The sequence below is a fragment of the Lolium perenne genome, chromosome 3, assembly GCF_019359855.2.
Source record: "Lolium perenne isolate Kyuss_39 chromosome 3, Kyuss_2.0, whole genome shotgun sequence".
Lineage (NCBI taxonomy): Eukaryota > Viridiplantae > Streptophyta > Magnoliopsida > Poales > Poaceae > Lolium > Lolium perenne.
Genome location: NC_067246.2, coordinates 287,889,380 through 287,961,468, shown reverse-complemented (window position 1 = coordinate 287,961,468; position 72,089 = coordinate 287,889,380).

Here is a 72,089-nt window from a genome sequence, read left to right as displayed (position 1 = left end):
TAGTGTGACTTAACTAGGAATACGACCATAACATGTATATCATTTATATACACCTGAGCTAGACTTTCTAGTATTTTCTTTTCTTTTTGCCAAAATATCTTTTGCAGTTTCTCTTTTAGCTTTCCTCATTATTCAGAAAAAAACACTTCAACATCATTAACTTCTAGGTTTGTTGGTCAAATACCAATAACCTTGAGGTTCTAAACTTTGAAATTGATCATCATATGACAAGTGTTCCAGATTTCACTTATTAGTAACTTTGTAATATGATGAACAATTTCACTCATAATTTTATCCATCATATCATGACGACTTTCCGAGACCATGTACATGCTAGGCTCGTAAAGTTTTAACCTTGGTATTTGCATGTGCAAATCTAGCTTGCACCCGTTGTATGCACACGTAGAATCTATCACACCCGATCATCACGTGATGCTTCGAAACGACGAGTCTTAGCAACGGTGCATATTAAGGATGGTCACTTTATGGATATGTGAATATCGTTAGTGCCCCAATACTTGGAGGATTGTGACGCCTTGCGTCTTCAACCTTCGTACATTCCCATAAAACTTATGAGTTCATGTAGTCTCACCAAAATATATTCTATCATCTTGCAATAAGGTCTCAGATATCACTTATATCTCATACCTTGATTATTTCTGAAAACTAAATTTTCAGCTCCTTACTTTTTAAACAAATTTGAACTTCAAGTTTCACGGAGACAAGATAACTTTAGGTACTAATTGAAACCATAGCTCTTTGAATCAACAATGTGAGGTTTACTAAAAGTTTGCAATAGGACTTAATCAATTCTTGATTCTTTAACAATACGGTACCAATCCGTAAAGTTTCTTATCAGATTTTAACAGTATTTCTATCTCAATAACAAGACTAGCGCATGGTAGAAAACGGATGCCAATACTACAAAATTAATTCAAAATACTACTCAGACTATGTTTATGATAATTAGTTCATGTTTTAATCTAATTACTAATGAACTCCCACTTAATACAACATCCCTCATAGTTGTTAAGTGGTACACGATCCAAATCCACTACACCAAAACCGATCATCACGTGAGATGATGTAGCTTCAATGGTGAACATCAACATGTTGATCATATCATCCATATGACTCGTGTTCAACCTTTCGGTTTCCGTTGTCCCGAGGCCATGTCTGTACATGTTAGGCTCGTCAAGCAAACCCAAGTATTCTGCGTGTGCAACATGGCTTACACCCGTTGTATGTGAACGTTGAGTCTATCACATCCGATCATCACGAGATGCTTCGAAACGACGAACTGTTACAACGGTGCATACGAGGGGAGAACACTTTATTATCTTGATATTAATGTGAGGGATCATCTTATAATGCTACCGTCGCGATCTAAGCAAAATAAGATGCATAAAGGATTAACATCACATGCAGTTCATATGTGATATGATATGGCCCTTTTGTCTTTGCGCTTTTGATCTTCATCTCCAAAGCACGGACATGATCTCCATCATCTTCGGGCATGATCTCCATCATCGTCGGCGTAGCGTCAAGGTCCATGGCGCCGTCTTCATGGTTGTTCACCTCATGTAGCAACTATTACAACTACTTTGAAATACTACTCAACATGAAATTTAAAGACAACCATAAGGCTCCTGCCGGTTGCCACAATACAATAATGATCATCTCATACATATTCATCATCACATTATGGCCATATCACATCACCAAACCCTGCAAAAACAAGTTAGACGTCTCTAATTTGGTTTGCATATTTTACGTGGTTTAGGGTTTTCGAGAGAGATCTAATCTACCTACGAACATGAACCACAACGGTGATACTAATGTTTTCAATAGAAGAGTAAGTTGAATCTTCACTATAGTAGGAGAGACAGACACCCGCAAAGCCTCTTATGCAATACAAGTTGCATGTCGAACGAGGAACAAGTCTCATGAACGCGGTCATGTAAAGTTAGTCCGGGCCGCTTCATCCCACTATGCCACAAAGATGCAAATTACTCAACCTAAAGATAACAAGAGCATTGATACGTCTCCAACGTATCGATAATTTCTTATGTTCCATGCCACATTATTGATGTTATCTACATGTTTTATGCACACTTTATGTCATATTCGTGCATTTTGTGGAACTAACCTATTAACAAGATGCCGAAGTGCCAGTTCCTGTTTTCTGCTGTTTTTGGTTTCAGAAATCCTAGTAACGAAATATTCTCGGAATCGGACGAAATCAACGCCCAGGTTCCTATTTTCACCGGAAGCATCCAGAACACCCGAGAGCTGCCAGAGGGGGGCCACATGGGCCCCAGATGACAGGCCGGCGTGGCCCAGGCCCTGGCCGCGCCGCCCTATGGTGTCGTCGCCTCGTTGACCTTCTGACGCTGCCCTTCCGCCTATTTAAAGCCTCCGTCGCGAAAACCCTGATACGTTCGACGAAAACCACAGAAACCTTCCAGAGCCGCCGCCATCGCGAGGCCAAGATCTGGGGGACAGGAGTCTCTGTTCCGGCACGCTGCCGGAGCGGGGAAGTGCCCCCGGAAGGCTTCTCCATCGACACCGCTGCCATCTCCATCGCCATCTTCATCACCGCTGCTGCTCCCATGAGGAGGGAGTAGTTCTCCATCGAGGCTCGGGGCTGTACCGGTAGCTATGTGGTTCATCTCTCTCCTATGTACCTCAATACAATGATCTCATGAGCTGCTTTACATGATTGAGATTCATATGAGTTTTGTATCACTACTATCTATGTGCTACTCTAGCAATGTTATTAAAGTAGTTTTATTCCTCCTGCACGTGTGTAAAGGTGACAGTGTGTGCACCGTGTTAGTACTTGGTTTATGCTATGATCATGATCTCTTGTAGATTGCGAAGTTAACTATTGCTATGATAATATTGATGTGATCTATTCCTCCTACATATGCATGAAGGTGACAGTGTGCATGCTATGTTAGTACTTGGTTTAATCTGTTGATCTATCTTACACTACAAGGTTACTAAAATATGAACAGTAATTGTGGAGCTTGTTAACTCCGGCATTGAGGGTTCGTGTAATCCTACGCAATGTGTTCATCATCCAACAAAAGTGTAGAGTATGCATTTATCTGTTCTGTTATGTGATCAATGTTGAGAGTGTCCACTAGTGAAAGTGTAATCCCTAGGCCTTGTTCCTAAATACTCCTGCGTTACTACTGCTTATTTACTGTTTCACTGTGTTACTACTGCTGCAATACTACCACCATCAACTACACGCCAGCAAGCTATTTTCTGGCACCGTTGCTACTGCTCATATATATTCATACCACCTGTATTTCACTATCTCTTCGCCGAACTAGTGCACCTATTAGGTGTGTTGGGGACACAAGAGACTTCTTGCTTTGTGGTTGCAGGGTTGCATGAGAGGGATATCTTTGACCTCTTCCTCCCTGAGTTCGATAAACCTTGGGTGATCCACTTAAGAGAAAACTTGCTGCTGTTCTACAAACCTCTGCTCTTGGAGGCCCAACACTGTCTACAGGAAAGGAGGGGGAACGTAGACATCAAGCTATTTTCTGGCGCCGTTGCCGGGGAGGAAAGGTAAAAGGTACTCACACTCCGGATCTCGGCTACTAAGCTATTTCCCGGCGTTGTAAGTACTCGAAGCTATTTCCTTTAGATCCTGCAATTGCATCTTTTTGTCTCTTGTTTACACTAGTTTGGCATAATGGACAACAATGAGCTTCTTATTCTATTTCTTGATTTAAAACATGGATTGTTTGATGCGAAAATTAAAAAACCTATGGAATCTTATTTGCATGCTAGTAGTAATATTAGTATGAACGCTTTGAACACCATTGTTGATAATAATATAGAAAGTTCTAAGCTTGGGGAAGCTGGTTTTCATGATCTTTTTAGTCCCCCAAGCATTGAGGAGAAAATTTTCTTTGATGATACTTTGCCTCCTATTTATGATGATTATAATGATATTGGTCTTTTAGTGCCGCCTACTATGGAGAGTAATTTTTTGATGATAATACTATGCCTCCTACACTTGATGAGAATAATAATGATAGCTACTTTGTTGAATTTGCTCCTACTACAATTAATAAGAATAACTATGCTTATGTTGGGAGTAGTGATAATTTTATGCATGAGACTCATGATAAGAATGCTTTATGTGATAGTTATATTGTTGAGTTTGCTCATGATGCTACTGAAAGTTATTATGAGAGAGGAAAATATGGTTGTAGAAATTTTCATGTTACTAAAACACTTCTCTATGTGCTGAAATTTTTGAAGCTACACTTGTTTTATCTTCCTATGCTTGTTACTTTGCTCTTCATGAACTTGTTTATTTACAAGATTCCTTTGCATAGGAAGCATGTTAGACTTAAATGTGTTTTGAATTTGCCTCTTGATGCTCTCTTTTGCTTCAAATACTATTTCTTGCGAGTGCATCATTAAAACTGCTGAGCCCATCTTAATGGCTATAAAGAAAGAACTTCTTGGGAGATAACCCATGTGTTATTTTGCTACAGTACTTTGTTTTATATTTGTGTCTTGGAAGTTGTTTACTACTGTAGCAACCTCTCCTTATCTTAGTTTTGTGTTTTGTTGTGCCAAGTAAAGTCTTTGATAGTAAAGTCAATACTAGATTTGGATTACTGCGCAGAAACTGTTTTCTTTGCTGTCACGGATCTGGGCAAAATTCTCTGTAGGTAACTCAGAAAATTATGCCAATTTACGTGAGTGATCCTCAGATATGTACGCAACTTTCATTCAATTTGAGCATTTTCATCTGAGCAAGTCTGTTGCCATTTTAAAATTCATCTTTACGGACTGTTCTGTTTTGACAGATTCTGCCTTTTATTTCGCATTGCTTCTTTCGCTGTGTTGGGTGGATTTGTTTGTTCCATTACCTTCCAGTAGCTTTGGGCAATGTCCAGAAGTGTTAAGAATGATTGTGTCACCTCTGAACATGTGAGTTTTTGATTATGCACTAACCCTCTAATGAGTTTGTTTCGAGTTTGGTGTGAAGGAAGTTTTCAAGGGTCAAGAGAGGAGGATGATATACTATGATCAAGAAGAGTGAAAGCTCTAAGCTTGGGGATGCCCCCGTGGTTCATCCCTGCATATTTCAAGAAGACTCAAGCATCTAAGCTTGGGGATGCCCAAGGCATCCCCTTCTTCATCGACACATTATCAGGTTCCTCCCCTGAAACTATATTTTTATTCCATCACATCTTATGTGCTTTGCTTGGAGCGTCGGTTTGTTTTTGTTTTTGTTTGTGTTTGAATAAATTGGATTACATCATGCTTGTGTGGGAGAGAGACACGCTCCGCTGGTTCGTATGAACACATGTGTTCTTAGCTCATAATATTCATGGCGAAGTTTCTTCTTCGTTAAATTGTTATATGGTTGGAATTGGAAAATGATACATGTAGTAATTGCTATAAATGTCTTGGGTAATGTGATACTTGGCAATTGTTGTGCTCATGTTTAAGCTCTTGCATCATATGCTTTGCACCCATTAATGAAGAAATACATAGAGCATGCTAAAATTTGGTTTGCATATTTGGTTTCTCTAAGGTCTAGATAATTTCTAGTATTGAGTTTGAACAACAAGGAAGACGATGTAGATTCTTATAATGTTTACAATATGTCTTTTATGTGAGTTTTGCTGCACCGGTTCATCCTTGTGTTTGTTTCAAATAACCTTGCTAGCCTAAACCTTGTATCGAGAGGGAATACTTCTCATGCATCCAAAATACTTGAGCCAACCACTATGCCATTTGTGTCCACCATACCTACCTACTACATGGTATTTCTCCGCCATTCCAAAGTAAATTGCTTGAGTGCTACCTTTAAAATTCCATCATTCACCTTACAATATATAGCTCATGGGACAAATAGCTTAAAAACTATTGTGGTATTGAATATGTACTTATGCACTTTATCTCTTATTAAGTTGCTTGTTGTGCGATAACCATGTTTCTGGGGACACCATCAACTATTCTTTGTTGAATATCATGTGAGTTGCTATGCATGTTCGTCTTGTCTGAAGTAAGAGAGATCTACCACCTTATGGTTGGAGCATGCATATTGTTAGAGAAGAACATTGGGCCGCTAACTAAAGCCATGATCCATGGTGGAAGTTTCAGTTTTGGACAATATCCTCAATCTCATATGAGAAAATTATTAATTGTTGTTACATGCTTATGCATAAAAGAGGAGTCCATTATCTGTTGTCCATGTTGTCCCGGTATGGATGTCTAAGTTGAGAATAATCAAAAGCGAGAAATCCAAAATGCGAGCTTTCTCCTTAGACCTTTGTACAGGCGGCATGGAGGTACCCCTTTGTGACACTTGGTCAAAACATGTGCATTGTGATGATCCGGTAGTCCAAGCTAATTAGGACAAGGTGCGGGCACTATTAGTATACTATGCATGAGGCTTGCAACTTGTAAGATATAATTTACATGATACATATGCTTTATTACTACCGTTGACAAAATTGTTTCATGTTTTCAAAACCAAAGCTCTAGCACAAATATAGCAATCGATGCTTTCCTCTTTGAAGGACCATTCTTTTACTTTATGTTGAGTCAGTTCACCTATTTCTCTCCACCTCAAGAAGCAAACACTTGTGTGAACTGTGCATTGATTCCTACATACTTGCATATTGCACTTATTATATTACTCTATGTTGACAATATCCATGAGATATACATGTTACAAGTTGAAAGCAACCGCTGAAACTTAATCTTCCATTATGTTGCTTCAATGTCTCTACTTTGAATTATTGCTTTATGAGTTAACTCTTATGCAAGACTTAATTGATGCTTGTCTTGAAGTGCTATTCATGAAAAGTCTTTGCTTTATGATTCACTTGTTTACTCATGTCATATACATTGTTTTGATTGCTGCATTCACTACATATGCTTTACAAATAGTATGATCAAGGTTATGATGGCATGCCACTCCAGAAATTATCTTTGTTATCGTTTTACCTGCTCGGGACGAGCAGAACTAAGCTTGGGGATGCTGATACGTCTCCAACGTATCGATAATTTCTTATGTTCCATGCCACATTATTGATGTTATCTACATGTTTTATGCACACTTTATGTCATATTCGTGCATTTTGTGGAACTAACCTATTAACAAGATGCCGAAGTGCCAGTTCCTGTTTTCTGCTGTTTTTGGTTTCAGAAATCCTAGTAACGAAATATTCTCGGAATCGGACGAAATCAACGCCCAGGTTCCTATTTTCACCGGAAGCATCCAGAACACCCGAGAGCTGCCAGAGGGGGGCCACATGGGCCCCAGATGACAGGCCGGCGCGGCCCAGGCCCTGGCCGCGCCGCCCTATGGTGTCGTCGCCTCGTTGACCTTCTGACGCTGCCCTTCCGCCTATTTAAAGCCTCCGTCGCGAAAACCCTGATACGTTCGACGAAAACCACAGAAACCTTCCAGAGCCGCCGCCATCGCGAGGCCAAGATCTGGGGGACAGGAGTCTCTGTTCCGGCACGCTGCCGGAGCGGGGAAGTGCCCCCGGAAGGCTTCTCCATCGACACCGCTGCCATCTCCATCGCCATCTTCATCACCGCTGCTGCTCCCATGAGGAGGGAGTAGTTCTCCATCGAGGCTCGGGGCTGTACCGGTAGCTATGTGGTTCATCTCTCTCCTATGTACCTCAATACAATGATCTCATGAGCTGCTTTACATGATTGAGATTCATATGAGTTTTGTATCACTACTATCTATGTGCTACACTAGCAATGTTATTAAAGTAGTTTTATTCCTCCTGCACGTGTGTAAAGGTGACAGTGTGTGCACCGTGTTAGTACTTGGTTTATGCTATGATCATGATCTCTTGTAGATTGCGAAGTTAACTATTGCTATGATAATATTGATGTGATCTATTCCTCCTACATATGCATGAAGGTGACAGTGTGCATGCTATGTTAGTACTTGGTTTAATCTGTTGATCTATCTTACACTACAAGGTTACTAAAATATGAACAGTAATTGTGGAGCTTGTTAACTCCGGCATTGAGGGTTCGTGTAATCCTACGCAATGTGTTCATCATCCAACAAAAGTGTAGAGTATGCATTTATCTGTTCTGTTATGTGATCAATGTTGAGAGTGTCCACTAGTGAAAGTGTAATCCCTAGGCCTTGTTCCTAAATACTGCTGCGTTACTACTGCTTGTTTACTGTTTCACTGTGTTACTACTGCTGCAATACTACCACCATCAACTACACGCCAGCAAGCTATTTTCTGGCACCGTTGCTACTGCTCATATATATTCATACCACCTGTATTTCACTATCTCTTCGCCGAACTAGTGCACCTATTAGGTGTGTTGGGGACACAAGAGACTTCTTGCTTTGTGGTTGCAGGGTTGCATGAGAGGGATATCTTTGACCTCTTCCTCCCTGAGTTCGATAAACCTTGGGTGATCCACTTAAGGGAAAACTTGCTGCTGTTCTACAAACCTCTGCTCTTGGAGGCCCAACACTGTCTACAGGAAAGGAGGGGGAACGTAGACATCAAGCATCAACGCCCACAAAACCATTGTGTTCTACTCGTGCAACCAATCTATGCATAGACACGGCTCTGAAACCAATGTAGGATAACGTTGCATAGAAAACAAAAAATTTCCTACCGCGAACACGCAATCCAAGCCAAGATGCAATCTAGAAGATGGTAGCAACGAGGGGGTATCGAGTCTCACCCTTGAAGAGATTCCAAAGCCTACAAGAGGAGGCTCTTGTTGCTGTGGTAGACGTTCACTTGCCGCTTGCAAAAGCGCGTAGAAGATCTTGATCACGATCGGTTCCGGCGCCACGAACGGGCAGCACCTCCGTACTCGGTCACACGTTCGGTTGTTGATGAAGACGACGTCCACCTCCCCGTTCCAGCGGGCAGCGGAAGTAGTAGCTCCTCTTGAATCCGACAGCACGACGGCATGGTGTCGGTGGTGGTGGATGATACGTCTCCGACGTATCGATAATTTCTTATGTTCCATGCCACATTATTGATGTTATCTACATGTTTTATGCACACTTTATGTCATATTCGTGCATTTTCTGGAACTAACCTATTAACAAGATGCCGAAGTGTCAGTTCCTGTTTTCTGCTGTTTTTGGTTTCAGAAATCCTAGTAACGAAATATTCTCGGAATTGGACGAAATCAACGCCCAGGTTCCTATTTTCACCGGAAGCATCCAGAACACCCGGGAAGGACCAGAGGGGGGGCACTGGGCCCCCAGACCATAGGCCGGCGCGGCCCAGGCCCTGGCCGCGCCGCCCTATGGTGTCGTCGCCCCTTCGACCCTCCTGCGCCGCCTCTTCGCCTATTTAAAGCCCCTGGATCGAAAACCCTGATGCGTTCGACAAAAACCACAGAAACCTTCCAGAGCCGCCGCCATCGCGAGGCCAAGATCTGGGGGACAGGAGTCTCTGTTCCGGCACGCTGCCGGAGCGGGGAAGTGCCCCCGGAAGGCTTCTCCATCGACACCGCTGCCATCTCCACCGCCATCTTCATCACCGCTGCTGCTCCCATGAGGAGGGAGTAGTTCTCCATCGAGGCTCGGGGCTGTACCGGTAGCTATGTGGTTCATCTCTCTTCCATGTACCTCAATACAATAATCTCATGAGCTGCTTTACATGATTGAGATTCATATGAGTTTTGTATCACTACTATCTATGTGCTACTCTAGCAAAGTTATTAAAGTAGTCCTATTCCTCCTGCACGTGTGTAAAGGTGACAGTGTGTGCACCGTGTTAGTACTTGGTTTATGCTATGATCATGATCTCTTGTAGATTGCGAAGTTAACTATTGCTATGATAATATTGATGTGATCTATTCCTCCTACATATGCATGAAGGTGACAGTGTGCATGCTATGCTAGTACTTGGTTTAGTCTTTTGATCTATCTTACACTAAAGGTTACTAAAATATGAGCATTATTGTGGAGCTTGTTAACTCCGGCATTGAGGGTTCGTGTAATCCTACGCAATGTGTTCATCATCCAACAAGAGTGTAGAGTATGCATTTATCTATTCTGTTATGTGATCAATGTTGAGAGTGTCCACTAGTGAAAGTGTAATCCCTAGGCCTTGTTCCTAAATACTGCTATCGCTGCTTGTTTCTTGTTTCTTTAACGTTACTCTTTGCTGCAATACTACCACCATCAACTACACGCCAGCAAGCTATTTTCTGGCACCGTTGCTACTGCTCATACTTATTCATACCACCTGTATTTCACTATCTCTTCGCCGAACTAGTGCACCTATTTGGTGTGTTGGGGACACAAGAGACTTCTTGCTTTGTGGTTGCAGGGTTGCATGAGAGGGATATCTTTGACCTCTTCCTCCCTGAGTTCGATAAACCTTGGGTGATCCACTTAAGGGAAAACTTGCTGTTGTTCTACAAACCTCTGCTCTTGGAGGCCCAACACTGTCTACAGGAAAGGAGGGGGAACGTAGACATCAAGCTATTTTCTGGCGCCGTTGCCGGGGAGGAAAGGTAAAAGGTACTCACACTCCGGATCTCGGCTACTAAGCTATTTTCCGGCGTTGTAAGTACTCGAAGCTATTTCCTTTAGATCCTGCAATTGCAACTTTTTGTTTCTTGTTTACACTAGTAAGGCATAATGGACAACATCTGTGAGCTTTTTATTCTATTTCCTGAGTCAAGACATGAATGGTTTAATGCGAAAATTAAAAAACCTATGGAATCTTATTTGCATGCTGGTAGTAATATTAGTATGAACGCTTTGAACACCATTGTTGATAATGATATAGAAAGTTCTAAGCTTGGGGAAGCTGGTTTTCATGATCTTTTTAGTCCCCCAAGCATTGAGGAGAAAATTTTCTTTGATGATACTTTGCCTCCTATTTATGATGATTATAATGATATTGGTCTTTTAGTGCCGCCTACTATGGAGAGTAATTTTTATGATGATAATACTATGCCTCCTACACTTGATGAGAATAATAATGATAGCTACTTTGTTGAATTTGCTCCTACTACAATTAATAAGAATAACTATGCTTATGTTGGGAGTAGTAATAATTTTATGCATGAGACTCATGATAAGAATGCTTTATGTGATAGTTATATTGTTGAGTTTGCTCATGACACTACTGAAAGTTATTATGAGAGAGGAAAATATGGTTGTAGAAATTTTCATGTTACTAAAACACCTCTCTATGTGCTGAAATTTTTAAGCTACACTTGTTCTATCTTCTTATGCTTGGTACTTTGCTTTTCATGAACTTGTTTATTTACAAGATTCCTATGCATAGGAAGCATGTTAGACTTAAATATGTTTTGAATTTGCCTCTTGATGCTCTCTTTTGCTTCAAATACTATTTCTTGCGAGTGCATCATTAAAACTGCTGAGCCCATCTTAATGGCTATAAAGAAAGAACTTCTTGGGAGATAACCCATGTGTTATTTTGCTACAGTACTTTATTTTATATTTGTGTCTTGGAAGTTGTTTACTACTGTAGCAACCTCTCCTTATCTTAGTTTTGTGTTTTGTTGTGCCAAGTAAAGTCTTTGATAGTAAAGTCAATACTAGATTTGGATTACTGCGCAGAAACTGTTTTCTTGCTGTCACGAATCTGGGCCTAATTCTCTGTAGGTAACTCAGAAAATTATGCCAATTTACGTGAGTGATCCTCAGATATGTACGCAACTTTCATTCAATTTGAGCATTTTCATCTGAGCAAGTCTGGTGCCATTTTAAAATTCGTCTTTACGGACTGTTCTGTTTTGACAGATTCTGCCTTTTATTTCGCATTGCTTCTTTCGCTGTGTTGGGTGGATTTCTTTGTTCCATTACCTTCCAGTAGCTTTGAGCAATGTCCAGAAGTGTTAAGAATGATTGTGTCACCTCTGAACATATGAGTTTTTGATTATGCACTAACCCTCTAATGAGTTTGTTTCGAGTTTGGTGTGAAGGAAGTTTTCAAGGATCAAGAGAGGAGGATGATATACTACGATCAAGAAGAGTGAAAGCTCTAAGCTTGGGGATGCTCCCGTGGTTCACCCCTGCATATATCAAGAAGACTCAAGCGTCTAAGCTTGGGGATGCCCAAGGCATCCCCTTCTTCATCGACAAATTTATCAGGTTCCTCCCTTGAAACTATATTTTTATTCAGTCACATCTTATGTACTTTAGTTGGAGCGTCTGTTTGTTTTTGTTTTTGTTTGTGTTTGAATAAATTGGATTACATCATGTTTGTGTGGGAGAGAGACACGCTCCGCTGTAGCATATGGACAAGTATGTCCTTAGTTTCTACTCATAGTATTCATGGCGAAGTTTCTTCTTCGTTAAATTGTTATATGGTTGGAATTGGAAAATGATACATGTAGTAATTGCTATAATGTCTTGGGTAATGTGATACTTGGCAATTGTTGTGCTCATGTTTAAGCTCTTGCATCATATACTTTGCACCTATTAATGAAGAAATACATAGAGCATGCTAAAATTTGGTTTGCATAATTGGTCTCTCTAAGGTCTAGATAATTTCTAGTATTGAGTTTGAACAACAAGGAAGATGGTGTAGAGTCTTATAATGTTTTCAATATGTCTTTTATGTAAGTTTTGCTGCACCGGTTCATCCTTGTGTTTGTTTCAAATAAGCCTTGCTAGCCTAAACCTTGTATCGAGAGGGAATACTTCTCATGCATCCAAAATCCTTGAGCCAACCACTATGCCATTTGTGTCCACCATACCTACCTACTACATGGTATTTTTTGCCATTCCAAGTAAATACTTCATGTGCTACCTTTAAACCTTCAAAATGCTTCTCAATTTGTGTTAATGTTTTATAGCTCATGAGGAAGTATGTGGTGTTTATCTTTCAACCTTGTCATTTACTTTTGATAGACTTTCATAATGGACTAGTGGCACATCCGCTTATCCAATAATTTTGCAAAAAGAGCTGGCAATGGGGTTCCCAGCCCCAATTAATTACAACTTGCATTAATAATTCTCTTCACATGTTTTGCTCTAATTCATCAGCAAAGCAACTTAATTTTGCAAATAGATACTCCTCCATGGTATGAGATTGATGGTAGGCACCCGAGGATTCGGTTAGCCATGGCTTGTGTAAGCAAAGGTTGGGAGGAGTGTCACCCATAAATAAATAAAAACTAAAGTACATGTGTAAACAAAAGAGAAGAGGGATGATCTACCTTGCTGGTAGAGATAACGTCCTTCATGGGAGCCGCTCTTGAAAGTCTGGTTGGCGAGGTAGTTAGAGTACCCATTACCATTCGTTGACAACAACAAACACCTCTCAAAATTTTACTTTTATGCTCTCTATATGATTTCAAAACTTAAAAAGCTCTAGCACATGATTTAATCCCTGCTTCCCTCTGCGAAGGGCCATTCTTTAACTTTTATGTTGAGTCAGTTCACCTATCTCTCTCCACCTCAAGAAGCAAACACTTGTGTGAACTGTGCATTGACTCCTATATACTTGCATATTGCACTTGTTATATTACTTTGCATTGACAACTATCCATGAGATATACATGTTACAAGTTGAAAGCAACCGCTGAAACTTAATCTTCTTTTGTGTTGCTTCAATGCCTTTACTTTGAATTATTGCTTTATGAGTTAACTCTTATGCAAGACTTATTGATGCTTGTCTTGAAGTGCTATTCATGAAAAGTCTTTGCTATATGATTCACTTGTTTACTCATGTCATATACATTGTTTTGATCGCTGCATTCGCTACATATGCTTTACAAATAGTATGATCAAGGTTATGATGGCATGTCACTCCAGAAATTATCGGTGTTATCGTTTTACCTGCTCGGGACGAGCAGAACTAAGCTTGGGGATGCTGATACGTCTCCGACGTATCGATAATTTCTTATGTTCCATGCCACATTATTGATGTTATCTACATGTTTTATGCACACTTTATGTCATATTCGTGCATTTTCTGGAACTAACCTATTAACAAGATGCCGAAGTGCCGTTCTGTTTTTCTGCTGTTTTTGGTTTCAGAAATCCTAGTAACGAAATATTCTCGTAATTGGACGAAATCAACGCCCAGGTTCCTATTTTCACCGGAAGCATCCGTAACACCCGGGAAGGACCGGAGGGGGCACTTTGGGCCCCCAGACCATAGGCCGGCGCGGCCCAGGCCCTGGCCGCGCCGCCCTATGGTGTCGTTGCCCCTTCGACCCTCCTGCGCCGCCTCTTCGCCTATTTAAAGCCCCTGGATCGAAAACCCTGATGCGTTCGACAAAAACCACAGAAACCTTCCAGAGCCGCCGCCATCGCGAGGCCAAGATCTGGGGGACAGGAGTCTCTGTTCCGGCACGCTGCCGGAGCAGGGAAGTGCCCCCGGAAGGCTTCTCCATCGACACCGCTGCCATCTCCACCGCCATCTTCATCACCGCTGCTGCTCCCATGAGGAGGGAGTAGTTCTCCATCGAGGCTCGGGGCTGTACCGGTAGCTATGTGGTTCATCTCTCTTCCATGTACCTCAATACAATAATCTCATGAGCTGCTTTACATGATTGATATTCATATGAGTTTTGTATCACTACTATCTATGTGCTACTCTAGCAAAGTTATTAAAGTAGTCCTATTCCTCCTGCACGTGTGTAAAGGTGACAGTGTGTGCACCGTGTTAGTACTTGGTTTATGCTATGATCATGATCTCTTGTAGATTGCGAAGTTAACTATTGCTATGATAATATTGATGTGATCTATTCCTCCTACATATGCATGAAGGTGACAGTGTGCATGCTATGCTAGTACTTGGTTTAGTCTTTTGATCTATCTTACACTAAAGGTTACTAAAATATGAGCATTATTGTGGAGCTTGTTAACTCCGGCATTGAGGGTTCGTGTAATCCTACGCAATGTGTTCATCATCCAACAAGAGTGTAGAGTATGCATTTATCTATTCTGTTATGTGATCAATGTTGAGAGTGTCCACTAGTGAAAGTGTAATCCCTAGGCCTTGTTCCTAAATACTGCTATCGCTGCTTGTTTCTTGTTTTCTTGCGTTACTACTGCTGCAATACTACCACCATCAACTACACGCCAGCAAGCTATTTTCTGGCACCGTTGCTACTGCTCATACTTATTCATACCACCTGTATTTCACTATCTCTTCGCCGAACTAGTGCACCTATTTGGTGTGTTGGGGACACAAGAGACTTCTTGCTTTGTGGTTGCAGGGTTGCATGAGAGGGATATCTTTGACCTCTTCCTCCCTGAGTTCGATAAACCTTGGGTGATCCACTTAAGGGAAAACTTGCTGCTGTTCTACAAACCTCTGCTCTTGGAGGCCCAACACTGTCTACAGGAAAGGAGGGGGAACGTAGACATCAGTGGAGAACTCCGGCGGAGCTTCGCTAAAGCTACGCGGGAGATATGGAGGAGAAGGGGGCGGCTAGGGTTTGGGAGGGGGTGGCCGGCCTCAAGGGGGTGCGGCCAACTTGTGGCTTTGTGGTGGCCGGCCCCCTCCCCTATGCCCCTCATTATATAGGTGGATCCCCAAGTGTTGGTGTCCAAGTCTTCGAATAAGACCCGAACCAAAAACCTTCCATATGAGGGGAAACCTAGCCAAGCTAGGACTCCCACTAGAGGTGGGAGTTCCACCTCCCATATGGGGGTGGCCGGCCCCTAAGGGGAGTCCACTTGGGACTCCTCCCCCACTAGGGTTGGCCGGCCATGGAGGTGGAGTCCCATGTGGACTCCACCTTCCTTGGTGGTTTCTTCCGGACTTTTCTAGAACCTTCTAGAACCTTCCATAGAACCTTCCGCGACATTTTAATTCACATAAAATGACATCCTATATATGAATCTTATTCTCCGGACCATTCCGGAACTCCTCGTGATGTTCGGGATCTCATCCGGGACTCCGAACAAATATTCGAACTCCATTCCATATTCAAGTTCTACCATTTCAACATCCAACTTTAAGTGTGTCACCCTACGGTTCGTGAACTATGCGGACATGGTTGAGTACTCACTCCGACCAATAACCAATAGCGGGATCTGGAGATCCATAATGGCTCCCACATATTCAACGATGACTTTAGTGATCGAATGAACCATTCACATACGATACCAATTCCCTTTGTCTCGCGATATTTTACTTGTCCGAGGTTTGATCTTCGGTATCACTCTATACCTTGTTCAACCTCGTCTCCTGACAAGTACTCTTTACTCGTACCGTGGTATGTGGTCTCTTATGAACTCAATCATATGCTTGCAAGACATTAGACGACATTTCACCGAGAGGGCCCAGAGTATATCTATCCGTCATCGGGATGGACAAATCCCACTGTTGATCCATATGCCTCAACTCATACTTTCCGGATACTTAATCCCACCTTTATAGCCACCCATTTACGCAGTGGTGTTTGGTGTAATCAAAGTACCTTTCCGGTATAAGTGATTTACATGATCTCATGGTCATAAGGACTAGGTAACTATGTATCGAAAGCTTATAGCAAATAACTTAATGACGAGATCTTATGCTACGCTTAATTGGGTGTGTCCATTACATCATTCATATAATGATATAACCTTGTTATTAATAACATCCAATGTTCATGATTATGAAACTAATCATCCATTAATCAACAAGCTAGTTTAAGAGGCATACTAGGGACTTCTTGTTGTCTACATATCACACATGTACTAATGTTTCGGTTAATACAATTATAGCATGATATATAAACATTTATCATAAACATAAAGATATAAATAATAACCACTTTATTATTGCCTCTAGGGCATATCTCCTTCAGGAATCCCACCTCTAGTGGGAGTCCTAGCTTGGGTAGGTTTCATGTGATATGGAAGGTTTTGGTTTGGGGTCTTATTCGAAGACTTGTAGACCAACTCTTGGGTGTTCCACCTATATAATGAGGGCCAAGGGGAGGGGGCCGGCCACCAAAAAACCACAAGGTGGCCGCACCCCTTAGTGGCCGGCGCCCCCCTCTCCCAAACCCTAGCGGCCCTCTCTCCTCCACCACATCCCGCACGCTTAGCGAAGCTCCGCCGGATTTCTCCACCACCACCGACACCACGCCGTCGTGCTGTCGGATTCAAGAGGAGCTACTACTTCCGCTGCCCGCTGGAACGGGGAGGTGGACGTCGTCTTCATCAACAACCGAACGTGTGACCGAGTACGGAGGTGCTGCCCGTTCGTGGCACCGTGATCAAGATCTTCTACGCGCTTTTGCAAGCGGCAAGTGATCGTCTACCGCAGCAACAAGAGCCTCATCTTGTAGGCTTTGGAATCTCTTCAAGGGTGAGACTCGATAATCCCCTCGTTGCTACCGTCTTCTAGATTGCATCTTGGCTTGGATTTCGTGTTCGCGGTAGGAATTTTTTTGTTTTCGATGCTACGTTATCCTACAATACTTACCACTATGACCAGCCTTAGAGCATCTCCAGTCGCGTCCCCCAAAGCGTCCCCCAAAGGGATTTGGGGCGCGCCGGACAAAAAAAGCGTTCCAGCCGCGTCCCCCAAAGCCCATTTTTGTCCGGCGCGGCCCGATACGGTGTCCGGCGCCCCGAGCCCGTCCCCGTCCCACAGGGGACGCTCCGGGGACGCCGGACACAACGAAAAGCGAGGCCAACCGACGCGGGCCCGACCCATCAGCGGCACGGAAGGCTAAAACCCCGTCGCCTACCTTTGGTCAAGCGACGTTAATGGCGTCCCTGTTTTCCCAGGCGACGCAGGGACGCGTCTCGTCGTGCATGGCCGCGTGGCCGTCCGCGCCGGAGTTATTGCGTGCAACCACCCGCTGCCGCCGCTGTTTTAAGACGCCCTGCAGTTATCGCCGCTCACCATAATCCTTCTCGTCGCCGCCGCCTCCCCCCTCCCAGATCCTCTCCTCGCCGCTCAAAAAATGTCGAGCTCGTCCTCCCGCAAGATCGCCGCGGCGAACGGCTTCGGACGCGGCAGCCTCACCGTGGCGGAGGCGTGGGCGCTGTACCACGCCCGGTATCCAGTCCCGCCGGACATGCGGCTGCCAAGCAGCGGCGGCTGGAAGATGGCCGTGAACGGCATTGGCGTTCCGCCGCCGCCGAAGCAGCGCACAGACCAATGGTGGGACGCCGTCAAGGCCCGTCGGGCTCAACTCACCGCCGCGGAGCGGGCGGATCCGACATGGGCGGTCAACGACAACGACGCCTGGTGGACGACGTACTTCCAGGCGAAGTACGACATCGAGATGCACAGCACCACCGGCCTCATCGGCGGGCCCAACAGCTGGAACAGGGAAGGCCGCGCCCTGTTCTGGGGCGTTCCGGGGCGCACCCTCGACAACGTCATCCGCGGCCTCCGCAACGGCGCTCCAAGGCTGGAGATGCCGTCGTCGCCGCCGCCGTCTCCTCAATGGCAGCCGAGGAGGACGACGTACTCGTCCTCCTCGCACTCTTCTTCCTCGGGACCGGCACGATCGACGCCGTCCTCGTCGTACCGGTCGGCGCCCTACACCGTCCCCAAATGGGAGGTCAAGGAGGAGCCGGCGACGCCCGTCAACACGAGGCGTGGCGGTAGCGGCAGCGGGCGGCAGCAAGGGAGGCGCGGCGGCGCCCTCCTCATCCCGAAGCCGGAGGTGAAGGAGGAGCCGGAGGAAGCGTCGCAGGCGGCGCTGCTGGCGGAGTACGAGCGGCAGCAGCGGCTCATCGCCAGCAGCGACGACCCCGAGGGATCGCCCCAGCTGCGGGCGGCGTTCTTGGCGTCCATGGACGACAAGGACGCCTGGAGGGGCGACCTGGACGCGGCGATCGCCATGTCCATCCGCGACTCCGGCAAGCCGCTGGTGGACCTCACCGACGACGGCGAGGCAGGACCAAGCGGCTTGGTGAAGGACGAGCCCGTGGACGAGCCCGTCGACGAGCGCGTCAAGCAGGAGGTCGTCACCGACGAGATGTACAACTTCCAGTAGTACTACGACGCCTCCGGCCGCCGCAAGCGGTTCTAGATTAGGTTTAGTTTTAAAGTTAGTCAAATTTCGTTCGAATCTATGTAAGTTTGGACGAATCTAATCGAATCTAGTTAAGTTTAAAATTTGCGAAATTTTGTTTGGGGGACGCGACTGGGGAGCGACGTCCCCCAAACGCGGCACGAACGAAACACGTCCCCCAAACGCTCAATCCGGCGCGGTTTGGGGGACGGTTTGGGGGACGCGACTGGAGATGCTCTTAGATACTAGCATAGAGCTTTAATCATTTTTCAAAGCAGAGGCCGACCCATGACAAAATGCCAGTGGGGCACCATCATGTGGGCCCACAAACACTTGCCAGGGCTATATATATTGTACTCATATAAAGTACTTCAAATCTTAATAAAGGTGCTCCAATGCCTACGTAGAAGTACTAATATAAACTTAAATATAAACTTAAAAAATATAAACTTAAATGAAGTGCTATATATTAACATAGGAATGCAAAAAAACAAAAAAACAAAACACGTGCACATGAACCGATTTCATAAAATAGCCAGTATTGCCATTTTATTAGCAAAGCAGTTTCTGTACAAAGAAACATGATTTTTTTTTGCCAGAATAGACAAACGGATTTGACAGAGGTATTGATTATCAGTGTAACACCTTGAACAAAGTATGTATCACAAGATATACAAAGCAAGTTATCTATAGTACAGTATAGATATGAATATAGATAATCTGAAGACAATTTTATAAGCATACTTGCCTAGAAGGAAAAAATAATTTTTAATAAGGTAACCAGCTTGTCCAGGGAAACCATGTAGTACTAGAAAATCCCCTGGCCGAGAAGTAATTGAGATTCAAAATCACATGTTAAATTATACTCGTTTGGCATGTCTCTGAAACGAAAAATAAAAATAAATTAATGTGTTTTTGGAAAGAAACGAAAGTGAATCCTGTGCTTAGACAACTACAGCTTGGCCACGAGCAGTCTAGAGTAAAATACATCAGGCGTCACCGAACTCAACATCCTTACCCACCTCCATCACCGTACACAGGAATACACATTCTACAGTAACTAAATACGGCATGGAGGCTCATTGACGGTCACTATGAGGCGTAGAGCAGCGTATTCGCTGATGTGGCGAGAAAGCAGCCCCACTGTCAGATAAAGCTAGATTTCAGATATGCTATTTTTTAGCAAAACAAATCCTGATTTTTTTTTGGGAACAACTCCAACCTCTCTAGGTCAAAATGCTACTATCTCTTTTGCAAAACAACCCCTCCATCTTCAGTGGGTCTCGCCACCTGTCTCCTTCCTCCTCACTCTAGTAAGAAAATCCCCACCCACAACTCCACCTCTCCCCGCTGGAGACATCGCGGATGGCAGTGAGAATTCTGGCAATGAGTCTATGTCACCCTGGACGGGAAGAAGCAACGGCTCGCCGGTAAGATATTCTGACCACCGGCGCTCGAGCTACCTGGATGCGGTCATCGGGGATACTGTCTAGGATGCGGCCACCGGGGATCCGACCGGGGATGCAGGCGCCGAGGAAAAAGGGGAGCCCCCATCGCCGAGAGGTGGAGAGGGAAGCGGTGGCGGAGCCCCGCTGATTCCTGCCGTGCCCCCGCCTGGACTCCCCTACACCTGCTGCTCCCTCACCGGCAGTGAGCAACGCCGCGCCGGCCACACTCCTCCACCACCGGCAGTTTTCAGCGTTCGCGGTATGCATATCCCTATGGAGCGGCGTGTCGGGGGAAAGGCCCCGGGTATGGCAAAAAACTGTGAACATTTGGCTCAGGGCCGGCTGGCTCGCAGCCAAGGCCGGCTGAGGAGCAGCCGGCTGGATCCGTGGTCGGCCGCCTTAGGGCCGGCTAGAAGCGTGCCTTAGGGCCGGCTAGAAGCAGGTCTACGCTGGCTTGGCCATGGCCGGTTGAGCCCTGGTCTGGGTCGGCTTCAACATGCTATATTCGGCTTGGTTCATGTTTTCCCTTGCCGGCTCCAGTGTAATAACTCCGATTGATAACATGAATTTTAGAAATAATCGGAAGCAGGGTCACCATTTTTTCTCTTATGGTACATAGATTGGGAAGTCTCGTTTAGACTACAAATATTTTCAAATTCCGAGTTTCGATGGACGGTGTAGATTTCTGTAAATCTAGACCTTTTAGATTTTACATACCGTGTAAACTACACACTTCTCCGGTTGAAAAAAAGTAATAATAAATAGCAGCTCCAATCCAATTGACTTCTCATCCCCCGCACATCCTTGCCCTAGCTTTATGGCCGCCAAGGGTGCCTCCACACCAACCTGCTGCTGCCGCCGGCCGGACACTTGCCGGAGCGACGCCGCTGGCTGGAGCCTCGCCGGAGCGCGACGCTGCGCAAGCCTGACGTCCACCCCGTGCTAGAGGTGCTTCCCCTAAATGGATTAATTTCACTCCGTTTGGCTGGTCCTATTTTTCTTTCCAGCGAGCGATTGACTATGGCTTGCCGTGGTTAGCACCTAGAACCAGTACTTTTTTTGAACAGGCTAGAACCAGTACTTGGTGTTTGGGTTTAATCTTAGCATTCATAGTATGGCTCGATCTGGTCGTGTCAGGGATATCTGCTGCACGTTCGATCAAAGTCAGATGGTCTTTTCTCTACAAATTTGAATACTAAGAGCATCTCCACCAGCGGTTCTGATAGCGGTCCCGATAGCAATTTAGGGCTCGCGAAACCAGCACGCCTCAAATAGCGCCGACCAATTTTCGAGCCTAATAGAATCACCGGCAACCGCGAGCCGGCCTCTTGGCCAAGGGCGCGAATCGGGCGTGCCGGCGCCTCGCGGAACGATGGTTTTCACGGGTGGGGGCGCCTTGTCAGCGAGGGGACGCGGCGGTTCGCATCGAAAACGACGCGGGAAGGTTGGTCATCGGCGTTAATGGCCTCCAGCGCGGAAACCAAAACGGCGAGGGCGGCGACTGGCCACGCGGCGTCCACCTACCTTACACACGCGCCTTCAATGCGCGCATGTCGCCTCCCTTAAAACCCCACCAGCGCGCACTTCTCTCTTTTCCCCGCCGTCCAACCCTAGCCGCGGTCCAACCCTAGCCGCCGCCGTCCTCAACCTCCACGCGAACCACCACCCACGCAGCGACGCGATGGCGCACAACGACCAGGCCAGTGACAGCGATGGCGGCATGCTCCGCTCGACGCAGCTGCCGTTCGACGAGGCCGACGTGCTGTACTGGCACCGCATCCCCGTGCCAATACAGTACAAGTTGCCGCACGGCTGGCACGTCTCCAACGGCGGCTTCATCGTGCCTATGCGAGGACCACAGACGCGGGCCCTCGGCAGGGAACGGCGGGCCGAGATGACGCCGGAGGAGAGGAGCTTGCCGGAGAACGCCGTCGAAAGCCTGTCCTAGACAGGGCGCTTCGAAGACGAGCGCGCCGTCGAGCTTGCGCGGACGGACAACCCCTCGGGCGGCCGCTTCAACAACGTCGGCCGCCGTGCCTGGTGGTACGGCATCGATGACACGCTCCGTCAATACGGCTACCGTCCACGCGTCCGCAGGCAACGGGAGCCGCTATACTTCTCGCAGGCGGCGAATATGGCGCCGCCACCTACCCGGTAGAGGGTGCCGGAACCGGAACGGACCGCGGCGTCTGCCGTCGCGCGCACGCGCTCGGCCGCGCCTCCTTCCGGAGGCGTCGTCATGCGCGACGACGCAAGGCACGCGTCCTCTACTCCGGCTCGTCGGACGACGGGGTCGGGCCGCCGCTCCCGCGTCAAGGAGGAGGACGCCTCGCCACCACTTCCGCTGGCAAAGAAGAAATCGTGGGAGAAGGAGGCTAGCGACAGCGACTAGGCGGAGTTCCCCGCCCTGCAGTACATTGTCGGATGCTCCGTCGACGAAGACTACCGGCATATCGTGATCGACCCGCGGAAGGCGGCGGTGTGGTCTGCCAGGGACCACGGCACCAACTACGTCGACCTCGCCAGACTATCGGATTTTCCGGCGCCAAAGTAGGAGAAGGCCGACGAGGAGGAGGCCGACGACGTCGACAGCTACTCCTTCGGGTCGTCCAACGGCGATGAACTGGACTTCAGCGCCTTCGACTCCCCGCAGCGCTAGGTGTTTTTTTTTTAGTTTTCTAGTTTGAATTCACGTTAAATTTATACAAATTTCGTTCAAACTTCGTATGAATATCGTTTTCAACATTTGAATTTGATTTTCTAAATATATTTGGGCCGCCGGTTTGGGGGCGCTGGTAGGATGTTGTGCCGGCGTCCCAAACTGATGTGCTAGCGCCCCTGCCGGTGCTTATTTGGGGGCTACCAGTGGAGATGCTCGTGCTAGCAAGTTATAGTTATTGATTTTGTCTCTAATTGATCCTAGTGGTTTTGCACGTAATGTCTTTCCATGGTTGTCTCATCTAGTATTTTGATACGTGTATATATAAGCCTTGGAGTAGCATAGCTGCTAATAGTATTGGCTCTTGTTCAGGGAAGAAAGAATAGTACTAGTTCGTTGACGCGCACTGAAACTTGTCGAACTAGTCTGTAGGAATCAGAGTATGCGCCTGCGTTCTGAATCCTGAATCCTGATGTTTAATTTACAATAGAACGGCAAGCGTGTACAGCTTAGCAGTGCATTGTTACCTCAATGCAGTAGTATTATGAGCGTATTTTCATCTGCAGGTCCGAGGTTTTTTTTGGTGTCGATAGTAATTCTACCGCTGAACGCCGTGTTTAAGGCAAATGCATGACGAACCTCGTCTCTTCATGTTTGATTGTGTTGTTGGTTGTTCTTCCAAATTGATTGGTTTTCTTACTTGGTGTTCCTCCGATTCGGTATTTCCTTCTTTAATTCAAGGGTCACATGTTGGTAATTTCAAGCCAACACTGTCGTAGGTTGGTAATTTCGAGCCAACACGTATGGTTATTTCGCGCCAACACTGCCATCGCATGATGATTAATTCCCATCACATGTGCCAAAACCAACAATTCCTTTTCAATCAGATTTCTATTTCTGAGTGAAATTCTAATGTTGTTCATCACTCGTTAATGCTCTGGTGGTTTGTATATTGTACTTGCTGAGTATTTCTGTACTCATCCTTGTGTTTCATTTGGTTTTCAGGTACTAAGCAAAGTGACATACATGGGAGATGGGCTTAGCACAACACATCACTTGAACGCATCAAATTTTCATATAATACTTAGTGAACATTTATACAAAGTAGCTGTAAACCATTAGTTGCATATTTGGTACACCTATTTGAGTCCTTGGAAACTATTTGAGATGTGTCTTTGGTCACGTACACTATTATTTCTTATAGCTTCTAGTTGAGATGTGAACTATATTTATGCTATATGGTAAAACCCTTAAATTGCATGTCGTCATTGTTCTTGTAAATAAAGGAGGTGTTGGCCAAATTTAATTTTTTGTACTTGGTGTAATTTGGAGAGTTTGGTAACATCGCCAGGTGTGGATGAAACATGGGGTGTTACAGTTGGTATCAGAGACTGGGCTTCAGATCTCTGGATGGAATAGACTCACGAGGAGCCGATTCATGCGCCCCGTTCCAGGGCAGGGCCTGATATGCTACAAGAGTGGGCAAAACCGCCGTGCCTCAGAGTGTGAATTTTCTAGTTCTTGTAGCCAGTGTGGCTAGTTTGGTCACATGAGCAATGTTTGCATGGAGAACCCAAATTCTATCATTAAGTGGCAGCTTGCCGTCACTTCTTCTGAAAGTTCAAAAACAAGTGGTTCCTCTCATCCTGCAAATTCGGGAGTTGTCTCTTCTCATGGGTCAGTCAACAAGATGTCAGTTCCGCCTCACATCCCACCTCCGCCAACAGGTTATTATTGGCAGGCAACTCCACTTCCAGCTACATATGCTCCGCTTTCACTACCCGCTCCAACCATCATACCTCCACAACAACATGTTGGAGATTCTTCTACTTTGATAAGGGCAGGGATCCACACCATGCCACCAACTTCTTCTCATGGGATTTCAGATGGGGTCACAGGTACATGCCTTTCCCCAATGTCCTTTTGGTTCTAACACAATCCTTCTTGGTTACTTTCCCATGGTTAGCCAACCTATCCATTTTTTTTCTTTCTTTTCGGAGACCGGTAGGTCTTGTGAGTGTCCTGGACACCTTGCTTACAATACCAGTAAGGATGTCCGGGTGCGAGGTGGCGATGCTTACCTATCCACATACGGTGTTAATAGTCTGAGTGTGGGATGGGCTGGCCCCCATACCAACTACTCTTACTATTGGTACCTGTTATGTTGGAGTGGCAAAGCTCTCATCTGTCTTTACCCTTAGTATTTTTCTATGTTTAGTAATGATACGAATTGCGTAGACCAGACTTTAGATCATAGTAGTTTTATACTAAAATTAAAACATTAAAGGATTTAGAATTCGAGGGCAAATTTTGTTGAAGGCGAGGAGAATGTAATACCCCTGATTTATAACATGAATTTTAGAAATAATCGGAAGCAGGGTCACCATTTTTTCCCTTATGGTACATAGATTGGGAAGTCTCGTTTAGACTGCAAATATTTTTCAAATTCCGAGTTTCGATGGACCGTATAGATTTCTGTAAATCTAGACCTTTTAGATTTTACATACCGTGTAAACTACAGACTTCTCCGATTGAAAAAAAGTAATAATAAATAGCAGCTCCAGTCCAATTGGCTTCTCAATCCCCCACACACCCTTGCCCCAGCTTTACGGCCGCCAAGGGTGCCTCCACACCAACCTGCTGCGGCAGCTGCCTGCCGCCGGCCGGACACTTGCCGGAGCGACGCCGCTGGCTGAGCCTCGCCGGAACGCGACGCTGCGCTAGCCTGACGTCCACCCCGTGCTAGAGGTGCTTCCCCTAAATCGATTGATTTCACTTCCGTTTGGCTGGTCCTATTTTTCTTTCCAGCGAGCAATTGACTATGGCTTGCCGTGGTTAGCACCTAGAACCAGTACTTGGTGTTTGGATTTAATCTTAGCATTACCTAGTATGGCTCGATCTAGTCGAGTCAGGGATATCTGCTGCATGTCAAGGACGTGCAGTTCAATCAAAGTCAGATGGTCTTTTCTCTACAAATTTGAATACTAAGTGCTAGCGAGTTATAGTTATTGTTTTTGTCTCTAATTGATCCTAGTGGTTTTGCACGTAATGTCTTCCGATGATTGTCTCATCTAGTATTTTTATACGTGTATATATAAGCCTTGGAGTTAGCATAGCTGCTAGTACTAGTTCGTTGATGCGCACTGAAACTTGTCGAACTAGTATGTAGGATTCAGAGTATGCGCCTGCATCCTGAATCCTGATGCTTAATTTACAGTAGAACGGCAAGCATGTACAGCTTAGAAGTGCTGTTGTTACCTCAATGCAGTAGTATTATGAGCGCATTTTCATCTGCAGGTCCCAGGTTTTTTTCGGCGCCGCTAGTAATTCTACCGCTGAACGCCGTGTTTAAGGCAAGTGCATGACGAACTCGTCTCTTCAAGTTTGATTGTGTTGTTGGTTGTTCTTCCAAATTGATTGGTTCTTCTTACTTGGTGTTCCTCCGTTCGGTATTTCCTTCTTTAATTCAAGGGTCGCAGGTTGGTAATTTCGAGCCAACACGTGTGGTTATTTCGCGCCAACACTGCCATCGCATGATGATTAATTCCCGTCACATGTGCCAAAACCAATAATTCCTTTTCAATCAGATATCTATTTCGGAGTGAAATTCTAATGTTGTTCATCACTCGTTAATGCTCTGGTGGTTTCATATTATACTTACTGAGTATTTCTGTACTCATCCTTGTGTTTCATTTGGTTTTCAGGTACTAAGCAAAGTGACATACATGGGAGATGGGCTTAGCACAAAACATCACTTGAACGCATCAAATTTACATATAATACGTAGTGAACATTTATACAAAGTAGCTGTAAACCATTAGTTGCGTATTTGGTACACCTATTTGAGTCCCTGGAAACTATTTGAGATGTGTCTTTGGTCACACTATTATTTTTTATAGCTTCTAGTTGAGATGTGAACTATATTTATGCTATATGGTAAAACCCTTAAATTGCATGTCGTCATTGTTCTTGTAAATAAAGGAGGTGCTGGCCAAATTTAGTTTTTTGTACTTGGTGTAATTTGGAGAGTTTGGTAGCATCGCCAGGTGTGGATGAAACTTGGGGTGTTAGCCCATGAGTTGGTGATCATTGCAGGAGAAGGCTCCGGAAAGGTCATCCAGGTGCCAAAGTCCACGAGGACATCCAATCCCGCGGATCCCTGAACACTGCAGAGCAACATGGATCCGCGTGGTGATAGGCCATCATGGCCCGGCTTATCAGGGCGGCGCAGGCTACGGGCAGCGCTACGTAGGGGCCGCAGGCTACGGCTCGAGGCTAGATCCGGCCTATGGCCCGTCGCTTGATCCGTCTTGTCCTTGCCGGCCGTGACAGGAAGGAAAAGACGTGGAAGACAGCCGGGGGGCCTGGGCGCCTCGGGATCATGCGACCAAGCCGGAGCCGGCGGAGCCGGCAGCTCAGTAGCACCCTCCTTTGGGGGGGGGGGGGGGGGACCGATCGACCATTCTACTCTTTCACACTTAGAACCACTCGGGAGAGAGGCTTTCGTCTACCTCGAGCCCTCTCTCAAACCGGCCACAGCTCAAGGAGCACCATTGTCCTGTCTACACATCATATACATCTCTAGAGCAGGAGTAGGGGTGTTACCTCCTTACGAGAGCCCCGAACCTAGGTACGTCGCTGTGTCGCTTGTGCTTATACCCGCATCCGGAGATCGCCGTAGGCCAAGGCCGGAACCACTCTACTTAAGCCACCCCATGGCATATGCCGTGACGATACGACGACACGGCGCGAGGACGGGAGATGGAGGCAACACCCGGTAGCGATATGGGCGCGGGGCATGGCAGCAAAACTCGCCGGAGGAGACGAACATCGCCGGAAGAATCCTGGCATCCTCGCCGATGCATGCACAGGGGAGGAGGCACGCTGGCGACTGACGATCCCCTTTGTTAATTTTGCGGTTTTGCCCTTTTAGTTTTTTATTTTTCAAAAATTCTACCTATGGACGGTAGGTGGCTGGCACGTGGGGTGAACTGTAGGCCACGCCAGCAAATTACGAGGCTCCACCCTCACTAGTGACTGTTACGACCCATGAGCTGTATTTTGGTTACAGTATATTGAGTATTTCTAAGTACGGTGACTAAGGTGAACAAGGGTGCCAAGATTAGGTACCTCTGGTGTATTTTACTCAGCAGTCTATCTATGTGTCGTTGTGAGCTTGGAGGCTTTTAATTTCGAAAAACGCTTTGGCAGGATCCTTCTAATTTTGTAGTGCGTGTGGTTGGATGGTTAGGAAGGCAGTGACACCTTCAGCCCACCCACTAGAGTTCAAATTTCAGATTTAATACATTGATGTCTCATAAAAAAGCGGAATATTCTTCAGTAGGAGGCGACGTTCCCATCGACAGCGAGGTGTCTGTGGTGACTTCGTCAATCTTAAGACCCGCTGGATCAGTTTCTTCGACGCAGTCTCTCGGAGGTGCTCATAGAGGAAGGGTGTACGTGTGTGCATTCGTAGGGGTGAGTGTGTGCGCGTATGTGAGCGTCTTTGATTCACTGGTAGAAAAACAGGCTTCCGGTGAGCCCCATAAGTCGCGAAGCTATAGGAACCGCGACTAATGGGACCTTTAGTCGCGGTTCGGGAGGCGAACCGCGACCAAAGGCCTGGGCCCAGGGCGCTCGGTGGCCAGCCGGTGCACGTGGGGGGCTTTAGTCGCGGTTGGCCAGGCCAACCGCGACTAAAGGTGCCCGAGGGCCTTTAGTCGCGGTTGGCTTGTGCCAACCGGGACTAAAGCCCCTCCCCTATATATACCCATCCAGCAGCCAACACTTAGCCATTTGGAGCCATTCTCTTCACAAACTTCACAAGTGGGTGTTAGGTTTGCTTTTGGTTCCTCTTATGCACATAAGGTGTTTGATGAAATGCCCCAAGAGCATGAAACAAACATGATATGAAGTGTTGGAGCCACACTTGAGCTTTCTCATTTATTTTTTCCTCCTCGATCGCGGTTAGCAACTTGAACCTTTGATGTGTCATTGATAAAATATGCATGTGTGTGTAGTTCATTGTTTAATTTATATTGTTTGTAGCTAGTTAGTTTAACAAATGCATGATGGTTAATTATATATTTTATATTATAATAATGCTGATGAATCGACAATGGATGTACGGTAACCGACTCTCCGGCGAGTTCAGTGCGGGTTTGAAAGATTTCCTCGTAGTGGCTTATGCGAACAAGCAGGAGTGTTTTGTTATCTGTCCTTGTGTTAACTGTAAGAATCAGAAGGGTTACTCTTCCTCAAGAGATGTTCACATGCACCTGCTTCGGCACGGTTTCATGCCAAGCTATAATTGTTGGACCAAGCATGGAGAAAGAGGGGTTATAATGGAAGAAGATGAAGAAGGGGATGATTTCATCGATGAAAGCTATCTTGCTCATTTCGGTGATACTTTCATGGAGGATGCTGAAGGTGAAGGGGAAGGTGAAGGGGAAGGTGAAGAAGAGGCACGTGATGATCCCGTTGATGATCTTGGTCGGACCATTGCTGATGCACGGAGACGCCGCGAAACTGAAAAAGAGAGGGAGAATTTGGATCGCATGTTAGAGGATCACGGAAGGCGCTGTACCCGGATGCGATGATGGTCTGAAAAAGCTGGGCTGCACATGGATTTGCTGAGATGGAAGGCACGGGCAGGTGTAGCTGACTCGGCATTTGAAAACTTGCTGAAAATGTTGAAGAATATGTTTCCAAAGAATAACGAGTTGCCCGCCACTACGTACGAAGCAAAGAAGGTTGTCTGCCCTCTAGGTTTAGAGGTTCGAAGATACATGCATGCATCAACGATCGCATCCTCTACCGCGGTGAATACGAGAATTTGAATGAATGCCCGTATGCACCGCATTGCGTTATAAGATCGAGGCGATGACCCTGGTGACGATGTTGAGGGCCGAGAAACCCAGGAAGAGGGTTCCCGCCAAGGTGATGTGGTATGCTCCTATAATACCACGGTTGAAACGTCCTGTTCAGGAACAAAGAGCATGCCAAGTTGTTGCGATGGCACAAAGAGGACCGTAAGTCGGACGGGGAGTTGAGACACCCCGCGAGATGGAACGCAATGGAGAAAGATCGACGAGAGAGTTCAAAGATTTTGCAGCTGACGCAAGGAACATAAGATTTGGTCTAAGTACGGATGGCATGAATCCTTTTGGCGAGCAGAGCTCCAGCCATAGTACCCGGCCCGTGACTCTATGCATCTACAACCTTCCTCCTTGGTTGTGCATGAAGCGGAAGTTCATTATGATGCCGGTGCTCATCCAAGGTCCGAAGCAACCCGGCAACGACATCGATGTGTACCTAAGGCCATTAGTTGATGAACTTTTACAGTGTGGGGCAGACCTGGTGTCCGTGTGTGGGATGAGCACAAAGAAGAGGAATTTGACCTACGAGCGTTGCTTTTCGTAACCATCAACGATTGGCCTGCTCTTAGTAACCTTTCGGGACTGTCAAATAAGGGATACAATGCATGCACGCACCGCTTACATGAGACCGAAAGTGTACATTTGCCAAATTGTAAGAAGAACGTGTACCTTGGGCATCGTCGATTTCTTCCGAAAGGTCATCCAAAGAAGAAAGAAAGGCAAGCATTACAACGGCAAGGCAGATCACCGGCCGTAGCCTGCGGAACACACTGGGGCTGTGGTATTTGATAGGGTCAAGGATGTGTAAGTCATCTTTGGAAAGGGGCCTGGCGGAGAATCCGTTCCGAAGGGAGCTGTCGGGCCCGCAGCCATGTGGGAGAAGAAATCTATATTCTGGGAGCTAGAATATTGGAAAGTCCTAGAAGTCCGCTCTGCAATCGACGTGATGCACGTTACGAAGAATATTTGCGTGAACATCCTAAGCTTCTTGGGCGTGTATGGGAAGTCAAATGATACAAAGGAAGCACGGCGGGACCAGCAAAGTTTGAAAGACCACGATGACCGGCATCCGGAACGGTTTCAAGGTCGTGCCGGCCTACGCTACGACCAAAGAAGAGAAGGTCATCTTTTTTGAATGCCCGAGCAGTATGAAGGTCCCGTCGGGATTCTCGTCCAATATAAAGGGAATAATAAACATGGCGGAGAAAAAGTTCCAAAACCTGAAGTCTCACGACTGCCACGTGATTATGACGCAATTGCTTCCGATTGCTTTGAGGGGCTCCTGCCGAAAATGTTCGATCGCCCATTGTGAAGCTATGTGCATTCCTCAATGCAATCTCTCGAAGGTAATCAATCCGAAGTTCTACCACGATTCTGAACGATGTGATCCAATGTCTTGTCGGTTTCGAGTTGGTGTTCCCGCCATCCTTCTTCAATATTATGACGCACCTCCTGGTTCTCCTAGTCGATGAGATTTCCATTCTCGGTCCTGTATTTCTACACAATATGTTCCCCTTCGAGATGTTCATGGGAGTATTAAAGAAATATGTTCGTAACCGTGCTAGGCCGAGAAGGAAGCATCGCCAAGGGCTATGGAAATGAGGAGGTAATTGAGTTTTGTGTTGACTTTGTTCCTGACCTTAAGCCGATTGGTCTTCCTCAATCGCGGCACGAGGGAGACTAAGTGGAAAAGGCACGATCGGAAGGAAATCAATGATATGTATGGACGGCCATTCTCTCGATCGAAGCACACCACACAGCTTCGACCAATTCCAGCTTGGTTGCTCCGTACTTTGAGAAACACAAGAATATTTTACGCTCGGACAACCCCAGGAAGCACGAATCCTGGATTAGGAAGGCCCACATGGAGACTTTCGGCAGCTTGGTTGAGAAAACATTTAATGAGTGACAATAAGGTTGTAGATCAGGCTGTACATGTTGGCCAAGACACCATCTTCGACTATAACGACTTTCCAAGGGTACGAGATAAATGGGAATACATTTTACACGATCGCCCAAGATAAAAAGAGCACCAACCAAAACGGTGGTGTCCGCTTTGATGCATGACCCGTGTATGGGCAAAAGGTCACATATTATGGTTACATAGAGGAGATATGGGAACTTGACTATGGACCCTCCTTTAGGGTCCCTTTGTTCCGGTGCAAATGGTTCAAGCTAACAGGAGGTGGGGTAAAGGTGGACCAGCAATACGGAATGACAATGGTGGATTTCAACAATCTTGGTTATCTTGACGAACCATTCGTCCTAGCGAAAGATGTCGCTCAGGTTTTCTATGTGAAGGACATGAGTAGCAAATCGAGGAAACGGAAAGATAAGAAAACGATCGAGACATCATGCGATGATTCAAAGCGCCACATTGTTCTTTCAGGGAAAAGAAACATCGTGGGAGTGGAGGACAAGACAGACATGTCGAAGATTATAATATGTTTGCTGAAATTCCGCCCTTCAAAGTGAACACCGACCCAAGCATTAAGTTAAATGATGAGGATGCTCCATGGATACGGCACAATCGTAAGCAAGCAGGGACACAAGGGAAGAAATGATGTGTAATAATTTATTGTACCAAACTTTGTTGAATGAATCATGTGAATTATATTACCCGTGATGTGTTTGGTGTCCATTTTCGAATGATTCAATTGACTCGAGATAGCACTGATGATACATGAAATTTGGAGTGACTAAGTCATACTCACCGCATGCATACATGAAATTTGGAGTGACTAAGTCATACTCCTTCATACAGAAATTTGGAGTGACTAAGTCATACTCTGCATACATGAAATTTGGAGTGATTTAGTCATACTCCTGCCTAGGCGTATAATATGCATACTCGTAGTCTTCATAGCCGCCGCCGTTGTACTGGTAGTCGTCGCCTTCTAAGTTGCCGGCATCGTCGTCGGCTTGTCGTCGCTGTCGTCGGGCGGCGCTCGTGGCTCGAAGCGAGGGTAGCGCGGGCGGGGGATATCGCCGGCCATGATGTAGTCCATGACGCTCTGCAGAGTCCGGCCGTACCACCATAGCCGACGGCCGGCCTCGTGGAAGTTTCCGGGGAGGCGGGCCGTCCTCCTCATACCCAGCGAGCGCCCTCTCACGCCGAGTGATGAAGAAGGCGTCCCAAGGATGCTGGTTATCGGGATGCCCGCGGGGATTCATCCGCTGCTCCGGCGGGAGGTCGAGGTGGGCGTGGGTCGTGATGGCCGCCCGGCGCGCTGTACCCGGAGGGAGGGGAGGGACCGGCACGCCGCCGGCGCTTAGGCTCCAAATCCGGCGAGGACGCGGTAGCCCTGAGGGCAAGGGTAGTTCGAGGCGCAAAGCTCCTCCACCTGCTGGTAGGTTAGAGTGGGTGCGGTGGAAGCCATGAGAGAGTGATGAGAGATTGTAGAGATGTGATAATGCTGGCCAAGCCGGGCTACCTATATGTAGTGACAAATGGCGGGAAAAATGGGAGCGGGAAGACAGGAGGCGGGAAGAAAGAGGCGGGGAGAAAGTGGCGGGAAGAAATTGGCGGGAAAAAATTGGCGGGAAGAAAGAGGCCGAAAGAAATTGGCGGGAAACAATTGGCGGGGAAGAAAGAGGCGGGAAGACGGGGAAGAAATGGCGGGAAGACGAGGAGGGAAGAGGGGGTCGGCGGAAAGAGGCGGGAAGAGGGGGCCAACGAACTTTTGAATTGAATTAGTTTTATTTTTTATGAATTTTTGATAATTTGTATTTTTAAAATTTTGAATTGAATTAGTTTTCTTTTTATGAATTTTTTGATATATTATATGTATTTTAAACATTTTGAAATGAATTAGTTTTATTTTTCTGATTTTTTTGATACATTATTTGTATTTTTGAGATTTTGAAATGAATTAGTTTTATTTTTCTGAATTTTTTGATATATTATTTGTATTTTTAAGATTTAGAAATGAATTAGTTTTATTTTTCTGAATTTTTTGATATATTATTTGTATTTTTCAGATTTTGAAATGAATTAGTTTTATTTTTCTGAATTTTTTGATATATTATTTGTATTTTTAAGATTTTGAAATGAATTAGTTTTATTTTTCTGAATTTTTTGATATATTATTTGTATTTTTAAGATTTTGAAATGAATTAATTTTATTTTTCTGAATTTTTTGATATATTATTTGTATTTTTAAGATTTTGAAATGAATTAGTTTTATTTTTCTGAATTTTTTATATATTATTTGTATTTTTTAGATTTTGAAATGAATTAGTTTTATTTTTCTGAATTTTTTGATATATTATTTGTATTTTTAAGATTTTGAAATGAAAAGAATTTTGAAAAAGGCCTTTAGTCGCGGTTGGGGTCACCAACCGCGACTAAAGGTCATTTTCCGCGGGAACCACAAAAGGGGCGAAAAAAGGCTTTAGTCGCGGTTGGGGTCACCAACCGCGACTAAAGGCCATTTTTAGTCGCGGTTGGTGACCCCAACCGCGACTAAAGCCCTCTCGCTATAAATATCGCGCGCCCGAACGGCCGCGCCGCTTCTTCTTCCTCCGCCGGTTACGTGACGTCTGCCGCGCCTCGGCAGCCTTGACGCCTCCTCGACGCCCGGACGCCACGCACGCCGCCGCCTCCCGCGAAGACCACGCCGCCCGCCCCGTATGTCGTCGACGTCTCTCCCGCGCCGGCGCGCGCGACCTCCGTCTCCCGCCGCCGCGGCTGCCTAGCTCACTGCGCCGCCGCACACCGTACGCCGCCACACACCACACGCGCGCGCCACCGCACACCTCCGCCGCGCGCCCACACCCTTCCGCCGGCGCCGCCCACGTACCCTAACCGCGCCGCCCACACCCGTACCGCGCGCGCGCCGCGGGAGCGAGAGAGAGCGGGGCGCGCCACAGGCGCCCCTGCCTCTCTTGTTTTTTTTTTGTTTTTTTTGTTTTTGTTAATAAAAATTGTAAACTATAATTGACTTAAAAAGATTGTGTAAAAAAAATTAAAATGTGACTTAAAAAAGATTGTGTAAAAAAACTAAAATGTGACTTAAAAAAGATTGTGTTAAAAAAAATCTAAAATTTGACTTTAAAAAACTAAAATATGACTTAAAAATTATGTCTCCAAAAAAAGTACAACTTGATGTGAGCGAAGCCCACCGCCACCGCCACCGCCCCCCTATCTTGACGGAATCGAAAAAAAATCGGAAACCCCGGAAACGAATATGGAAACGAAAATTTTGACAACACCACCGCCACCGCGCCCCTTTCGCCACCGCCCTTTGGCGACCGACACCGCGGGGATACGGAGGGGGCGGCGAGGCCCTCGTCGCCCCTCCGTATACGCGCGGGGTATTTTTTTGTCACCGCCACCGCCCTTTCGCCACCGCCACCGCCACCGCTAATACGCGTCCCCCCTCTCGCCTCCCTCGTCGCCCTCTCTCTTTATATGTAGAAGAGATGTGATAATGCTGGCATATACACAATTAATTTGTTTTGACTACATGTTTTCAGGACTGACATATGGCGGACGATAGAGCTGACCCGATTCTGGACAACTATGATCCGGACGCTGAAGACCATATGTTCGGCATCATAAAAGGCGATATTCCATTTGTGCCGACCGGAGAAGAAGAAGATGATATCTCTTCTTATCTGAACCTTGAGGGTGAAGATGAAGGGCATGGTCAGCAAGATGGTGCCGAAGGAACGTCGATAAACGACGATCTTCAATTGGAAGTAGCAACCACCTCCGGCGCCGAGGTATATATATATACATATTGAGCGTCTGGTGATACAACTAACTGATTTGAATAAATGTGTGTGTACTAACGCGCGCGACTCTCTTTCTTATTTTAGCCCTCGGCCGGATCGTCGAAAAAATCGAGTACGTCGTCAAAGCGTGGCGCAACCAAGACGATGAAAGCAGGAGAAACATGCACCATCGATGTTGTCGACGAAGAAACCGGCAGGCCGCTGGAGCCCAGCAAGAACGCCACCAAGTTTGTCAGCCAATGCGGAGCCGTTGTTAGAGACAACGTCTCGATCACCCGCCAGGAGTGGAATGAGCCAAAGAAGGCACGTGTTGGTTTCACTTTTGTCGATAAGAGAGAAAAAGATTGCTTCAACAAGCTTATGGAACATTTCGTTCTACCTCCGGAATACCGCAAATACGATGAGGAGGGTAACAAGATTGCGGAAAACAAGGAGAGGCGCAAGCTAGTCAAACAGTTCGCTCTTTCTAGGATGGCCAACGCATTCCGGAAATACAAGCAAAATCTAGCCCATGACTTTGTCAACCAGGGCAAGACTCCGGATTTCATAGGACAATATGAGAAACTGCAACATGATTGGCCAGAATTTGTGAAGCAAAAGAAATCGGAGCAGTTCCTTGAACTATCGAAAAAAATAAGGAAAATGCGGCCAAGAAGGAGTACAATCATAAAATGGGGCCAGGAGGGTATCGCTTTTGGCAGCCTAAGTGGGAGAAGATGGAGAACGAGCTGAGGGCGCGAGGAATCCGTCCAGGTACGGAGGGATGGGACCCAAGGGCCAAAAGCTGGTGGTACGGGCATGGGGGATCGCTGAACCCGGAGACAGGGGAGTGTGTTTATCAGGGCAAAATAATTACACCCACCCAAAAGCTTATTGAGGCAATGAGGGAGGCTCAAGAGGGGAGGATCAGGTTCAACAGAGAACGACGCCCGACAAAAGCCCTCGGGAATCCCGAACACGGAGGACGTATACGAGGCATGGGGCCCATTCCGTGGAAAATAGGGTTCCCGGAACGATGACCCGTACGGTTACGTAAGCCGTAAGAGAAAGATGGATCGGGATGCAGATGTTGTGGCGAAGTTGGTACCGGAAATGGTTGTGGTGAAGAAATCCGTGCGTTTACTAGTCGCGAAAGAGATGCAGCTCGGGCGCAAGATGCTGAAGATCATCCAATGGATCTCGGAAGCCAGCGAGAGAAGAAGCAGCGTGGCTTCCACGGAGGCCTCACCGGCTGGTGCACCGACGATAGAAATTACTGCACCGGAGCCTCACGGTGGTCGAAATTACTGCACCGGAGCCTCCTCGCTACCCCGTGGACGATATAAAGGAGATGAAAGCATGTCATCTGTATTATCCTATCGGGAACATGTCCATGAAGGTAGCCATCGGCAAGTGCTTTACCACTGGAGCACTCCACCACAACAACCCCATTCAAGATGGCTATGCTCGTGTGACGGTGGAGGAGATAGTCCAAGGGTTTGAGAACCTGGACATTGACATTGCTACACCTGAAGGGGTGAAAAGACTTGGAGATGTCAAGCGCCGCTCATTCTATGGCGAGAAGAAATTTATCAAGTTTCCGGGCGGCGCCAACACGTCCACCCCCGTACGGTGGTGGTGGTGGCGGTGGCGGTGACGGTGGCGGTGGCGGTGGCGGTGACGGTGGCGGTGGCGGTGACGGTGGCGGTGGTGCTTCACCTAATACACCTCATTCACGTCAGCCCACGCCGCCGCCCCGGTCCTCGTCCGGCGGGTGATCGACACCGGTACCGCCCCCAATCCACCTCCGGCGAAGAAGCGAAGCAGTCTGGGTTATTAACCCGGACCCTTACGTACCCTAAGAAAACAAAGGTACCGGAGGTATCACTCGAAGCCTCTCCCCACGAGGCCTTGGGAAAGTAGTGCCGAGGAAGTCGAGGCGGGCGCGGCTGCGGATTTAGAGAAATGGAAGGCGAGCGTCAAGAGGAAAATAGAGGGCGAGCCCAAGCCGCATATTCGACAAGGAAAAGCAGTGGGCTAAGTCATTTTTGAACACACCGTCCCAAGCCGCGAAGAATCTGCACGACGACTATTTACGTGAACTTCGTAGGCAAGCACTCGCGTTCAAGAACAGGAAAGAGTTGGCGGAGAAGAAAGCCGTGAAGGACGAGGCCGAGTCAAAATTAGAAAGGGGGAAAGAAGTTGCCCAGCTCGGGGAACAAAGTAAACAATCGATCGCCCCGCTCATAGTGCAAGCCGCCGATCCGGATGCCCCCGATATCATAGCAGCTGCGGCAAAGACATGGATTGACCGTAACGAGTGCCGTAGAACAAGCGGCCGAGTTAGGTATCACTCTTCGTGCAATCGCTAGGCCTTGATGAGGCGCCAATGAAGGACGTAGTATTTACATATGTGAAGAATGGCCCTCTCGTCGAGCCTGCGCAGAAGGGGATCTACCTCGACAAATGCTAGGTCCGCTAAATTGGTACAAGGGTTACATAAAACATAAAAACGCCAAAGACTATATCTATGCGGAAGTTAGATATGAGCATCACTTCAAACATTACTTTGGGTACAAATTCCTCTCGAGTGAATTGTTCCAGCTGTTCAATCTGCGCGACCTCGACAAATCTATCATCGGTTGCTACGTTACGTAAGTGATTTATTAATTTCTACCCCATCTCGTTCATTGCCTCGCACCGTCCTAACTATCTTGTTGTGTACGCTATTATGCGTAATGAAGAAGCGGGAAATGCGAATAAGGAACATCCATGATGTTGGGTTCATTGACCCACACATCGTTAATTCACATGTGTTAGAACACCACCCCGCCGACGTGGAGGATGACCTGTGGCGGTTTATTAGAAAACAGCAGAAAAGTGATATTCTATTTCCTTACCATTTTGGGTGAGTGTTTCTGTCTTGAGCACATTCTCTTTTGTTTACTCCATGCATGGTATGTGGCTAATCGATGAGTTATGCATGATCGTGCATGTATCGTGTCCGCAGGTTCCACTGGATTCTTATGGTAATTAAAGTTCAGACCTCCTCGGTTCTCGTCCACGACTCTCTCGAATATGGATCCGGCGCTTTGGGGCGACATGAGAAAAATGTTGCAAAAGTAATTATTTTCATTCATTTGCGCTCTATATCGATCGGCCTATTTCGTTCATCATTTCCTAATATCAAGTAACTAATTAATAACTCTCTTGCTTATTTAATTTTCTTTGCCTCGTAGGGTTTGGAGACGGTTCGTAGATACCAAGGTCGGTGAATTCAAAAAAGAGCTATCTTTTAAAATGGCAGTGCGGACGATCGGGGATACTCAGCCACCGGGGACCAATCTATGTGGATACTATGTTTGTGAGAGGATCCGGAGATACCGCAATGAGCGGGACCAGACGTGTGAGAACAACATCCCGAGGAATAACCTCCGGAAGACGCTTAGTCCGAGCTCGCTTCCGACCACTTCAAGAGGAACTAGCTGGATGGTTGGCGAGGGAAGTCATCGATCCTAGAGGAGAACACTATTACGATGACGTAGAACTTTATATGCACCAGAATTTGTAACTAACTTGTTCAAAATTGTATATGGTCATCCGATATTGAATATATATTGTATATGGTGATCCGATATTGAATATATATTGTATATTCCTCTTGAATTCTTTTTGGTTCTAATTTCAAATTTGTTTGAAATTGTACATTCATATGCATGTATGTATACAGTACCGTAGAATATGTGAAACTCCTTCAAAATTAAAACCCAAAAGAAATAAAACAATACAAATTAAAAAGAAACCAGATTTAGGGGGAGGGGGGCTAAAACCCTAAACCCTGCGGAGGCCTTTAGTCGCGGTTGGCCGTAAGAACCGCGACTAAAGGTCCCTCCGCCCGGCGCCGCCTGCGGCCCACGTGGACGGGCCTTTAGTCGCGGTTCGTAAGGAACCGCGACTAAAGGGGGGGGCCTTTAGTCGCGCTGCTTTGGTCGCGGTTGGGCCACCGCGACTAATGGCAGTTGCCAACCGCGACCAAAGCCCTTTTTTCCACCAGTGATTGTACTGTGTTTCGCAAAAAAAAGGTTGTCTCAAAAAGAAAAGAAAAATTAGTGCGGGGCCAATGGAATGGATGAAGTGGGGACCGACAGACCCTATTTCCCACCCATTAGCGTGCGCTATTAAGCTTCACTCGTGCCCGTGTTATTCGGACTGGCCCAATATGTAGGATAACGTTGCATAGAAAACAAAAAAATTCCTACCGCGAGAACGCAATCCAAGCCAAGATGCAATCTAGAAGACGGGAGCAACGCGGAGATCATCGAGACTCACCCTTGAAGATTTCCAAAGCCTACAAGATGAGGCTCTTGTTGCTGCGGTAGACGATCACTTGCCGCTTGCAAAAGCGCGTAGAAGATCTTGATCACGGCGCCACGATCGGGCAGCACCTCCGTACTCGGTCACACGTTCGGTGTTGATGAAGACGACGTCCTTCTCCCCGTTCCAGCGGGCAGCGGAAGTAGTAGCTCCTCCTTGAATCCGGCAGCACGACAGCGTGGTGGCGGTGGCGATGGAGAACTCCGGCGGAGCTTCGCTAAGTGTTGCGGGAGAGGTGGAGGAGAGGGGGCGGCTAGGGTTTGAGAGAGGGGGGCGCCGGCCACTATAGGGTGCGGCCACCTTGTGGTGTTGGGGTGGCCGGCCCCCTCCCCTTGTCCCTCATTATATAGGTGGAACACCCAAGAGTTGGTCTACAAGTCTTCGAATAAGACCCCAAACCAAAACCTTCCATATGACATGAAACCTACCCAAGGTGGGATTCCCACTTGAGGTGGGATTCCCACCTTTCCTTGGGAGGGGGTGGCCGGCCACCTTTGGTGGAGTCCACCTGGGACTCCACCCTCTAGGGTTGGCCGGCCATGGTGGTGGAGTCCCTCCGGAACTCCGCCTTCCAAAGTGATTTCTTCCGGACTTTTCTAGAACCTTCTAGAACCTTCCATAAATGCACCGGATCATTTTCAAACTTATAAAATGACTTCCTATATATGAATCTTATTCTCCGGACCATTCCGGAACTCCTCGTGATGTCCGGGATCCCATCCGAGACTTCGAACAATACTTCGAACTCCATTCCATATTCAAGTTCTACTATTACAACATCAAACCTTAAGTGTGTCACCCTACGGTTCGCGAACTATGTAGACATGGTTGAGATCTCTCTCCGACCAATAACCAATAGCGGGATCTGGAGATCCATAATGGCTCCCACATATTCAACGATGACTTAGTGATCGAATGAACCATTCACATACGATACCAATTCCCTTTGTCACGCGATATTTTACTTGTCCGAGATTTGATCATCGGTATCAATCTATACCTTGTTCAACCTCGTCTCCTGACAAGTACTCTTTACTCGTACCGTGGTATGTGGTCTCTTATGAACTTATTCATATGCTTGCAAGACATTTTGACGACATTCCACCGAGAGGGCCCAGAGTATATCTATCCGTCATCGGGATGGACAAATCCCACTGTTGATCTATATGCCTCAACTCATACTTTCCGGATACTTAATCCCACCTTTATAACCACCTATTTACGCAGTGGCGTTTGATGTAATCAAAGTACCTTTCCGGTATAAGTGATTTACATGATCTCATGGTCATAAGGACTAGGTAACTATGTATCGAAAGCTTATAGCAAATAACTTAATGATGTGATCTTATGCTGCGCTTAATTGGGTGTGTCCATGATACGTCTCCGATGTATCGTTAATTTCTTATGTTCCATGCCACATTATTGATGATATCTACATGTTTTATGCATACTTTATGTCATATTTATGCATTTCCGGCACTAACCTATTAACGAGATGCCGAAGAGCTAGTTGCTGTTTTCTGCTGTTTCTGGTTTCAGAAATCCTACAAATGAAATATTCTCGGAATTGGACGAAATCAACGCCCAGGGGTCTATTTTTCCACGAAGCTTCCAGAAGACCGGAGGACTTACGAAGTGGGGCCACGAGGTGGCGCACACTAGGGCAGCGCGGCCCAAGCCTTGGCCGCGCCGGCCTGTTGTGTGGGGCCCTCGTGTGCCCCCTGACCTGCCCTTCCGCCTACATATAGTCTTCGTCGCGAAACCCCCAGTACCGAGAGCCACGATACGGAAAACCTTACTGAGACGCCGCCGCCGCCAATCCCATCTCGGGGGATTCAGGAGATCGCCTCCGGCACCCTGCCGGAGAGGGGAATCATCTCCCGGAGGACTCTTCACCGCCATGATCGCCTCCGGAGTGATGAGTGAGTAGTTCACCCCTGGACTATGGGTCCATAGCAGTAGCTAGATGGTCGTCTTCTCCTTATGTGCTTCATTGTCAGATCTTGTGAGCTGCCTAACATGATCAAGATCATCTATATGTAATGCTATATGTTGTGTTTGTCGGGATCCGATGGATAGAGAATATTATGTTATGTTGATTATCAATCTATTACCTATGTGTTGTTTATGATCTTGCATGCTCTCCGTTATTAGTAGAGGCTCTGGCCAAGTTTTTGCTCTTAACTCCAAGAGGGAGTATTTATGCTCGATAGTGGGTTCATGCCTCCATTAAATCTGGGACAGTGACGGAAAGTTCTAAGGTTGTGGATGTGCTGTTGCCACTAGGGATAAAACACTGATGCTATGTCTGAGGATGTAGTTATTGATTACATTACGCACCATACTTAATGCAATTGTCTGTTGTTTGCAACTTAATACTGGAAGGGGTTCGGATGATAACCTGAAGGTGGACTTTTTAGGCATAGATGCATGCTGGATAGCGGTCTATGTACTTTGTCGTAATGCCCAATTAAATCTCACTATACTCATCATATCATGTATGTGCATGGTCATGCCCTCTCTATTTGTCAATTGCCCTACTGTAATTTGTTCACCCAACATGCTATTTATCTTATGGGAGAGACACCTCTAGTGAACTGTGGACCCCGGTCCTATTCTTTTACATTGAATACAATCTGCTGCAATACTTGTTTTACTGTTCTTCGCAAACAATCATCATCCACACTATACATCTAATCCTTTGTTACAGCAAGCCGGTGAGATTGACAACCTCACTGTTTCGTTGGGGCAAAGTACTTTGGTTGTGTTGTGCAGGTTCCACGTTGGCGCCGGAATCCCTGGTGTTGCGCCGCACTACATCCCGCCGCCATCAACCTTCGACGTGCTTCTTGGCTCCTACTGGTTCGATAAACCTTGGTTTCTTACTGAGGGAAAACTTGCTGCTGTGCGCATCATACCTTCCTCTTGGGGTTCCCAACGAACGTGTGTATTACACGCCATCAAGCATATTTTCGGGCGCCGTTGCCGGGGAGATCAAGACACGCTGCAAGGGGAGTCTCCACAATCCAATCTCTTTACTTTGTTTTTGTCTTGCTTTATTTTATTTACTTTCTTGTTTGCTGCATTATATCAAAACACAAAAAAATTAGTTGCTAGTTTTACTTTATTTACTGTCTTGTTCTCTACATCAAAAACACAAAAAAAATTAGTTACTTGCATTTATTTTTATCTAGTTTGTTTTATTTACTACTGCTAAAAATGAGTAATCCAGAAGTTGAAGTTCGTTCCTTTAAGCAACAAGGGGGAGAAAGTTTTAAAGATGCTTGGTATAGAATTAGCGATGCTCATCATAGGTGCATTAAGAAACACTCCACTATTATACTACTTAGGAACTTTTATGTTGGAATCTCTAGCTGGAATAGGTATGTTCTTGATACGCTTGCGGGAGGAAATTTCCTAGGCACTCCGGCCGTAGAAGCTAGTTGCATTATTGAGAGTCTAGTTGGAATACCACCTGTTAATGAAACTAAAATTGAAATCTCTCTTGAAAATGTCATGAAAAAGTTGGAGGGCATAGAGAAAGATCTTCCAAGTATTGAGAGTAAATTGGGAATATTACTTAATAGCACTGATAAACTTGATAAATCTCTAGGTGGAATTAATGAAAGAATTGCTGTTTTAGAAATTTGTGCTACTCATGATAATCGAACCCATAGGATTAGTGAACTTGAAGAAGCTATGGGAACCTTGGGTTCAACTTTTTCTTCTCTTAAGTTCAAGGAGAAAGTTTATGCGGGTAAGGAGCAAAAGTTTATGTATGTCTCTAAAGTGCCTAAACCAAAAAAATATTATTATTATAGGCCTAAAATTGACAAAGCCCTTAGTACCACTACGGATGGGGGAGCTTATGATGTTGATGCTTCACCTCTTGATAACACTTGATATGCACTTTCTGCGCCTAGCTGAAAGGCGTTAAAGAAAAGCGCTTATGGGAGACAACCCATGTTTTTACTACAATATTTTTATTTTATATTTGAGTCTTGGAAGTTGTTTACTACTGTAGCAACCTCTCCTTATCTTAGTTTTGTGCATTGTTGTGCCAAGTAAAGTCGTTGATAGTAAGGTTCATACTAGATTTGGATTACTGCGCAGAAACAGATTTCTTTGCTGTCACGAATATGGGCCTAATTCTCTGTAGGTAACTCAGAAAATTATGCCAATTTACGTGCCTGATCCTCAGATATGTACGCAACTTTCATTCAATTTGGGCATTTTCATCTGAGCAAGTCTGGTGCCACTTTAAAATTCGTCTTTACGAACTGTTCTGTTTTGACAGATTCTGCCTTTTATTTCGCATTGCCTCTTTTGCTATGTTGGATGAATTTCTTTGTTCCATTAATGTCCAGTAGCTTTGTGCAATGTCTAGAAGTGTTAAGAATGATTATGTCACCTCTGAACATGTAAATTTGTATTGTGCACTAACCCTCTAATGAGTTGTTTCGAGTTTGGTGTGGAGGAAGTTTTCAAGGATCAAGAGAGGGAGATGATACAATATGATCAAGGAGAGTGAAAGCTCTAAGCTTGGGGATGCCCCGGTGGTTCACCCCTGCATATTTTAAGAAGACTCAAGCGTCTAAGCTTGGGGATGCCCAAGGCATCCCCTTCTTCATCGACAACATTATCAGGTTCCTCCCCTGAAACTATATTTTTATTCCATCACATCTTATGTGCTTTGCTTGGAGCGTCGGTTTGTTTTTGTTTTGTTTTTGTTTGAATAAAATGGATCCTAGCATTCATTGTGTGGGAGAGAGACACGCTCCGCTGTTGCATATGGACAAATATGTCCTTAGGCTTTACTCATAGTATTATGGCGAAGGTTGAATCTTCTTCGTTAAATTGTTATATGGTTGGAATCGGGAAATGCTACATGTAGTAATTTTAAAATGTCTTGAATAATTTGATACTTGGCAATTGTTGTGCTCATGTTTAAGCTCTTGCATCATATACTTTGCACCTATTAATGAAGAAATACATAGAGCTTGCTAAAATTTGGTTTGCATAATTGGTCTCTCTAAAGTCTGGATAATTTCTAGTATTGAGTTTTGAACAACAAGGAAGACGGTGTAGAGTCTTATAATGTTTACAATATGTCTTTTATGTAAGTTTTGCTGCACCGGTTCATCCTTGTGTTTGTTTCAAATAACTTTGCTAGCCTAAACCTTGTATCGAGAGGGAATACTTCTCATGCATCCAAAATCCTTGAGCCAACCATTATGCCATTTGTGTCCACCATACCTACCTACTACATGGTATTTCTCTGCCATTCCAAAGTAAATTGCTTGAGTGCTACCTTTAAAATTTCCATTCTTTACCTTTGCAATATATAGCTCATGGGACAAATAGCTTAAAAACTATTGTGGTATTGAATATGTACTGATACGTCTCCGACGTATCGATAATTTCTTATGTTCCATGCCACATTATTGATGATATCTACATGTTTTGTGCATACTTTATGTCATATTTATGCGTTTTCCGGAACTAACCTATTGACGAGATGCCGAAGGGCCAGTTGCTGTTTTTTGCTGTTTTTGGTTTCAGAAATCCTAGTAAGGAAATATTCTCGGAATTGGACGAAATCAACTCCCAGAGTCTTAGGATTGCATGAAGCTTCCAGAACACCCGAGAGCCGCCAGAGGGGGGCCACAGGCCCACCACACACCAGGCTGGCGCGGCCAAGGGGGGGCCCGCGCCCCCCTTTTGTGTCATCGCCTCGTTGACCTTCTGACGCCGCCTCTTCGCCTATATAAAGGTCCCTGACCTAAAACACGAGACGGAAAAGCCACGGTACGAGAAACCTTCCAGAGCTGCCGCCATCGCGAAGCCAAGATCTGGGGGACAGGAGTCTCTGTTCCGGCACGCCGCCGGGACGGGGAAGTGCCCCCGGAAGGCTTCTCCATCGACACCACCGCCATCTTCATCAACCCTGCTGTCTCCCATGAGGAGGGAGTAGTTCTCCATCGAGGCTAAGAGCTGTACCGGTAGCTATGTGGTAATCTCTCTCCTATGTACTTCAATACAATAATCTCATGAGCTACCTTACATGATTGAGATTCATATGATGATGCTTGTAATCTAGATGTCATTATGCTAGTCAAGTGGATTTTACTTATGTGATCTCCGGAGACTCCTTGTTCCACATGTGTAAAGGTGACAGTGTGTGCACCGTGTGGGTCTCTTAGGCTATATTTCACAGAATACTTATTCACTGCTATGAATGGCATAGTGAAGTGCTTATTTATATCCCTTTATGATTGCAATGTGTTTTGTATCACAATATATCTGCGTGCTACTCTAGTGATGTTATTAAAGTAGTTTATTTCTCCTGCACGGTGTAATGGTGACAGTGTGTGCATCGTGTAGTACTTGGCATAGGCTATGATTGTGATCTCTTGTAGATTATGAAGTTAACTATTGCTATGATGGTATTGATGTGATCTATGCCTCCTTTCGTAGCGTGAAGGTGACAGTGTGCATGCTATGTTAGTACTTGGTTTGGTTATGTTGATCTGTTATGCACTCTAAGGTTATTTAAATATGAACATTGAATATTGTGGAGCTTGTTAACTCCGGCATTGAGGGTTCGTGTAATCCTACACAGTTAGTGGTGTTGATCATCCAACAAGAGGGTGTAGAGTCTAGCATCTATTTATTTATTCTGTTATGTGATCAATGTTGAGAGTGTCCACTAGTGAAAGTATGATCCCTAGGCCTTGTTCCTAAATACTGCTATCGCTGCTTGTTTACTGTTTTACTGCATCTTTACTTCCTGCAATATTACTACCATCAACTGCACGCCAGCAAGCACTTTTATGGCGCCGTTACTACTGCTCATATTCATTCATACCACTTGTATTTCACTATCTCTTCGCCGAACTAGTGCACCTATTAGGTGTGTTGGGGACACAAGAGACTTCTTGCTTTGTGGTTGCAGGGTTGCATGAGAGGGATATCTTTGACCTCTTCCTCCCTGAGTTCGATAAACCTTGGGTGATCCACTTAAGGGAAACTTGCTGCTGTTCTACAAACCTCTGCTCTTGGAGGCCCAACACTGTTTACAAGAATAGAAGCACCCGTAGACATCATGTACTTATGCATTTTATCTCTTATTAAGTTGTTTGTTGTGCGATAACCATGTTCCTGGGGACGCCATCAACTACTCTTTGTTGAATATCATGTGAGTTGCTATGCATGTCCGTCTTGTCTGAAGTAAGGGAGATTTACCACTCATTTAATGGTTAGAGCATGCATACTGTTAGAAAAGAACATTGGGCCGCTAACTAAAGCCATGAATCATGGTGGAAGTTTCAGTTTTGGACATATATCCTCAATCTCATATGAGAACATTAATTGTTGCTACATGCTTATGCATTAAAGAGGAGTCCATTATCTGTTGTCTATGTTGTCCCGGTATGGATGTCTAAGTTGAGAATAATCAAAAGCGAGAAATCCAAATGCGAGCTTTCTCCTTAGACCTTTGTACAGGCGGCATAGAGGTACCCCTTTGTGACACTTGGTTAAAACATGTGTATTGCGATGATAATCCCAGTAATCCAAGCTAATTAGGACAAGGTGCAGGCACTATTAGTACACTATGCATGAGGCTTGCAACTTGTAAGATATAATTTACATAACACATATGCTTTATTACTACCGTTGACAAAATTGTTTCTTGTTTTCAAAACCAAAGCTCTAGCACAAATATAGCAATCAATGCTTCCCTCTGCGAAGGGCCTTTCTTTTACTTTTATGTTGAGTCAGTTCACCTATCTCTTTCCACCTCAAGAAGCAAACACTTGTGTGAACTGTGCATTGATTCCTACATACTTGCATATTGCACTTGTTATATTACTTTACATTGACAATATCCATGAGATATACATGTTATAAGTTGAAAGCAACCGCTGAAACTCAATTTTCCTTTGTGTTGCTTCAATACCTTTACTTTGATTTATTGCTTTATGGGTTAACTCTTATGCAAGACTTATTGATGCTTGTCTTGAAAGTACTATTCATGAAAAGTCTTTGCTTTATGATTCAGTTGTTTACTCATGTCATTACCATTGTTTTGATCGCTGCATTCATTACATATGCTTACAATAGTATGATCAAGGTTATGATGGCATGTCACTCCAGAAATTATCTTTGTTATCGTTTACCTGCTCGGGACGAGCAGGAACTAAGCAGGGATGCTGATACGTCTCCGACGTATCGATAATTTCTTATGTTCCATGCCACATTATTGATGATATCTACATGTTTTATGCATACTTTATGTCATATTTATGCATTTTCCGGCACTAACCTATTAACGAGATGCCGAAGAGCCAGTAGCTGTTTTCTGCTGTTTCTGGTTTCAGAAATCCTACAAAGGAAATATTCTCGGAATTGGACGAAATCAACGCCCAGGGGCCTATTTTTCCACGAAGCTTCCAGAAGACCGGAGGACTTACGAAGTGGGGCCACGAGGTGGCACCACACTAGGGCGGCGTGGCCCAAGCCTTGGCTGCACCGGCCTGTTGTGTGGGGCCCTCGTGTGGCCCCCTGACCTGCCCTTCCGCCTACATATAGTCTTCGTCGCGAAACCCCCAGTACCGAGAGCCACGATACGGAAAACCTTACTGAGACGCCGCCGCCGCCAATCCCATCTCGGGGGATTCAGGAGATCGCCTCCGGCACCCTGCCGGAGAGGGGAATCATCTCCCGGAGGACTCTTCACCGCCATGATCGCCTCCGGAGTGATGAGTGAGTAGTTCACCCCTGGACTATGGGTCCATAGCAGTAGCTAGATGGTCGTCTTCTCCTTATGTGCTTCATTGTCGGATCTTGTGAGCTGCCTAACATGATCAAGATCATCTATCTGTAATGCTATATGTTGTGTTTGTCGGGATCCGATGGATAGAGAATATTATCTTATGTTGATTATCAATCTATTACCTATGTGTTGTTTATGATCTTGCATGCTCTCCGTTATTAGTAGAGGCTCTGGCCAAGTTTTTGCTCTTAACTCCAAGAGGTAGTATTTATGCTCGATATTGGGTTCATGCCTCCATTAAATGTGGGACAGTGACAGAAAGTTCTAAGGTTGTGGATGTGCTGTTGCCACTAGGGATAAAACATTGATGCTATGTCCGAGGATGTAGTTATTGATTACATTACGCACCATACTTAATGCAATTGTCTGTTGTTTGCAACTTAATACTGGAAGGGGTTCGGATGATAACCTGAAGGTGGAATTTTTAGGCATAGATGCATGCTGGATAGCGGTCTATGTACTTTGTCGTAATGCCCAATTAAATCTTACTATACTCATCATATCATGTATGTGCATGGTCATGCCCTCTCTATTTGTCAATTGCCCGACTGTAATTTGTTCACCCAACATGCTATTTATCTTATGGGAGAGACACCTCTAGTGAACAGTGGACCCCGGTCCTATTCTTTTACATTGAATACAATCTGCTGCAATACTTGTTTTACTGTTCTTCGCAAACAATCATCATCCACACTATACATCTAATCCTTTGTTACAGCAAGCCGGTGAGATTGACAACCTCACTGTTTCGTTGGGGCAAAGTACTTTGGTTGTGTTGTGCAGGTTCCACGTTGGCGCCGGAATCCCTGGTGTTGCGCCGCACTACATCCCGCCGCCATCAACCTTCGACGTGCTTCTTGGCTCCTACTGGTTCGATAAACCTTGGTTTCTTACTGAGGGAAAACTTGCTGCTGTGCGCATCATACCTTCCTCTTGGGGTTCCCAACGAACGTGTGTATTACACGCCATCAGTCCATTACATCATTCATATAATGATATAACCTTGTGTTGCGGTCAAAACCCACCGGCGGGCAGCGACGGGCAACACAGTAGAGCCGGGAACAACTTAGGGCTGCGGCTGGCCCTGGTCCCTCCGAGCGACGGCCCGCAAAGCCTCTGGTACACACGTCCGATGCTGATGCAAGGGCGTGCCACCTGACCTATACCTGGTCAGGAAGGTGATGGAGATGCCGCGCTTAGTTTCCTGCATGGCATACACGTAAACATTAAATACGAGCCTCGATCGGCTCTCAGGTTATCCTGTGAATCGGCTCAAGGAGCCGATCCACCCATGATTCGTACGAGGTGCACGAATATATGGTGGTCCTGCTTGATCAAGATAAAGCTAAAACGATCTACGACGATCTGGGGTTTTCACCGCATAATCGGATCATCCTACTCACGATTGGGCCTCGCGGCCACGCACGGTGATCGTAAGCCGATCCTAGATAGGGCCTAAAAACCAACACGAGGTTGATCCCCGGAACATCCTGTCTAGGACTAGCAAACGACACCCTACGTGCCGTTGGATCCTCCAACCCTTTGTAAGGCCTAACTATTGCAGATATTAAACTAATCCTTGTAGAACAAGGAGCAACCGTAACGGATCGGATCTACTAAATAAAGATCAAGCGGGGTGCCGCCCCCACACCTAAGATAGGTGTGAGGGCGGCTAGATATGCAAGGGTCGCACTACGATAGCATGTTATACGAAGAACTATGCTAACCCTAACACATCTATGATAACTACGTTGCTCGCCATCAAAAAGGCTTCAGTATGAGCAACGCTTGAACGACATAAAGCTTCTGCTGCCTAGATCGCAAGATGCGATCTAGGCAGCATGATGCTTACCGGTAGAAACCCTCGAGACGAAGGAGTTGGTGATGTGCCAGGATTGATTTGTTGGTTGAACGTTGGTTGTTGTTTATTTCATAAACCCTAGATACATATTTATAGTCCGTAGACTTTCTAACGTGGGAATAATCCCAACCGTGCACGAGACAAACTCTAACTAACCGACACGTATCCTAATATATTACAGATACACGGGCAAACTAGCCCAAACTTTGTATAACAGGCCGATTCACGTATCTTCTCTATATATATATTCTTCAAGTCCATCTTGATCGCGGCCCACCTCTGACTCGGTCAAATCCTAGTGATAACACATGCCCCCCTGGTTTTGATAATGATAATTTCAAAACCACTCTGTTTTTCTACGAAGGGTCATGTCGTGGCAGAGCAGAACCGTTGCAGCATCCTTCATCATGATGCCCTGTCTTCTCAGCTCTTCTGCAAAATTCGACAGCTTTAGCATCACCTCCTCGGAAACTGTAATGGCATTAAATTTCCACCAGGCTTCTTATTATTTATCCGTGCCGATCGATTAGCCCTCTTCATCCCCTTCCTCTGTTCTAGCTATCGGCACCAAAAAACCCTATTCCCCTGTAGCAATGTCTTCCTCTTCCTCTGTCTCCTCCGGCCTCTCCCTCCAATCCTTCTCCTCGAGCGAGCCGGAGTGGAACTCCGATTATGCGCCAGAGGGCGACCTGCCTCTGACCGATGGGGAAGAGGACCTCAAATTCCTCATCGAAGGGGAGCTGATAAGCGAAAGTGAAGACGACCTCCATCCCTGGGTGAAACCCACCTCCCCCGACGGGAAGGGGGAAGAAGTAGAGGAAGAAGAAGGAGAAGAGAAGGGCGGCCCCTCCTCCCCCACTAAGCTTCTGCCGGCCAAGCGATTCCGCGCTTGGGCGGACAGCAAAGACGATGATGATGACGAGGAGGAAGAGGAGGAGGATGAATCCTCCTCCTCCATCGGGTACCCGCCGACCAAGCGCTTCCGCTCCTGGGCGGACAGCGAGGATGATGATGATGACGAGGAAGACGACGCTCCGGCCAAGGGCTGGGGCAGCAGCGACGAGGAGCTTCCTGGGAGCAGCGCCGATGATATCGACGATGGCGACGACGAGGACAGCGACAACTAGTAGAGTAGGACTAGTAGTAGTAGTGCACTAGGCACCAGATCCTTCCTTTGAGAGCCATCGGCTCTTTCTTGTAAAGCCGCTCCTTTGAATTAATGAAAAATTGTTCTTCCAATTTATCTTTCAATTAATCCAATTTCAATCCTTCCGCTCGCCACACCGAGACCGATAGCAACGTATCGGATTCCTTTTCCGTAGACGCCCCTGAAGCCATAATCAGATATCGATTAGACCGTCAGCTCTCCGGCTGCGATTTGGTGCCTGATCATAAAATTTCGCAACCTCATAGCCGATGACTATTCATCGGCTATTTTGAGAATCCAGTCTCTTTCCTCTTCTCGCAGCAACAGGACGATCCAAAACCTGTAAAAGCCGACGGCCTCCTTTTCCGGCTCCTCTCCGTAGCTTTAGCAGTCTTCTTCTGCCACACCTCACTGCTTTCAGAGAAGACCACGATGCAGGGTCAGCCGACGCGACTCCAATCGGCTCCAAAAACAGAGCATCTACCAAGTTAGCTGCCCCCCGAGCCTTAATCAAGGCGAGAATACCAGCAAGGATGCACAGGTCAAACCAAAAGGCTTTGACCTTAGGCAATCTGGCAATCCGAGATAGCCGCTGAACGCCGATATTGTAGCCGGCAGGTCTTGGTCTTGTGTAACTGTACTAGAGTCGATGATGACCGTGCATCAGCTTTGTTCCTTAGTTCTAAAGTCGATGCCCTTGCATCGGCTGTAAAATTTTTTTTTACTGGCCGATTTTCTTTAATCGGCCCCCAATGTTTCACTGCACACATGTTCTCCTGTGCATGTTCACATATTCATCGTGTTCAGGTGCCCCCCGAGCCGAATCTGCCAGGTGACTGCAGATATCGGCTTTGTGGTTAGCCAAGGCACAGTATTTGCACGTCGGCTCCGCTAGGATTCGTGTTGACTCTCATCTGCCGACGTGACAGGTGCCCAATAGATCAACGTTGAACATAAGCAGAACCTGTGGTGAAGATAATTTTGGCCGATTGCTGAAAATCGGCCTCCATATTGATCGAAACACTCAATGAAGGTTCTGTAATGTCCCTTCATAAATTTTTTGGGGCCGATCACAAGGATCAGCCTCGCCATGTTTGCTCATTGGTCTGCTCCAGTTACATGGTTAGGCCAGTGGATAAAACCAGCCCAACCTCTGACTTTATCATGTTGATGCGCTTGCTGCCGTCAACCTCGAGTGCGTCGTGTAATCGTGGAGCACTAAGCTCCGTCGGAAGGACGAGCACCATGTTTGCGCCAGCCGATGTTTCATCATCGGCTTTCCTTTGCTTGGGGCGCCACTCCATTTTCCGTGGACGACCCTCTTTATCCAGGGTTCGCTGAACTTTCGCAGCCAGATCAGGTCGCGCCTTCCTTAGCGTATGCAGGTATAACCTTTCGACTTCCTCCAAGCCGCGCAATCGCTGAACCCTGCGCTTTTGGGAACGGCTGAGCCCATCAGGGCACCACCTTGGACGGTGGTACCTGTCTTCTTCTTCTCCCTCGTCTTCTGAATCTTCAAGATCTTCCAACCGAGGGGACTCAGCGCGTTTGCTTTGTGTTGGGAGAGGCCCTAGGCGTTTGAACACGGACACGTTGGCTGCCTCCTTCTTCTTCTGGTTGCATTCTGGGCAATTGCCGATTGTAGGCAATCGGCTCATTCCTGAATCCCAGCAGTGTCTGAAGAAGGGACAGTCCCAGTGCCTGTCCTCGTCGTCTCGCTCCCTTGCCTTTCCTTTGGCACGGCGCTCGTGCTCCTCCTCATCGCAATCATGCCGACGATGTCTTCTGGCTTCTCTAGCCAGACGATCTCTTTCATCATCATCGCTGGATCGTCGGCGTTGGTCATACTGACTCACGTACTTGTTGAGGAGGTGATCAGAGAGGGGTCGTTGATATCTTATGTTCTTCACTTCTCCCTCTGTGACGTAGCGCTTGCCATCATGACGGAGCCGATCGCGTGGAGCGGCCTCCTCTGTGTCCTCGCTACGAGAGCAGCTGCCCTCGTCTCCATCCTTGCCAGCGTGGTGTCCAAGTCCTACCATGTTGATGCTGAACGAGGATCCTGGCTGGCAACCTTCAGGGTAAGTACATTCCACCATGTTAACGGCGGGGAAGGGTTGGGTGTCGACCTTCATGGCGTACTGGTTGAATATCAGACGTCCTTGTTCTCTCGCCATTTGGATCTGCTGACGCCACACCCTGCAGTCGTTGGTGGCATGGGAGAGCGAGTTATGCCATTTGCAGTATGGCTTTCCGTTCAGCTCCTGTACCGTGGGGAATTTGAGACCTTCGGGTACCTTCAACTGCTTCTCCTTGAGTAGGAGGTCGAAGATTTGCTCAGTTTTGGTCACGTCAAAATCAAACCCCCTGGGCGGACCTGGTGGCTTAACCCATTTGCAGGACACGGGGGTTGCCCCCCGAGTCCATTCAGCCATTGCTACTTCTTGATCTCCCGCAGAAACTTCGTCTTCCTCTGCCTCGACCAGGACTACTGCACGCTTGAATTTGTCCTGGTACAAGTCCGGGTGGCGCTGTTCATATGCTGACAGTTTCTGAACCATGTGCGCCAGTGAGGGGTAGTCTGCTTGGGAGGCCATGTCCTTGAGCGGTGCTGCAAGGCCCGCCACTGCCAACTCGACTGCTTCCTTTTCAGTCACACGAACCGAATAACATCGGTTCCTAAGATTCCTGAAGCGCTGGATGTATTCTGTCACAGTTTCTCCACGCTTCTGACGTATTTGTGCTAGATCGGCAAGGCCAGACTCGGAAGCCTCTGAGTGGTACTGCGTATGGAACTGTTCTTCCAACTGCTTCCAAGTCCGGATCGAGTCTGGTGGCAACGAGGTGTACCACCCGAAAGCCGATCCCGTGAGGGACTGTGAGAAGAACCTCACGCGTAGTGGATCCGACACTGAGGCCGTTCCTAGCTGTGCCAAATATCGGCTCACATGCTCGATGGAGCTGGAACCATCTGATCCACTGAATTTGGAGAAATCAGGGAGCCGATATTTAGGTGGTAGCGGGATCAACTCGTACTCGTCGGGGTACGGCTTGGAATAGCCGATTGCCCTCCTTTTCGGCACCATGCCGAACTGGTCTCTCAGTATAGCACTGATCTGATCCGCTGTGCTGGCTGCAGGAGTTGAACTCTGAAGATTCGCCGGGGTGGCGTACTTAGCCAGCCATGCTTGCTTTTCCAGCTCTGAGCCAACTGCAGGAGCTGAGCTCTGGAGGTTCGTCGGGGTGGCATATTTAGTTAGCCACGTCTGCTTCTCAAGATCTGTTGCTGACGTTCCTCCTGCTTTCCCAGAAGTCCCTGATGTCGCGGCCTGGTTTGTGAGCGCCCAGTTACCGCAATCTGGCACATACGTGCACATGTACCCGTGAGGGATCTCCTTAGGCGCTTCATGCAAGAACTGACAGTCACTAGGGTCACCACCGATCTTGTAGACGACGAATGCCGGTGAATTCGGCACTTCTGGTGCTGCCCACGCAAATGGCAGCGGTGGACGGGACTGGAGTGGCAACTCTCCTTGGTGTGTCCCGAGAGCCGGTCCTGACGGCGAGTACTGGTGCCTCATGATCTCCTGGATCACCCGAAGAGCGACACGCTCCAAAGTGTTCACCAGGTTCTCGGAGTGGCGGTGTAGCGAGTGAGCCACCATGTAGTTGATCTCCTGCCGCAGGGACCTGGTGCGTTCTTCTGACGGGGCAGAGAGGTCTATCCCATCGAGTGCACCATCAGGCGTGAACCCCTTCCACCTGATGCCATGTGAACGGGTTCTGTGAAAAGAGCCGATGAGGTCGGCTTCGAGGATTGCTTTGACCTCGTCATACTTCTTCTTGAGCTCGTCGGTCAGATCCTCGTACGTGACCGGAGTGCCGTCTGCCATCTCAGATGTAGATGGCGATGTGGTTGATGAAGAAGCTTGTCCCACCGGGCGTGCCAGAATGTGTTGCGGTCAAAACCCACCGGCGGGCAGCGACGGGCAACACAGTAGAGCCGGGAACAACTTAGGGCTGCGGCTGGCCCTGGTCCCTCCGAGCGACAGCCCGCAAAGCCTCTGGTACACACGTCCGATGCTGATGCAAGGGTGTGCCACCTGACCTATACCTGGTCAGGAAGGTGATGGAGATGCCGCGCTTAGTTTCCTGCATGGCATACACGTAAACATTAAATACGAGCCTCGATCGGCTCTCAGGTTATCCTGTGAATCGGCTCAAGGAGCCGATCCACCCATGATTCGTACGAGGTGCACGAATATATGGTGGTCCTGCTTGATCAAGATAAAGCTAAAACGATCTACGACGATCTGGGGTTTTCACCGCATAATCGGATCATCCTACTCACGATTGGGCCTCGCGGCCACGCACGGTGATCGTAAGCCGATCCTAGATAGGGCCTAAAAACCAACACGAGGTTGATCCCCGGAACATCCTGTCTAGGACTAGCAAACGACACCCTACGTGCCGCTGGATCCTCCAACCCTTTGTAAGGCCTAACTATTGCAGATATTAAACTAATCCTTGTAGAACAAGGAGCAACCGTAACGGATCGGATCTACTAAATAAAGATCAAGCGGGGTGCCGCCCCCACACCTAAGATAGGTGTGAGGGCGGCTAGATATGCAAGGGTCGCACTACGATAGCATGTTATACGAAGAACTATGCTAACCCTAACACATCTATGATAACTACGTTGCTCGCCATCAAAAAGGCTTCAGTACGAGCAACGCTTGAACAACATAAAGCTTCTGCTGCCTAGATCGCAAGATGCGATCTAGGCAGCATGATGCTTACCGGTAGAAACCCTCGAGACAAAGGAGTTGGCGATGCGCCAGGATTGATTTGTTGGTTGAACATTGGTTGTTGTTTATTTCATAAACCCTAGATACATATTTATAGTCCGTAGACTTTCTAACGTGGGAATAATCCCAACCGTGCACGAGACAAACTCTAACTAACCGACACGTATCCTAATATATTACAGATACACGGGCAAACTAGCCCAAACTTTGTATAACAGGCCGATTCACGTATCTTCTCTATATATATATTCTTCAAGTCCATCTTGATCGCGGCCCACCTCTGACTCGGTCAAATCCTGGTGATAACACCTTGTTATTAATAACATCCAATGTTCATGATTATGAAACTAATCATCTATTAATCAACAAGCTAGTTAAGAGGCTTACTAGGGACTCATTGTTGTTTACATAACACACATGTATCAATGTTTCGGTTAATACAATTATAGCATGGTATATAAACATTTATCATAAACATAAAGATATATAATAACCACTTTTATTATTGCCTCTTGGGCATATCTCCAACAGTCTCCCACTTGCACTAGAGTCAATAATCTAGATTACATTGTAAGGTACCTAACACCCATGGCATTCTGGTGTTGGTCATGATTTGCCCTAGGGAGAGCTTTAGTCAACGGATCTGATACATTCAGATCAGTGTGTACTTTGCAAATCTTTACTTCTCCATCTTCGATGTACTTGCGAATCGAATGATAACGCAGCTTGATATGCTACAGCCTCTTGTGTGACCTTGGTTCTTGTGCATTGGCGATGGCACCCATGTTGTCACAGTAGATGACTAATGGGTCCAATGCACTAGGAACCACACCGAGCTCTACAATGAACCTCTTCATCCATACCGCTTCTGATGAAGCCTCTGAAGCCGCTATGTACTCCGATTCTGTTGAGGATTTCGCCACCGTGCACTGCTTCGAGCTTGCCCAGCTTATTGCAGCACCATTCAATATAAACACGTACCCAGACTGTGACTTAGAGTCATCAGGATTAGTGTTCCAACTTGCATCGGTGTAACTTGTTACAACGAGCTCTTGGTCACCTCCATAACAAAGAAACATATCCTTAGTTCTTTTCAAGTACTTCAGGATATTCTTGACCGCTGTCCAGTGTTCCATTCCTGGATCACTTTGATATCCGCTATTCAAACTAACAGCATGTGCTATATCCGGTCTAGTACATAGCATGGCATACATGATAGAGCCTACTGCCGAGGCATAGGGGATCTGACTCATCCTTTCTCTTTCTTCTGCCGTAGCCGGACCTTGAGTCTTACTCAAGACCTTGCCTGGTAACATAGGTAAGAATCCTTTCTTACTTTCGTCCATTCTAAACTTCTTTAGAATCTTGTCCAGGTATGTACTTTGTGATAGCCCTATTAGACGTCTTGATCTATCTCTATAAATCTTGATGCCTAATATATACGATGCTTCACCAAGGTCTTTCATTGAAAAACTATTATTCAAATAACCCTTTACACTGCTTAATAGTTCTATATCATTCCCAATTAATAATATGTCATCTACATATAATATCAGGAATGCTACAGAGCTCCCACTCACTTTCTTGTAAATACAGGCCTCTCCATGACACTGTATAAACCCAAAGTCTTTGATCACCTTATCAAAGCGTCGGTTCCAACTTCTCGATGCTTGCTTCAGTCCATAAATTGAACGCTGAAGTTTGCATACTTTGTCAGCATTTTTAGGATCGACAAAACCTTTGGGTTGTACCATATACAACTCTTCCTCAATGTCTCCATTAAGGAACGCCGTTTTGACATCCATCTGCCAAATCTCATAATCGAAAAATGCAGCTATTGCTAACAAAATCCTCACAGATTTTAGCTTCGCTATAGGTGAGAAAGTCTCATCATAGTCAACACATTGAATTTGTCGGAAACCCTTTGCGACAAGTCGAGCTTTATAGACAGTAATATTACCATCAACATCTGTTTTTCTCTTGAAGATCCATTTATTCTCGACAGCCTTTCGGCTATCAGGTAAGTCTACCAAAGTCCACACTTTGTTATCATACATGGATCCCATTTCGGATTTCATGGCTTCTTGCCATTTGTTGGAATCTGGGTTCATCATTGCTTCTTCATACGTCGCAGGGTCTTCATCATTGTTGTCCACAATCATGACATTTAGACAAGGATCATACCAATCAGGAGTGGCACGTTCCCTTGTCGATCTGCGAGGTTCAGTAGCTATCTCATTTGAAGTTTCATGATCATTATCATTAGCTTCCTCTGTTGCCGGTGTAGGCGGCACATGAACTTCTTCCGGTACTGCGCTACTCTGATCAACGAGCAAAGATTCTTCAATCTCATCGAGTTCTACTTTTCTTCCAGTCACTTCTTTAGTGAGAAATTCTTTCTCAAGAAAGGTTCCGTTCTTAGCAACAAAGATCTTGCCTTCGGATCTGTGATAGAAAGTGTACCCTATAGTTTCCTTAGGGTATCCTATGAAGACGCATTTCTCCGCTTTGAGTTCTAGATTGTCCGGTTGTAACTTTTTTATATAGGCTTTGCAACCCCAAACTTTTAGGAACGACAGCTTAGGTTTCTTATTAAACCATAATTCATACGGTGTCGTTTCAACGGATTTTGATGGTGCTCTATTTAAAGTGAATGCGGCTGTCTCTAATGCATAACTCCAAAATGATAACGGCAAATCAGTAAGAGACATCATAGAACGAACCATATCTAAGAGAGTTCGATTACGACGTTCGGACACACCGTTTCGTTGTGGTGTTCCCGGCGGTGTCAATTGTGAAAGTATTCCGCATTTCTTTAAATGCATGCCAAACTCATAACTCAGATATTCACCTCCGCAATCAGATCGTAGAAATTTAATCTTCTTGTTACGTTGATTTTCTACTTCACTTTGGAATTCCTTAAACTTCTCGAAAGTTTCGGATTTATGTTTCATGAAATAGATATACCCATATCTACTCAGATCATCTGTGAAGGTTAGAACATAACGATAACCACCGCGCGATGCTACACTCATTGGTCCGCACACATCGGTATGTATGATTTCCAATAAGTCAGTAGCTCGCTCCATAATACGAGAGAATGGAGTCTTAGTCATTTTTCCCATTAGATATGCTTCGCATCTATCAAGTGACTCAAAGTCAAGTGATTCAAGTAATCCATCAGTATGGAGTTTCTTCATGCGTTTCACACCAATATGACCAAGACGATAGTGCCACATATAAGTAGAATTATCATTTAATTTAATTCGCTTAACATCAATGTTATGTATATGTGTATTACTACTATCGAGATCTAACAGAAATAAGCCATTCTTTTCAGGTGCTCGACCATAAAAGATATTATTCATAAAAATAGAACAACCATTATTCTCAGACTTGAATGAATAACCGTCTTGCATTAAACAAGATCCAGATATAATGTTCATGCTCAAAGCGGGTACAAAATAACAATTATTGAGGCTTAAAACTAATCCCGAAGGTAGATGTAGAGGAAGTGTGCCGACAGCGATCACATCGACTTTGGATCCATTTCCAACGCGCATCGTCACTTCATCCTTTAGTAGTCTTCGTTTATTCTTTAGTTCCTGTTTCGAGTTAAAAATATGAGCAACCGAACCAGTATCAAATACCCAGGTACTAGTACGAGAACCAGTAAGATAAACATCTATAACATGTATATCAGATATACCTTCTTTCTTCTTCTTGACAAGGCCGCTCTTCAGATCCGCCAAATACTTGGAGCAATTACGCTTCCAGTGTCCCTTCTCCTTGCAGTAATAACACTCAGCATCAGGCTTAGGGCCAGTCTTAGGTTTCACAGGAGGCGTGGCAGCTTTCTTGCCACCCTTCTTGAATTTTCCCTTAGACTTGCCCTGTTTCTTGAAACTGGTGGTCTTGTTGACCATCAACACTTGGTGCTCTTTCTTGATCTCAATCTCAGCAGATTTTAGCATGGAGAAGAGTTCAGGTAACTCTTTGTTCATGTTCTGCATATTATAGTTCATCACAAAGTTCTTGTAACTAGGTGGCAGTGATTGAAGGACACGATTAATCCCCAGACGGTTAGGAATCACTATTCCCAAATCACTGAGTTTCTTCGCATGCCCGGTCATGGCGAGCATGTGCTCACTAACGGAGCTGCCTTCTTCCATCATGCAACTGAAGAAGTGTTTCGATGCTTCATAGCATTCCACGGCCGCATGAGTTTCAAAGATAGTTTTCAACTCATTGATTAACTCATGTGGATCGTGGTGCTCAAAACATTTTTGAAGATCGGCTTCCAGACTGCACAGGATGGCACACTGAACTTGAGAGTACCTAGTTTTCCGAGTCACGTAAACATTCTTTACTTCATCGGTTTCAGTTTCTGCAGGAGGGTCACCTAGCGGTGCATCAAGCACATATTGCAGATTTCCGCCATTGAGGAAGATCCTCACATGACGGAACTAGTTGGTGAAGTTGCTACCGTTGCTCTTAAGCTTTTCTTTCTCTAGGAACTGGTTAAAATTGATTGGGGACGCCATATCTACAACATATATTTGCAATAGTTTAGACTAATGTTTATGACAAATTGAGTTCAAATTTTAATTCAACATAATTAAAAACTAGGTGAACTCCCACTCAAAACAATATCCCTCGCATTGTCTTAGTGATCACACGAACCAAATCCACCACACCAAGTCCGATCATCACGAGACAAGATGTAATTTCAATGATGAACACTCAAAGTGTTCATCATATCAATCATATGATTCATGCTCTACCTTTCGGTATCACGCGTTCCGAGACCATGTCTGTACATGCTAGGCTCGTCAAGGCCACCTTAGTATCCGCATGTGCAAAACTGGCTTGCACCCGTTGTATGCACTTGTTGAGTCTATCACACCCGATCATCACGAGATGCTTCGAAACGACAAGTCTTGGCAACGGTGCTACTAAGGATGAACACTTTATTATCTTGATATTTTAGTGAGAGGGATCATCTTATAATGCTACCGTCGCGATCTAAGCAAAATAAGATGCATAAAGGATTAACATCACATGCAGTTCATATGTGATATGATATGGCCCTTTTGTCTTTGCGCCTTTGATCTTCATCTCCAAAGCACGGACATGATCTTCATCATCAACGGGTATGATCTCCATCATCGTCGGCGAAGCACCAAGGTCAATGGCGCCGTCTTCATGATTGTCCTCTGATACGTCTCCAACGTATCTATAATTTCTGATGTTCCATGCTTGTTTTATGACAATACCTACATGTTTTGCTTGCACTTTATATCATATTATGGCATTTATTGGACTAACCTATTAACAAGATGCCACAGTGCCAGTTTCTGTTTATTATGTCTGTTTATTGCAGAAAAGGCCCAAAAACCAAAGTGCTCGGAAAAATCCAGAAAAATTACAGAAATTCTATTTCGCTGGAAGACTCACGGAGCTAGAAGGGCAAGCCAGGGGGAGGCTCAGGGCCTCCTCACCATAGGCCGGCGCGGCCTGGAGGGTGGTCATCCCACCCTATGGTGTCGTCGCCTCGGGACTCTTCCGACTCTGACTCTTCGCCTATTTAAGCCGTCGTGACCTAAAACTTCGACACCACTTGACGAAACTCCAGAAAGACTCCAGGGGCGCCGCCACATCGCGAAACTCCAATTCGGGGGACAGAAGTCTCTGTTCTGGCACCCTGCCGGGACGGGAATTGCCCCCGGAGCCATCTCCACCGCCGTCTCCACCGCCATCTTCACCGCCATCGCTGCCTCCATGATGAGGAGGGAGTAATTCACCCCCGGGGCTGAGGGCTCCGCTGTAGCTATGTGGTTCATCTCTCTCTCTTTGTGATCAAGTTGAATATTATCTATGTGCTACTCTAGTGATGTTATTAAAGTAGTTTTATTCCTCCTGCACGGTGTAATGGTGACAGTGTGTGCAACCGTGTTAGTACTTGGCATAGGCTATGATTGTAATCTCTTGTAGATTATGAAGTTAACTATTGCTATGATAGTATTGATGTGATCTATGCCTCCTTCATAGTGTGATGGTGACAGTGTGCATGCTATGTTAGTTCTCGGTGTGATTGTGTTGATCTATCTTACACTCTAAGGTTATTTAAATATGAACATTGAATATTGTGGAGCTTGTTAACTCCGGCTTTGAGGGTTCGTGTAATCCTACACAGTTAGTGGTGTTCATCATCCAACAAGAGGGTGTAGAGTAGTCCTGTTATGTGATCGTTGTTGAGAGAGTCCACTAGTGAACGCAGGATCCCTGGGCCTTGCTTCCAAGCATCGAATCTCCGTTTGTCTACTGTTTTGTTGAATGTTTGCTGGCTGCCATATTTCATTCAGATTGCTATTACCGCTCACACTCATCCATATTACTTGTATCTCACTATCTCTTCGCCGAACTAGTGCACCTATTGTATTAGGTGTGTTGGGGACACAAGAGACTTCTTGCTTTGTGGTTGCAGGGTTGCTTGAGAGGGATATCTTTGACCTCTTCCTCCCTGAGATCGATAAACCTTGGGTGATCCACTTAAGGGAAACTTGCTGTTGTTCTACAAACCTCTGCTCTTGGAGGCCCAACACTGTCTACAAGAATATAAGCTCCCGTAGACATCAAGCACTTTTCTGGCGCCGTTGCCGGGGAGGAAAGGTAAAAGGCACTCATAATTCGGTTCCAGGTAACAGTACTTTTCTGGCGCCATTGTGTGTGTGCTCGAAGCTAATTCCTTTAGATCCTGCAATTGCAACTTTTTGTTTCTTGTTTACACTAGTTAGGCATAATGGAATACAACTATGAGCTTTTTGATTTATTTCCTAAGTTAGGACATGAATTGTGTGATGCGAAAATTAAAGAACCTATGGAGCCTCAATTGCATGCTAGTAGTAATGTTATTAGTATGAACGCAATCACTACTAATGCTATGAATAAGTCTAAGCTTGGGGAAGCTAGTTTATATAAAAATAATCTTTTTTGCTCTTCAGCTTTTGAAGAAATATTTTGCTCTGATAATGCTTTATCTCCCATATGCGATAACTCTAATGATGCTTCTGATATTTTAAATCCACCTGCTGAAAGTATTCCGTATAAAATACCTATGAAAATTATTGAACGCGTTATGGATAACCGCTATGAAGGGGATGGAACTGTCCATCCTGGAGATCATTTACTGTTTTTGCATGAATTATGCGGGTTATTCAAGTGTGCAGGTATCTCTATGGATGAAGTGAAGAAGAAGCTATTCTCCGTTTCGCTGTCTGGTAAAGCGGCACATTGGTATAAATTGTTGGAGAATAGTCATTCTCTTGGTTGGGAGGAAATTGTACCTCTCTTTTATTCTAAATTTTATCCTCCTCATGAAGTGCATATTGATAGGAATTATATTTATAACTTTTATCCTCGTGATGGAGAGAGTATTTCTCAAGCGTGGGGGAGATTGAAATCACTAATGCTCAAATGCCCCATTCATGAGCTCCCCCGTAATGTTATTGTTAACAATTTTTATGCGAGGCTTTCAGGACAACACAAGGACTATCTGGATGCCTGTTCGGAGGGATCTTTCACAAGCAAGGAGGTTGAAGCTAGGTGGGATCTTCTCGATCGGATTGAGGAGAACGCTGAAGCATGGGAGAACGACAAAGGTAAAGAGTCAGGTATAAATTATGATTATGAATGCATTGAAGATTTTATGGATACCGATAAATTTCGAAATATGAGTGCTACTTATGGTCTTGACTCTCAAGTTGCTGCAAATCTTTATAAAGCCTTTGCTTCTCATTTTGAATTGCCTAAAAAGAATTTTGATAAGTATCATGAACCTTTTAAAGAGGCTTGCATGAAGAATGAAATTGTTGTTAATTATTGCAATAAGCATGCTCAAACTCCTAAGAATGCTATTTCCTATAAGCGTGTTAATTTTTGTGGAATACATAGACCTTGTGGAATTAATCAAATCAAAGATGAATATTGTATCCATCATGCTAATGAAAAAACTAGAAAGTGGCTTAGGGCTCTAGATGATCTTGGTAAAAAAGTTTGTGCCCTCTATCCTTTTATTTGTGAAGTTTGCCATGAAGTGGGTCATTTTAATTTTCAATGCTCCTCCAATGATAATTTGAACCCAATGAGTGCTGCAAATTTGTATTGTGATGATGAAATTACTCCTAATCAGCATGATGAACTTACTTTATTTTTGGGGTGTGAAGAACTGTCGAGAAAAATCTCTTTGTTACATATGGGTGATCTTGATATTGATGATGTCTTGCATGGGTGTTTTTCTTATTGCATTGATAATAGCCATACAAATACTTACATACAAAATATTTTAGAAGATGACACCTTGCCAAAATATGATAGGACCGCTATGTGTTTTGAACTAATTAATGGAAAGGAGGAATCCTCCCAAGTTTCTTCTATTGTTTCTAAAAGTAAATCAGGTTATGCGGACAAGCCACCCTTCAAGCCTCTTCCTCCTAAAGAAGGGAACGAGGAGAAGGAAGAGAAGAAGAAGAAGAAGGGAACGAAGAAGAAGAAGAAGAAGGGAACGAAGAAGAAGAAGAAGAAGAAGGAAAATAAAAAGAAAGAGGTAACGGCGTATCCCCGCGTGAATGAGATAACGCTAGGTAACCGTAAGTATGTTGCTCCTAATGATTATTGTGATAATGAATCTGAATACGATGATCTTCCTATGCCCTTTACATACATTAGCGATCATGATTTGAATGAGCACACTACTTTTGATATTACAAATCTCTAGGAAACTAATTCTGAAGATGATAATAATTGCCATAGTGTCAGTGCTATCCATGCTTCCTCCCATAATGATATAGAAAGCTCTAAGCTTGGGGAAGAGGTGTTTGAAAATCCTTTTGCTACTGGTCATTATGTTCTTGATACATCTCCTTCTAACAACAATGATGGTGTGGACACAGATAAATCGACTGTGAAAGATAACTATTCTATTTCTTATGATGACACTGTGCCTCCGATCTTTGATGATTATTATAAAGAATGCTATGATATAGGTTATAACTATCCTTATGAAACTTGTCATAGTCATGATTGGATTACCAAAAACAATTTCCTTAATATGCAACTTGTTTACCATGTTCAAATTCTTGATAATAATCTTGCTCCAGTTACTATTAGTGAGAAGAACTCTTCTTATGCCAAAATTAATGATACTTCTATGCATATGAACCATGATAAGAATGTTTTAAGTGATGGGTATATTGTGGATTTCATCAATGATGCTACTGAAAGTTATTATGAGAGAGGGAAACATGGTTATATGCATCTTAATAATATTAAGTTTCCCCTCTTTATGTTGAGAATCTTGAATTTACTCGTGTTCTATCCTCTTATGCTTGTCACTTTGTTCTTCATGAATTCATTTGTGTACAAGATTCCTTTGCATAGGAAGTGGGTTAGACTTAAATGTGTTTTGAATTGCCTCTTGATACTCTATTTTTGCTTCAAATACTATTTCCTGCGAGTGGATCATTAAAACAGCTGAGCCCATCTTAATGGCTATAAAGAAAGAACTTCTTGGGAGATAACCCATGTGTTGTTTTGCTACAGTACTTTGTTTTATATTTGTGTCTTGGAAGTTGTTTACTACTGTAGCAACCTCTCCTTATCTTAGTTTTGTGTTTTGTTGTGCCAAGTAAAGTCTTTGATAGCAAGGTTGATACTAGATTTGGATTACTGCGCAGAAACAGATTTCTTTGCTGTCACGAATCTGGGCAAAATTCTCTGTAGGTAACTCAGAAAATTATGCCAATTTACGTGAGTGATCCTCAGATATGTACGCAACTTTCATTAAATTTGAGCATTTTCATTTGAGCAAGTCTGGTGCCTCAATAAAATTCGTCTTTACGGACTGTTCTGTTTTGACAGATTCTGCCTTTTATTTCGCATTGCCTCTTTTGCTATGTGGGATGGATTTCTTTGTTCTATTGACTTCCAGTAGTTTTGGGCAATGTCCAGAAGTGTTAAGAATGATTGTGTCACCTCTGAACATGTGAATTTTTGATTATGCACTAACCCTCTAATGAGTTGTTTTGAGTTTGGTGTGAAGGAAGTTTTCAAGGGTCAAGAGAGGAGGATGATACAATGTGATCAAGAAGAGTGAAAAGTCTAAGCTTGGGGATGCCCCGGTGGTTCATCCCTGCATATTTCAAGAATACTCAAGCATCTAAGCTTGGGGATGCCCAAGGCATCCCCTTCTTCATCGACAAATTATCAGGTTTCTTCTCTTGAAACTATATTTTTATTCGGTCACATCTTATGTACTTTATTTGGAGCATCTGTATGTTTCTTGGTTTTGTTTTTGTTTGAATAAATACTTGTGTGGGAGAGAGACACGCTCCGCTGGTTCGTATTAACACATGTGTTCTTAGCTTTTAATGTTCATGGCGAAGGTTGAAACTGCTTCGTTAATTGTTATATGGTTGAAAACGGAAAATGCTACATGTAGTAATTGGTATGATGTCTTGAATAACTTGATACTTGGCAATTGTTGTGCTCTTGCTTAAGCTCTTGCATCATATACTTTGCACCTATTAGTGAACAAATACATAGAGCTTGTTAAAATTTGGTTTGCATGAGTGGTTTCTCTAGAGTCTAGATATTTTCTAGTGAGGTGTTTGAACAACAAGGAAGACGATGTATAGTCTTATAATGCTTGTAATATGTCTTTTATGTAAGTTTTGATGTACTAGTTTATGCTTGTGTTTGCTTCAAACAACCTTGCTAGCTTAAGCCTTGTATCGAGAGGGAATACTTCTCATGCATCCAAAATACTTGAGCCAACCACTATGCCATTTGTGTCCACCATACCTACCTACTACATGGTATTTCTCCGACATTCCAAAGTAAATTTCTTGAAGTGCTACCTTTAAATTTCTATCCTCTACCTTTGCAATATATAGCTCATGGGACAAATAGCTTAAAAACTATTGTGGTATTGAATATGTACTTATGCACTTTATCTCTTATTAAGTTGCTTGTTGTGCGATAACCATGTTCCTGGGGACGCCATCAACTACTCTTTGTTGAATATCATGTGAGTTGCTATGCATGTTCGTCTTGTCTGAAGTAAGGGCGATCTACCACCTTATGGTTAGAGCGTGCATATTGTTAGAGAAGAACATTGGGCCGCTAACTAAAGCCATGATCCATGGTGGAAGTTTCAGTTTTGGACATATATCCTCAATCTCATATGAGAAAATTAATTGTTGCTACATGCTTATGCATAAAAGAGGAGTCCATTATCTGTTGTCTATGTTGTCCCGGTATGGATGTCTAAGTTGAGAATAATCAATAGCGAGAAATCCAATGCGAGCTTTCTCCTTAGACCTTTGTACAGGCGGCATAGAGGTACCCCTTTGTGACACTTGGTTAAAACATGTGCATTGCGATAATTCCGGTAGTCCAAGCTAATTAGGACAAGGTGCGGGCACTATTAGTATACTATGCATGAGGCTTGCAACTTGTAAGATATAATTTACATGATACATATGCTTTATTACTACCGTTGACAAAATTGTTTCTTGTTTTCAAAATAAAAGCTCTAGCACAAATATAGCAATCAATGCTTCCCTTTGCGAAGGGCCTTTCTTCTACTTTTATGTTGAATCAGTTTACCCATTTCTCTCTATCTTAGAAGCAAACACTTGTATTACCTGTGCATTGATTCTTACATACTTGCTTATTGCACTTGTTATATCGCTTTGCATTGACAACTATCCATAAGATATACATGTTACAAGTTGAAAGCAACCGCTGAAACTTAATCTTCCATTGTGTTGCTTCAATGTCTTTACTAAGAATTTATTGCTTTATGAGTAACTCTTATGCAAGACTCATTGATGCTTGTCTTGAAAGTACTATTCATGAAAAGTCTTTGCTATATGATTAATTGTTTACTCATTGCATCAACATTGCTTCGAATCGCTGCATTCATCTCATATGATTTACAATAGTATGATCAAGATTATGTTGGTAGCATGTCACTTCAGAAATTATCTTTTTATCGTTTACCTACTCGAGGACGAGTAGGAACTAAGCTTGGGGATGCTGATACGTCTCCAACGTATCTATAATTTCTGATGTTCCATGCTTGTTTTATGACAATACCTACATGTTTTGCTTGCACTTTATATCATATTATGGCATTTATTGGACTAACCTATTAACAAGATGCCACAGTGCCAGTTTCTGTTTATTATGTCTGTTTATTGCAGAAGGCCCAAAAACCAAAGTGCTCGGAAAAATCCAGAAAAATTACAGAAATTCTATTTCGCTGGAAGACTCACGGAGCTGCATGGGCAAGCCGGGGAGGCCTGTGGCCTCCTCACCATAGGCTGGCGCGGCCTGGAGGGTGGTCACCCCACCCTATGGTGTCGTCGCCTCGGGACTCTTCCGACTCCGACTCTTCGCCTATTTAAGCCGTCGTGACCTAAAACTTCGACACCACTTGACGAAACTCCAGAAAGACTCCAGGGGCGCCGCCACATCGCGAAACTCCAATTCGGGGGACAGAAGTCTCTCGTTTCGGCACCTCCCGCGCGGACGGGGAATTGCCCCTGAGCGATCTCCACCGCCTTCTCCACCGCCATCTTCACCGCCATCGCTGCCTCCATGATGAGGAGGGAGTAATTCACCCCCGGGGCTGAGGGCTCCGCTGTAGCTATGTGGTTCATCTCTCTCTCTTTGTGATCAAGTTGAATATTATCTATGTGCTACTCTAGTGATGTTATTAAAGTAGTTTTATTCCTCCTGCACGGTGTAATGGTGATAGTGTGTGCAACCGTGTTAGTACTTGGCATAGGCTATGATTGTAATCTCTTGTAGATTATGAAGTTAACTATTGCTATGATAGTATTGATGTGATCTATGCCTCCTTCATAGTGTGATGGTGACAGTGTGCATGCTATGTTAGTTCTCGGTGTGATTGTGTTGATCTATCTTACACTCTAAGGTTATTTAAATATGAACATTGAATATTGTGGAGCTTGTTAACTCCGGCTTTGAGGGTTCGTGTAATCCTACACAGTTAGTGGTGTTCATCATCCAACAAGAGGGTGTAGAGTAGTCCTGTTATGTGATCGTTGTTGAGAGAGTCCACTAGTGAACGCAGGATCCTTGGGCCTTGCTTCCAAGCATCGAATCTCCGTTTGTCTACTGTTTTGTTGAATGTTTGCTCGCTGCCATATTTCATTCAGATTGCTATTACCACTCACACTCATCCATATTACTTGTATCTCACTATCTCTTCGCCGAACTAGTGCACCTATTGTATTAGGTGTGTTGGGGACACAAGAGACTTCTTGCTTTGTGGTTGCAGGGTTGCTTGAGAGGGATATCTTTCACCTCTTCCTCCCTGAGATCGATAAACCTTGGGTGACCCACTTAAGGGAAACTTGCTGTTGTTCTACAAACCTCGGCTCTTGGAGGCCCAACACTGTCTACAAGAATATAAGCTCCCGTAGACATCATCCTCCATGTAGCAACTATTACAACTACTTTGAAATACTACTCAACATGAAATTTAAAGACAACCATAAGGCTCCTGCCGGTTGCCACAATACAATAATGATCATCTCATACATAGTCATCATCACATTATGGCCATATCACATCACCAAACCCTGCAAAAACAAGTTAGACGTTCTCTAATTTGGTTTGCATATTTTACGTGGTTTAGGGTTTTCGAGTGAGATCCAATCTACCTACGAACATGAACCACAACGGTGATACTAGTGCTGTCAATAGAAGAGTAAATTGAATCTTCACTATAGTAGGAGAGACAGACACCCGCAAAGCCACTTATGCAATACAAGTTGCATGTCGAGCGTGGAGCAAATCTCATGAACGCGGTCATGTAAAGTTAGCCCGAGCCGCTTCATCCCACTATGCCACAAAGATGCAAAGTACTCAAACTAAAGACAACATAAGCATCAACGCCCACAAAACCATTGTGTTCTACTCGTGCAACCATCTATGCATAGACACGGCTCTGATACCACTCTAGGATAACGTTGCATAGAAAACAAAAATTTTCCTACCGCGAGAACGCAATCCAAGCCAAGATGCAATCTAGAAGACGGGAGCAACGAGGAGATCATCGAGACTCACCCTTGAAGATTTCCAAAGCCTACAAGATGAGGCTCTTGTTGCTGCGGTAGACGATCACTTGCCGCTTGCAAAAGCGCGTAGAAGATCTTGATCACGGCGCCACGATCGGGCAGCACCTCCGTACTCGGTCACACGTTCGGTGTTGATGAAGACGACGTCCTTCTCCCCGTTCCAGCGGGCAGCAGAAGTAGTAGCTCCTCCTTGAATCCGGCAGCACGACGGCGTGGTGGCGGTGGCGATGGAGAACTCCGGCGGAGCTTCGCTAAGCGTTGCGGGAGAGGTGGAGGAGAGGGGGCGGCTAGGGTTTGAGAGAGGGGGGGGGGGGGGCGCCGGCCACTATAGGGTGCGGCCACCTTGTGGTGTTGGGGTGGCCGGCCCCCTCCCCTTGTCCCTCATTATATAGGTGGAACACCCAAGAGTTGATCTACAAGTCTTCGAATAAGACCCCAAACCAAAACCTTCCATATGACATGAAACCTACCCAAGGTGGGATTCCCACTTGAGGTGGGATTCCCACCTTTCCTTGGGAGGGGGTGGCCGGCCACCTTTGGTGGAGTCCACCTGGGACTCCACCCTCTAGGGTTGGCCGGCCATGGTGGTGCCAAAGTGATTTCTTCCGGACTTTTCTAGAACCTTCTAGAACCTTCCATAAATGCACCGGATCATTTTCAAACTTATAAATGACTTCCTATATATGAATCTTATTCTCCGGACCATTCCAGAACTCCTCGTGATGTCCGGGATTCCATCCGAGACTTCGAACAATACTTTGAACTCCATTCCATATTCAAGTTCTACTATTACAACATCAAACCTTAAGTGTGTCACCCTACGGTTCGCGAACTATGTATACATGGTTGAGATCTCTCTCCGACCAATAACCAATAGCGGGATCTGGAGATCCATAATGGCTCCCACATATTCAACGATGACTTAGTGATCGAATGAACCATTCACATACGATACCAATTCCCTTTGTCACGCGATATTTTACTTGTCCGAGATTTGATCGTCGGTATCAATCTATACCTTGTTCAACCTCGTCTCCTGAGAAGTACTCTTTACTCGTACCGTGGTATGTGGTCTCTTATGAACTTATTCATATGCTTGCAAGACATTTAGACGACATTCCACCGAGAGGGCCCAAAGTATATCTATCCGTCATCGGGATGGACAAATCCCACTGTTGATCTATATGCCTCAACTCACACTTTCCGGATACTTAATC